The sequence below is a fragment of the Pipistrellus hanaki genome (assembly GCF_964339955.1).
Source record: "Pipistrellus hanaki genome assembly, chromosome: 2".
NCBI lineage: Eukaryota > Metazoa > Chordata > Mammalia > Chiroptera > Vespertilionidae > Pipistrellus > Pipistrellus hanaki.
Genome location: NC_140504.1, coordinates 179,233,535 through 179,304,456, shown reverse-complemented (window position 1 = coordinate 179,304,456; position 70,922 = coordinate 179,233,535). Strand labels below are relative to the sequence as shown.

At 48.0% G+C, this 70,922-nt stretch overlaps 3 protein-coding genes across 6 annotated transcripts in view; all 3 read left to right on the top strand.

Annotated features, from left to right (window-relative positions):
- Positions 1-3,283, top strand: part of GJB4 (gap junction protein beta 4) — a 7,338-nt gene extending 4,055 nt beyond the window's left edge. Inside the window, exon 2 of the mRNA XM_084873351.1 lies at positions 2,237-3,283. Coding sequence (XP_084729477.1) covers positions 2,270-3,073 — 804 coding nt within the window. The 5' untranslated portion in view covers positions 2,237-2,269 and the 3' untranslated portion in view covers positions 3,074-3,283. The remainder of the gene's footprint in view (positions 1-2,236) is intronic.
- Positions 3,284-22,981: 19,698 nt separating this feature from the next.
- On the top strand, positions 22,982-30,613 carry GJB3 (gap junction protein beta 3). Of its 4 annotated transcripts, XM_084873504.1 has the most exons (3): positions 22,982-23,280; positions 23,640-23,758; positions 28,525-30,612. In XM_084873504.1, exon 3 carries the CDS (start codon positions 28,559-28,561, stop codon positions 29,363-29,365), a length of 807 nt encoding a protein of 268 aa, XP_084729630.1. In that variant the 5' UTR covers positions 22,982-23,280; positions 23,640-23,758; positions 28,525-28,558; the 3' UTR covers positions 29,366-30,612. The 4 variants fall into 4 exon arrangements, with proteins under 4 accessions (XP_084729630.1, XP_084729629.1, XP_084729631.1 ...); XM_084873503.1 differs by having other exon boundaries at positions 22,982-23,758; XM_084873505.1 differs by lacking the exons at positions 22,982-23,280; positions 23,640-23,758 and adding an exon at positions 24,300-24,531 and having other exon boundaries at positions 28,525-30,613.
- A 15,931-nt stretch (positions 30,614-46,544) lies between these two features.
- On the top strand, positions 46,545-49,152 carry GJA4 (gap junction protein alpha 4). Its single transcript, XM_084873240.1, has 2 exons — positions 46,545-46,629; positions 47,637-49,152. The coding sequence occupies exon 2, from the start codon at positions 47,654-47,656 to the stop codon at positions 48,641-48,643; it is 990 nt and encodes a 329-aa protein (XP_084729366.1). The 5' UTR covers positions 46,545-46,629; positions 47,637-47,653; the 3' UTR covers positions 48,644-49,152.
- Positions 49,153-70,922: the final 21,770 nt, after the last annotated feature.

Genomic DNA, 70,922 nt, shown 5'->3' with positions numbered 1-70,922 from the left:
GGGCTGTTCAGAGGACTGATGAGCTCATGGTTGTGCATGGGCTTAGCCGGCTGTAAAAGGCCACATAAATGTTAATCATTGGTATTAGGGAGCGCTAGATAAAATGCTTGTGGGAAATGCGGCAAAGCCCCTCCCTGGCTACACATTAACCTTCACTGCCCTGAGGCCCCTCTGCAGTCCCACTGGGTCCACTCCAGCTTCCCCGGAGGCCTGGCCACAGGACTGATATCTGGGGCACGTCATGCCGCCCACCTGCACTTCTTGTCTCCACCAAGGCAGTAGGTCCTTTCGTCTAGAACACAGCCAGCCCCTCCCATCCCTACACGCCTTACCAGCAGCCCAAGCCCTAGTCCCTAGAAATGCCCCACCACGGTAGGATGATGAATCAAGATTGCCCCTTTCCATAAATGTCAACTGCTAAGGACTTCGGAACCAGCCTTCCAGAGAAAGGGGCAGGAGGAAGGCCTGGGGACAGGGGGCACAAAGCAACAAAAAGTGGACAGGAGCAATGCCATTGTTGCTGGCCTTGGTCTGGAGAATGAGGATACCAGGCAGGCTCCTGCTCCCGACCCCCATACCTCCCCTCCTCACTGCAGTCTCACACACACCCCCGCTCCTCACTGCAGTCTCACCCACATACCTGCCAGACCAGGTAGCTCGACCCAGCCATGCCCAGCCAGGCTGGAGAAGGCGTGGGCCAGAAGAAAAGAGCCACAGGTGTTTGCTCTGAATATGTGCCCGGGGAAGTCCGCCAGCCTGCCTGCCCACCCGCTTACTCTCCTTGGCTCATTGGCTCAGAAAGCCCCACCCAGCAGGGCAGTAAAGAACAAAAGCTGCCTCTAGGAGGCCCTTAGGCAGACGGGCCAGCCCAGGGACTGGAGAGAAGCTTCCGGACCCAAGAGAGGTGAGGACCAAATCAGGCAGGAGGCTGGGCTGGGAAACAGGGGCCAACAGGTCTGAGGATCTCAGGGAAACTTGGTTGTGGGCTGGGCTCCAGGGAAAAGCAGAGGGGACTGAGAATCCCTGTGGGGGGGAACAGGGAAGCCCCAAAGAGGGGAATGAATGTCCTTCCAGACTGAAGAGAGGACAGAGGACCAGAGGAGAGACTCGGGAAGATATGGCGTTTCTATTTGGTTTAGCAAACATTGTGTGTTCACTGGGCCAGGCCCAGTGCTGAGTCCTGTGGATACAGAGATGATAAGACAGGGGGCTGCCCTCCAGAAAGGTAGTCTGGCATAGAAGATATTAAATAGACCATCTGAGTGTCCATGAGAGAAGGAGGATGCTCAGAACATGTCTCAAAGGCATGAGGTCTGAAGACACTGAGATCTGAGACGGACAGAGGAGGGACTGGGTCAGAGATGGAACATGATGATACTCCAATTAGGGGATGTGGAGGATGGAGCACACAGGACAGGGACCTGAATGGAAATAATAAGAGATATGGCTAGCAAACAGCCACTAAGCAAATGCAGAAGGGGATGACCATGAGAGAAAAGGTAAATGGGGGGAGGACCGTGCCAGAATCCCGCCTCCGTCCCTGCCCCAGTCCCTCCCCTAAAGCCACAATGGTAGCAATTCCAGAGGAACCCACTGTGGTCAGGACAGTCAGCAAATGGGACCAACACCCAGAGGGTGGGGACTGGGTGGGCCAGGATGATGCCAAGCCACCATTGTTCCAAAGAGAGTGCCTGTTTGGTTTGGGAGGGAAAGTCAAGGCAGGGATGTCCTGGGGCCAGAGAGAAGGAATGAGAATGGATATCACTCATGTGTCTGCCTAAGAGGTTGATAGGAAGGCTCAGGGCCTGGCTCCTATTGGAGGAAACTGAAGGATAAAGACACACATCCCTCCCTCTTGCCCTGGTCCAGCCTTGGTCCAGCCTTGGTCCAGCCTTGGAGCAAACGGCAGAGTGGATCAGTTAATCCACACCTTCTTCCTGCTTCTCTAGAAGTCGGTGACCCACAGGACTGAAAGGAGTCAGAGGTTGGCAGGACGATTATCCCTCACACGTATCTATTACTTTATAGAATAAAATATCCCCTGATTTGGAACTGGAAGACAGAAGTTCAAGACCAGCTCCGCCACTTCCGACTGTGCCTCTCTGGGCCCTCCCTGTGAAATGGGGCCAGTGGCAATCCCTGCCCTGCCAAGTCATAGCAAGTGAGGACATGAGGACACGGTGGTTGTGAAAGAGATCTGCCGATCACACCTTTAATAAAGGGCACCCCTTTCCAGGTTCTCTGAGTAGGCGCGTGAGGAGCCACCAGCATGAACTGGGGGTCCCTGCAGGGCCTCCTGAGCGGGGTCAACAAGTACTCCACGGCGCTCGGCCGCATCTGGCTGTCGGTGGTGTTCATCTTCCGGGTGCTGGTGTTCGTGGTGGCGGCAGAGGACGTGTGGGATGACGAGCAGAAGGACTTCATCTGCAACACCAAGCAGCCAGGCTGCCCCAACGTGTGCTACGATGAGTTCTTCCCCGTGTCCCACGTGCGCCTCTGGGCCCTGCAGCTCATCCTGGTCACCTGCCCCTCGCTGCTGGTGGTCATGCACGTGGCCTACCGGGAGGAGCGGGAGCGGAGGCACCGCCTGAAGCACGGGCCCAACGCCCCGTCCCTATACGACAACCCAAGCAAGAAGCGGGGTGGCCTCTGGTGGACGTACCTGCTGAGCCTCGTCTTCAAAGCCGCCGTGGACTCCGGCTTCCTCTACACCTTCCACCGCCTCTACGAGGGCCACTACGACATGCCCCGCGTGGTGGCCTGCTCCCAGGCACCCTGCCCCCACACCGTGGACTGCTACATCTCCCGGCCCACGGAGAAGAAGGTCTTCACCTACTTCATGGTGGCCACGGCTGTGATCTGCATCCTGCTCAACCTCAGTGAGGTCGCCTACCTGGTGGGCAAGAGGTGCCTGGAGATCGTGGGCCCCAGGCGCCACCGGTCTCGGCGCCGGAGTCGCCTGCACGATTCGTGCCCCCCCTATGCCCTCTCCCAGGGAGACCACCCCCAAGATGGGAACTCTGTCCTAATGAAGGCCAGCTCGGCCGTGGTGGATGCAGGTGGGTACCCGTGACCTGTGAGGTTGGCAACGGGGACCACCATGTCCCCCACCTGCTCCCCGAGGCCACACAGGGCAGTGGCACTTGCTGCAGTAAAGCATGCGAGGAAGGGGGCTGTTGGGGCTCAGGAAGCCCAGCCAGGGGCCAGCCCTGGGGGGCAGTGCTGCCTCAGGGCCCTGAGCCCCAGGGGAAGACGGTTTCATGGCAGGCATTTGATATATGGCAATAGGAGATGTCAAAACCCTTAATAAATGTGATTTTCTCAGTACCTTGCAGACCAGGTAGGGAATGATGGGGTAGAGAGCAGAGGGGGTCACAAGGACCTTGGAGAGAAGGCCAGGACCACGCAGTGGGCACTTGAGCCTGGGAACCTCAGATCCTGGTTCAGCCATCACCACACACACACACATACACAAACACACACATACGAAGTGTGCCCTCAGGACATGGTGGGGATTACCAAAGGCAGAGACGTTTCCAGGAGTTTCTGGACTCTGTAACCAGCTGGCCAGGCAGGAAAGGGACCCCCGGAGACCCTGGGTCCAGCACAGATCAGTTCTCAGTGAGCGTTCTTCAGATGAATGCGTGATGCTCAGAAGGCCACTGCCTCCCCATCCAGCCTCCCTGACTCTCCCCAGCACAGGTCCCGGGTGGGTGAGTGCCCTCTGAGGGGAGGAGGGGAGGTCTAGTGGAAGTGGATGGTGCTGAGAGCAAGTCCAGGATGAGAATCTGCCAGGGTGTTGAGGAGGCATATCCCCACAGGCCAGGAGCCCATTGAGAGCATCCAAGCCAAAGGGTCCCTCACAGATCCTCCAGTCTGAGGAGTTTTCCTTCTCTTTCCTGGATACACATTCCCTCATTCTCCTCCACCCCCACCTCACTACTCAGACCTTGGCAACTTCCAAAACCCCACCTCCAGCCTGGACCTGCCTGAATCCCAGAGCGCCCACCAACCACCCACAGGGCGACCCTCCAGGAGGCCCCCAGGCATCTCCCCTCAGCAGGTCCCAAACCTGCCCTCCTCATAGACCATGCCCCACCCCGTGAAGGGCACTGCCAGTTGTCCAAGCCAGGAGCTAGACTGCCATCCTCATCCCCTCCCATCTCCCAACCCCTCACACCCCACATCCCAGTGCAGCACCAAATCCCACTGTTGCAGCCCCTGCAATGCCCCCTGAGTCTGCCCCTCTTTTCCCAACCCACAGTCTTAACATCTCACTGGGCCCCTCCCCTCTGCCCTCCACTATAAGGACAGAGTGGTTTTTCTGTATAAGAATCTGACCATGTTGTTCCTTCTGCATTAAAAATTCTAGGGTGGAGGAAAAAGAGGGCATAGAGGGGATAAATGGTGATGGAAAGAATAAAATAAATAAAATAAAATAAAATATGCCCTAGCTGGTTTTGCTCAGTGGATAGAGCATCAGCCTGCAGACTGAAGGGTCCCAGGTTCAATTCCGTTCAAAGGCACATGCCCAGGTTTGCAGGTCAACCTCAATAGGGGGCATGCAGAAGGCAGCCAATCAATAATTCTCTCTCATTGTTGATGTTCCTATCTATCTCTCTCTCTTCCTTTCTGAAATCAATAAAAATATATTTTAAATAAATAAGTAAAAAAAATTCTTCTACCACCACCCACCATTTCCCTAAACCTGGACCCCCCTGGCCTCCCCAACCTCACCTGCTTCCTCACTCCTTGTACCCATCAATAATAGCAAAGGGCTCCTGGTTCCCCAGCCAGACACAGCATGCTGTGTTATGCCTTGTGCCTACAGACATGCTGTTCCCTCTGCCTGAAATGCCCTTTCTCCCTCCTCTCAGATACTTCCTAGAACCTCAGAGAAAGCCTTTACCACCTTCTCCAAGCACCAGTCTAGCTTCTGCCTCTGTTATTTTCCCCAAATTGGAGCAGTCGTTTCTCTCCATCAGTCTGTGAGCCCTTTACGGGCAGGGCAGGGCAGGCCGCTGAGTCATCTAGGCCCGGCTGCCTCCAATAAATGCTTGTGAACTGAGTAAATGGGCTGTGAGCTGCGTGGCGGAAAGAACTGAGTCTTGCTCATCTGAATCGTCTACCACACCTCACCCAGAAAGTTCGGCAAAGTGTTTTCTCTTAATTTGTTTGTATGTATGTTGTGTTGTTGTTTTACTAACTAAGGCCAGCCTAAAGTTCTCATTCATAGGTGAGGAAACTTTGGCCTAGGAATGGAGGAGACCTAAGTCCACACAGAGTCTGGGATGAGTCTATGGAGGCTGTGGCCCCTGTGGTCAAATAGAGAGCTTCCATGTTCACCCCGGATTATGGGACAAGATCAGGGTCCTGGGAAGCAGAACCAGCAACAGGAGTTTGTGTGCATGTGAAGGAAGGAGCAAGGGAAGCAGGATAGGGAAGGGGCAGAGCTGAGCAGGGTATGTGCTCGTAGAAGCTTAGCCTTGGCCTGAGCCTTATGGGGTAAGGGACCTTTGGATCATAAAGCCCACTCCAGAGCTGTCCCCACTGGAGGCAAGGGCATCAGGCTTTGAAACTCTCAAATCAGTTCGTGATTGGCTACAAGTCACCTTGAGGACAGGAGGGCAGAAGGAGATGGTGGCTCCTGCCCAGTCAAGATCAATTCACCCTGGGCATGTGCCATGAGTGACCAACATTCACAGCAGCTGGAGAATGGGTGACCCCAGAACAGGGGTATGGGAAGGGTGCCCAATACCATCTACTGAACTTCAGAAATCAAGGGCAACTCTACCTCCAAAGAAAAACCAGTTCAAAACCAGGTACCCTCCACACTTCTCAGACCAAGGTAGTTCCCATGTGCAGACCAGTGGACTAACCATAGTCAACTCCCTCTGAGATCCTAGATTTCCCATTCCAGGGGCTGCTTCTGGGAGAGCATCCTGGGACCTGACAACTTTCATGGCAATCCTCGTCATGTGTAGTGTTCCCAGAGGTTTCAAGTTCTGGGCCATTGAGCCAGACAAGGATGGAACACTATCTGATCAGCCTGAGGGCTCCAGAAGGGCCTGGATAACATTTCAGTCATCTTACTCTTATCTTCATCCCACCCACACTCTCCAGACCCCGATACTGCCCTCATTACCACTCTCAGACCTTTCTACCTCCACCTTCTTGAAAACTCTTTGTTTAGCTTAGGCCCCTGCCATCTTTCTCTTCCATCTTCTGCTGGCCCACATTGCTGCCACCTACTTCTCATTCCCTTAAAGACTTGAAACCTACACGATCCTATTAACCAATGTCACTTCAATGAATGAGAGAGAGAGAGAGAGAGAGAGAGAGAGAGAGAGAGAGAGAGAGAGAGAGATTTGAGCACATGACTTGGTCTTCTGGTATTTTCTCACAGCCCGAGGCCATGGTGGCCACCTGTGTATGACTCTGTCCTTTTAATTCTATGCACTCCTATTCTCTCAAGACCTCCTCCTCCACTCCATTTAGCTACACACTCACAGGACCACACCCCAGACTTCGTCTTCACTCAGAACTGCTCCACTTCTAGAATCTTCCACTTAATTCAAATCAACAAGTATTTATTGTCCACTTTTATGTGATAGGCCCCAAGCTAGGTGCTGAGGACACACCTGGGGAGAATCAAACACAATCCCTGACTTCATGGAGATTCCATTTTATGAAAAGAAAGGCTTCTAAAATCCTGGTATCCTAGGGAAGCATGCGGTGCTGGAAGCAGGGGAAGGTGAATCCAACATCCAGAACATCCAGGCATCCAGGAAACAATTCCCTGAGACTTCTTAAGCTGACACCTACAGAAAGAGGAGGATTTTGCCAAGCAACACAGGGAAGGGATTCCAGGCAGAAGGGCCAGCACATGAAAGACTTAAAAAGGGAGAGTCAGCCAAGTGAGGGGTCAGGCTGAAGAAGAGAGTAACTAGGTCATGCAGGGCTTTCTTTGTAAAACCCTGTTAATGGTTTTGGACTTTACCCTAAAGACAATGAAAAGTCAGTGTAGAGATTTAGCACAGAAGTAACATGGTCTAATTTGCAGTATCTGTGGTTACAGTGCAGAGAAAGGAGACAGAGCAGGGATGGCTACCTATTTGGGAACTGACACTAATAATCCATTTGAGAAACAGTGGCCCAAACTAGGGTGTACACAGTGGGAATGGAAAGAAGTAGCTGGGTTTAAGAAATGTTTGCAAGATAGAATCAAAAAGATTTGATGGTTGATTGGGTGTGGGGAATCAGTTTGAGACAGAAATCAAAGTGACGCCCAAGTTTCTGGCTCTGGGTGGTGGTGCATTTACCCAGGGGAGGAGCAGGTTTCAGACAGGGCTGAGTCTGAGACACAAATAAGATCTCTTTATCTCCTCTCATTCATGGACCATCTCTGCCCTTGGCTCAATGTATCTTTTGATTATTACGCTTATTATCATTCTTGATGATTTCACATCCAACACCTTGACCTCTCAGTTCCTTGACTTCCTTGCTTCTAACCATCTTTTTCTCCACCCATTGAACCCACCTGCATGAGTGCTCATACCCTACCTTTCCTGTATCAAGAGCTGCATCATCTCCTATCTATCCAGCTCACTCACTCTGCCTCCCACTCCAGCAATCCCATCTGTTGACCCAGCACCATTCCACCATCCATCACCCCCTTCACATCCTCATCCTTTCCCATCTTGGACTCCATAGGTCCACATGTAATTGCTGGTTGTAGATATCCTCCATCCCTTGCCTTTTAGTGCTTCTGTAGTTACTCACCAGGCAAGACCCTAACTCCAGTTAAGCCCAGCTCTCCATGTGGCACCTGTTCCAGAGCACCTGGATTGAATGGTTTCAATGGAGACTTCTGACCACAAACCTCGTGTGGGAACTCAGCACCTCGAAGAAATGCTACGTTTTCCTAACACTTTAACACTATTCTCAAAGATGACTGTATCTCGCTTTCTCCCCTCCCAAAACCTCAAGCCCCCATTCTAATCTTCCATTTCCGCTGCTGGCCAGGCCTTATATGCCTCCAGGAAATAGAAGCAATAGGCAAGCACTAAGTTATCTCCCCCATCCCCACCAAGTCTGTCAACCCCCTGGCATGAGTGCCCATTCACTCTGCCTTTTCTCCCTTGTAAACATGGATGAGGTGTCTCTGCTCTGGATACATCCCCTCTTCGCTTGGACACTGGGCCCCATCACCTCTCACTTACTCTGGTCTGTTTCATAGTTGTTGCTTCACAGTCCCTTTCTGTAAATATGTTGTTTTCCTCTCTCCCTTTTTTATTTTTTTTTAACAGCCAGGAATGCCCACCTTGTGGGGCTGGGCAGGGTGTCTCTGGAGCCCCAGGTGCTGCCCAGCCTTCTCTTTCCCATTTTTTTTTATTTCTCAATCCCCCCTTAACACTACATCCTTCTCTAGCTACTGCCCCTTTTACTAAAGAAAGAAAGAAAGAAAGAAATAAAGAAAGAAAGAAAGAAAGAAAGAAAGAAAGAAAGAAAGAAAGAAAGAAAGAAAGAAAGAAATCCTCTACACTTGCTATCTCCTCTCCCTCATCACATTTACCCATCCTAGTCAGGACTGCTCTTTTTAAGGTCACCAATGGCCAATAAGTTGGCAAATCAAAATGGTCAGTTCTTCATCCACATCTTACTCCCTCAACAACATTTGACCTTGAGAGCTCCCTCCTTAAACACTGTCTTCCCTTGGCTTCAAGCAGTACCCTTGCCTGGCTTTTTTCTATCTCACCAGTAGCTCTTTCTTGATCCCCATTGATGCCTCTCCTTCCTCTTGCTGATCTCTAAGAGCAGGATGCCCCAGGACGTAATTCTCTACTCTCTTTTCCTTTCTTTAAGTATATATTTCCCCCCTCTGTGATCTTGTCCAGTATCATCTATAAAACCATCTATAAAGTGATTACTCCCATGTTTATATGTTTAGACCCAACCACTCCCAGGAGTTTTACTCTTATGTATTCAAATTCTTTCTGGTAACCAAAAACTGGACTCCTAATCCCCACAACATGTTGTCTCCCTGTCTTCCCCATCTTGGAAGATGACATCCCCATCCATCCAGCTGCTCAATTCAAAAACCTAGATCTCTCTTTCTTCATAATTGTATCCATCATTAATTAGCAAGTCATGTTAGATATAATTCCAGAATATGTTCAAAGTCCATTCCCTTCCTACCATCTCCAATGCTTCTATCCCAGGCCAAGCCACCTCACTGAACACCTGGATACGTGCCCCAGATGGCTCCCTGACTCTAACTCTAGCTTCTCTGCAATTCTTGCTCCATGTGGCAGCCTGAGAAATCGTTCTATCACATAAATCAGATCAGTCAAGTCACTCCCTTGCTTAAACCCTCCAAATAGCCCTAACCGGTTTGGCTCAGTGGATAGAGTGTCAGCTTGCTGACTAAAAGGTCCCAAGTTTGATTATGGTCAAGGGCATGTACCTTGGTTGCAGGCACATCCCAGTAAGGGGGTGTGTAGGAGGCAGCTGATTAAAAAAAAAAATCAATAAAATATTTGACTTCCAAATGACTTCCCATGGTGGCCATAAAATGAAAACCAACCAAACTCTTTTCCATGACCTGCAAGGCCCTACATGGTTAGGCCTTGGCTGCCTCTCCAAACTCATTTCCCTGGGTCCTCCCCTTCCCCATGCCCTGCTCACACTGGCCTTCTCCCATCTCAAGGTCTTTTCACTAGCTTCTGCTGACAACACTCTTACCCAGACCTTCACATGGTTGTCTCCTCAGTGTTCACTTCTCAACTCAAACATCCTCTCTGACCCATTCTTTCCAGATGAAGCAAACACACCACACACAGTCACTCTGCCACATGACCCCATTTGATCTTCTTCATAGCATTTACTGGTATATGACATGTTCTTAATTGTTTACATGCTTTTTCTCTGTGTCATCCTACTGGGATGCACTTCTTGAGAACAGGGACCCTATCCTGTTCTCCCCCTTTACCCACCAGCATCTATCAATAGAACAGTGATTGACACCCAGGTGGAAATGTTTAGTAGGCTGTTGGATAGAAGGGGGGAAAAAACTGGTCAGGAGATATGGATTGGGGGTTGTCAGCAAAACACCTGAATATAAGATAAGATTTTGCTCCAAAATTATCCCTCAGGTAAGCAGGATTTATCTTTTACTCAAGTCCTTATGAGAAGTCTACATCATGGTGCATGCTCTCAATTACTGCCTTTTGAATAGCAAAATGCTCTTTGGGGGAAACTCATTAGCCTGAAATAACCTCAATCAATGAAGTTCTGAATTTTCATGGAGGTTTCATGGCAGAATCAGAAAAAAAGTGGAGGCAAATACATTGCACACAGACTCAATCATTATTCCTATGGGGTGTTGCAAGTATTGTCTTTTTAAGCAATCCCTTTTTAAAAACCACTTAAAGAGCAATAAAGGAAGTAGTTATGTTGTGGAGATGACAAATACACACCTACCAGATTTGTTTTTAATTCATGCATCCTAATATTATGCAACCAGGCTTTTGTGGCAATGAATAATAAAGTTCCCAGCATCATACACAGATTGAAAAAGTGCTGTTTCACAAATATTTGAGCAAACACAAAGTTTGTGTGTTCTGTGAAAGGTTAATGATAACAAACTCTTAATGAATATTGACACAGGTATAAAAGAATGTTAAAAGCTTAAATAAAATTGCTTCATGAAATGTGAGTGGGGTGTAAAATAACACATCTTACTACACTGTTTATGTAATATGTGATTTTTGAAGTGTATAGCAAACTAAGTTAATAAATTACTTCAACCATGCTAAAAGTTTATGTGTTCAAGTCAGACCCCAGAGTTTTTGGAGGGTCCCTTCATTGGGAATATAGGGGTTGCTTTTTACTTGGAGACACTTTCTATTTGGGCCTCTACAGTAGGTGGAAATTAGAACCTTGAGAGTGGCTAACACTGTATAGAGACTCAGGGGGAGAGATGAGAAAATGCTCTAGGATGGAGGCTTAAAGGGCCAAATAGAATGGGGAGAAGCCAGCTAAAAAGGAACCGTGGAGTGAATAGATATAATAGAAGCTCAGAGAATGATGTCACAGGGGAAGAAGATGATGTCACAGAAGCCAAGAGACAAGTGTTCTAGAGAAGTTTCTAGAAATAGAGGGTTCTAGAAGAGAAGTCTCTAGAGGAGAAAGTGATCATTAAGGTCAAATACAGCCATGGGTCAAATCAGATACGGAATGAAAAGTGTTAATTAGATTAACAAAGATGGTCATTGATATACATGGCAGGACTATCATCAAAGACTAGAGGGGACAGGGAAATGAGGGGACAGTGAAGGCCAAGCAACTGGTGACTGCAAGTGTGGATGACTGATTGGAAAATGGTGGCTGCAAGAAGAATAGAAAATGAAAGGGTGTTAATTGCAAGAAAATGGAGACAGTCAAGAAATTTTCTTTTACAATAAAGGAGAACTGGAAAACCCTAGCTGGTTTGGCTCAGTGGACAGAGGGTTGGCCTGTGGACTGAAGGGTCCCGGGTTCGATGCCAGTCAAGGGCACATGCCCGATTGTGGGCTCGATCCTCAGTGGGGGTCTGCAGGAGGCGGCCAATCAATGATTCTCTTTCATCACTGACGTTTCTATCTCTCTCTCCCTCCCTCTTCTTTCCTCTCTGAAATCAATAAAAATATTTTTTAAAGAGAATTGGAAATATTTAAATGAAGGTGAGCTAAATCCAGTGGAGGGGAAAGATCATGAAGGGACCCAAGAGAGCCAGAGGGAATGGAGTGCAGAGCCCAGATGGAGGCTCGGGCTTCACCAGGAAGATGACAGGTCAGCTATTGTAATGGGAGGAAGGAAGAAACAGTGAGACAGGTGCAGTCATCCCACTCTCTAACCACAGATTCCCCCTGTTACCAAAGAGGGGACTTAGATGGAAATGGGTCTGCCTAGGGCCAGCTGGTAGTGTGTGGGTTCCTGACTTCATGCAGGAAAAATTTCATAATGAGTCCAGGTGAATTTTAGAGGACATTTATTAAAGCTGGGGACAGTGAGACAAAGAAGGGCTGGGAAATGAGCCTAGACTGGTCTACTCTGAGTCACTAAGAAGTCAGAGAAAAGAGGGCCTTATTGACAGGAATGGGGGGGTGCCTGGGATGAACTGCCACTGCCCATTGCTCACCCTGGTTGTTAGCCTTGTGGAATCCCTTAAGAGTTTAGGAGATGCATGCCTTTGGGGGAAGAAGGGGAACGAAGGCATGGGCATGTTCCTGGGGGACAGAGAGCATGCGGGACCTTTGTTTTGAGGGGTTTTAAAGGCTGGGTGCTTCGGAGAGGATTTCTTTTCTTTCTTTTTTTAATATGTCTTTATTAATTTCAGGGAAGAAGGGAGGAGAGAGAGAGAGAGAGAGAGAGAGAGAGAGAGAGAGAGAGAGAGAGAGAGAGAGAGAGAAGCATCAATGATGAGAGAGAACCATTGATCGGCTGCCCCCTGCAAGACCCACACTGAGGATCATGCCCACCACCTGGCCACATACACTGACCAGGAATTGAACTGAGACCCCCTGGTTCATAGGTCAATGCTCAACCACGAAGCCATGCTGGTGGCCGGGCAGGAGAGGTTTTCAATAGAATATTCACCAGCTTTATGCAGATGAACCAAAATGAGATTTATTCTCTTAACTCCATCTCTCCTTGGGTGTGGTTGGCAAATGGCACCTGGTTGGGGAGAAGTGCAAACCATTGACTCTTTTTTAGGTTTAAGGAAGATAAGATTTATTAGATGACTACAAACTGCTGTTTAACTATCTGTCTCAGTTTGCCTATTCTGTTTTTCCTGGCTCACTGGCCTGTGTCACCTCCACTCTCTCACTTAGCTTCATCCTCAACATCTGTTTATGTTTGTTCAACACATCAACAGGTGACCTTTATAGGTACCTCTAGACCCAACCCTGCAACCCTCTCCCAATCTGCTAACCCCCTCCATTTCCTCCTGTATCCAGCCTAAACCTACACTTCATCATCTCCCACCACCTCATCTCACATGGAAACTTCTAAATTGATATCTACTCTCCCTGCTACACTGCAAGCTCTATAAGGGCAGGAGCAGTATCTGGCCAGTTTGCCAACATATCTTCAGGCCCTGCACTATGCCAGGCATCCAGGAAAACGGTATTAAATAATTGCTGAGATAATGACTGGAATGAATTGCTGTCCTACGAATATCCCCATCGTTCCTCTGCCCCTCCTTCTTAGCCAAATTCCAGGCCCAGATCAATTCAACTGCTTTCCCATCTCTACACTCTGTGCTAGGTTCTGCTAGAGCGAATCACACGACCAGAGTGATTCCTGTTCTCCTGCACAATCTGACAGACCTCATCCTTCTCTGCTTTGATCTTTCTGCTGTTTTGCATGGTGGTAGCCTTCTCAGCCTTTGCACTTTCCTCAAACCTTCTAGCCAGTTACATTTTGATTTTATCCCACTTCTCAAAGAAATTAGAAGCTATCCCAGAAAAATGTCCTTCTGTCAATGGCCACCAGACCTACAGACTAATCAGTGTCCACACAGGTCCTTCCTCTTTTCCCCTACACAGTAGAAAATGGGGAGCCTACTCCTATTAATGCTCTAATCTCCCCCACCTCCTTACTCTCTCCTGCCTTTGTAACCTCTAACTCTCTCCTGCTCTCTTAGCATTTAAGCATGCTCACATCTCTCCCATCCACAAACAAAACCTGTCCTTGACCCCATGTGTCCCAAGGTTTCCTCCTTATCTCTCTTGGCTTTCACAACCATGCCTCCTGAAACAGAGGTCTGCACTTGCTTTCTCTACTTCCTCCCTCCCACCCAACCCACCAGCTATGATCCAGTCTCTGCCCCACCACCTCACTCAAACCACTCTGCTCTTGCCAAGTACACCTACGATTCCTTTGTCACTAAGCCCAGAGGGTGCTTCCAGTCCCAGTGGGTGCTATGAGCCATTTGACTGAGTAGATGGGCTTCCTTCTTGAACTTCTTCCAAGTGCCAACAATACTTTATGTGTTCCATCCATCCAGCACGTCTCCTGTCCCTCTAAACTGTTAATCATGCTCCTCGCCCCTTGACCTTAGGGTGGATACATGCTCCAGGTGAGGTTGCTCAGGGTTCTTCCCCAGATTACTTGAATCATTTCTAAGGAAAGCATGTAGCAACAAACTTAGGAAAGTGTGAGCTGAGAGTTGCTGGTGACCATAAGCAAAGCCTTGTGCTAAAGCCCATCAGAGAAGGAAGTCAACAGGTGAGGCAAGCAGGAAAGAAGTCCTAGACACATCCAGACTTGACTCCAGCCAGGTGCCCCGAAGTATCCTGCACTTCTCATGTTTCTGCAAGCCAATCAATTCCCCTTTGTGCCCAAACTAATCCAAGTTGGATTTCTGTCTTCTGCAATCAAAAGACAAACTAACTCACCCATGCTTCATAAACAATAATCTTCTAGTTTTCCTGCTGTGCCAACCCCCTTCCCAACCTCCTTCAGCAACCCCCAGGTCCTCATGGCTCTGTCCCAGCTGTTCCCTCTCCTCAGTCTTCACACCCTACCTGGGTAAGCTTGTCCTCTCCATGACCTTCATTACCATCTGGATACTGTTGATTCCCAAATTCATGTTTCCATCCCTCTACTCTCTTTTTTTTTTTTTAATATATTTTTATTGATTTCAGAGAGGAAGGGAGAGGGAGAGAGATATATAAACATCCATAATGAGAGAGAATCATGGATTGGCTGCCTCTTGCAAGTCCCCCACTGGGGATTGAGCCCACAACCCAGGCATGTGTCCTTGACCAGAATCCAACCAGGGACCTTTTAGTTCGCAGGCCGATGCTCTATCTATGGAGCTAAAGTTACTCTACTCTCTATTTTTTTTAATATTTTTTTAATTTTTTTATTGTGGTAAATAATACATAACATAAAATTACCATTTTAAGTGCACAGTTCAGTGGTATTAATTGCATTAACAATGCTGTGCAACCAACACCACTATTTCCAGAACTTTTTCATCACCTCTAACAAAACCTCTGTACCCATTGAACCATAAGCCCCAACCCCCACCCACCCCCCCCAACCCAGCCCTTGGTAACCCCTAACAATTTGCTGTCTATATGAATGTACCAATTGCAGATATTTCACGTAAGTGAAATGATACACGACCAGCACTTTTACGTCTGACTTATTTCACTTAACATAATGTCACGATTCATCCATATTGTAGTATGTATCAGGACTTGATTCTCTTTTATGAATGAATCATATCCTATTGTATGGATTCGCCACATTTGGTTTATCCATTCTTCCTTTAATGAACATTTGTCTTGGCTATTGTGAACAGTGCTATTATGAACACTCATGTAAAGGTTTGAGACCCTGTTTTCAGAACTTTCAAGTATATATATGCCTGGGTGTGGACTTGCTGGGTCGTGTGGTAATTCTACATTTAACTTTCTGAACTTTCTGGGACTTTCAAACTTTTTCCACAGCAGCTGCAGCATTTTGCGTTTGCACACACACCCCACCCCGGAGGCTCTGGGAGGGCTAGGAGATGTTCCGGATGGAGTGTGGGATGGGGCGAAACTGTCAATCAGGCACTTGCATCATCAGAAAGGCTTTTTACAGGTCATGTCAGAAAGCTCCAATGGTCTCGTACAAATGGCTGGATTTACAAACTCATTTATCATTTCTCGACCTCCATCATTTTCTCCTGCCTCTCCTACCTGCTCCTATTCTTGTGCTTCCCAGCTCGGCTAATGGCAAGCCATTTACTCGGATGCCTGTGTCAAGATCTCGCCAATGTACAGGAACAGAGAGCTCAGGAACCATGACCCCGCAGCCCAGACCCAGTTGAGGCTCCACTCCCCAATGCCCAGTGCTCACCACCTCCTCCGCCCGGGGACAAGGCCCCAGAAGCTCCCACACTGCAGATGGCAGGCTGATTTCAGGCATATTGCACACACCTGAGCCCCAGCTGGCTTCCCCAGCCGCCCCGATACCCCACACCCTTGCAGCTCGGACAGCCCAAGCAAAGAGCCTCCTCCCATCTGGAAGGAAGCAAATGCTAAGTGAGGCCAGACAGACAGCTCAGCCAACCCTTGAGGCTTGGGCCTGGAGGCAAGAAGAGGGAAAACAGATGAGACTGGGTCAGTCAAGGCTTCCTGGAGGAGGGCAGGTGGTCAGGGAGGACTTTCTGGGGGGTAGGAGAATGGGATGCTAAGCTAGAAGGGAACTGGTGAAACTGCTGCTGTGTGCTGGCCTGGCCAAAGCTTGGTGTGCTGGGCAGGGAGATGGGTGTGCTCAGTCACTCATTCTGTAAATACTTTTGTCTATGAAGTGTCAGGCACTGTTTTAGACAGTGGGAGTTCACCTGTAGACACAACAGACAAAATTTACTGTCCTCCTAGATTCTAGCGATGGGGAAGACAATTAACAAGAAGAATAAGCAAAAATGTAAAATATGTTACATGACTGTAGTGCTAAGTGGGGAAAAAATAAAGCAGGAAGTGGGTAGGGAATGGTGACACTCAATTCGAGATGAAGGGGCCAAGGAAGGCCAGGAGCAAGCTAGGCAGAGATTGGGGTTGGGGGTTGAGGGGGGCGGGGGGGAGAGACCAGGATAGAAGGAGGGGCGAGTCCACAGGCACTGAGGCTTGGGAAGCCCCATGCACACCCAGGGCAGCAAGGAAGCCAATGAGGCAGCAGGAAAGTGGAGAGGCACGGACAATGAAGCCAGAGCTTTTGAATGAGGCTTGAGAAGGACCAGCTGGCATAGGTTTCTTCAAGCCATCTGATACCTTTGACTATCATCTAAGTAAGGAGGAAGCCAGTGGTGCATTTTGAACAAAAAGGGGTTGCAGTGTCAGCAACAGATGAATGGGGCAAGGGATAAAGCAGGGAGGATAGCTACAAGCTATTGCAATAATGGAGGGGAGGGGGGAGATGGACGGTGACTCATGGCTTTCTTGTTACAAGGATAACATGGCATCCATGAGAAGTGTCCAGATTCTGAAAATATTTTGAAAAAACGCACCAAAATGAGTCACTGACATTGAATGCAAGGTATGAGAAAAGGGAGTCAGTAATGACTCTGCGTGTGGGGCCTGAATTCACAGATGAGTAAAATTGCCATTTACTCAGAGAGTACGTGAGAAGAGAAGGTTGAGAGGAGAATAAGGACACCCAAGTAAATGTGAATTCCAGGTTAACAGCAAATCATTCTTCTTAGCAGAAGCATGTCCCACGCACTATCTAAAATTCCAATTTAACTGAGCGGGGTTCGTTTTTGTTTGCTTTGCTCCTAAATCTGACCATCCTAAGGATGGGGCTTGTGATATCTGCTAGGTTTCCATAGGGAGGGGTCCAGAAGCAGCTGCAGAGAATGGTCTGGAGTCAGGGAAGACGGGGGTGGGTGGAAGCATGGGAAGAGATCTGCCAAAGAACTTGTATGCATATACTAGTATGCATAACCCCAGGACACAGACAATAGGGTGGCGAAGGCCTGGGATGGGCATGGGAGCAGGCTAGAAGGATCAATGTGGGGGAAAGGGGACATGTAATACTTTCAACAATAAAGTTTGTTGATTTTTTAAGGGAAATGTCTGGGCTGAAGATAAGTAACTAGGAGTTGTCAACCTAATTTTGGTATTTATTAAGACTTCATGACATTACCAAGAGACTGAAGACACGGGAGAGAGTGCTAGGCCTTTGGCCCGGGGCACTCCAGTATTTAGAAGTTAGGGAAATCTGGATGCACCAGCAGCAAAGGAGACTGAGAAAGAAGAACCAGAGGGATGAAGACTCAGGAGAGAGTGGTGGTCCTTGGAGCCAAACACTGCTGGGAGTGAAGGGCAAGATGAGGGTTGAAACTTGGCCATGGGATTTAGCTATGGGAACCTTGGCAAGAGCAGTTTGGGTGAACTATGAGGTGCAAAAGCCTAATTAGAGTGAATTCAAGAAAGACAAAACAACGAAGATAATGAATCAAGATAACTCTATTATAAATATATTTATTTTTTATTTTAGAGAGACGAAGGAAGAGGAATAGATAGAAATATCAATGAGAAAGAAACAAGTGACTGTCTCCTGCTCGCCCCCTACTGGGGATCAAGCCTGCGACCCAGGCATATGCCCTGACCAGGAATCAAACCCATGACTTCTCAGTTTATGGTTGAACCACTGAGTCACATTGGCGAGGCAAGATAATTCTTTTAAGGAGATTTGCTATAAAGAAATGGGGGGAAATGAGGCAGATGCTGGAAGAGGTGGGGTCAGGGGAGGTTTTTTGTTTGTTCTTAAGATGGAGAAGTACCAGCATAGTTATTGCAATGGGAAAGAGCCAGTAAAGAGCAAAAGGGTGGTGATGGAGGAGAAAGAGAGGAGGCAGAGTGAGGTCTTGGATGGTTCCAGTCAAGGGCATGTATATTCGATTCCGGTGGAGGCAGCTGGTGAATGTTTCTCTCATCGATGTTTCTGGCTCTCTGTCCCTCTCTCTTCCTCTCTGTAAAAAAATCAATAAAATATATTTTAAAAAAGAAAAAAAGAGAGAAGGTGGGATCCAGTAGACATGTAGAATGGTTGGATTCTAGCAGCAACTTAGAAAAGTCATGTATCTCCTCCTTTATTCGAGGTGTGCAGGCAGAAGTTGCAAGTATTCGGGAAGTTTTGAAAGGAAAACATTATAGCCTGGGTCTGGGACATCTCTTCCTCCCTAGTCATGGCCCAGACATGCTGGGACAGGGCTGGCAGCCTCCATGCCTCCACTTGGCCTGCTTTCCAGTGGGTTCCACCTGCCCCACCTCTCTGCTGCACACACACAAACACAGAGAATCCCAGCCAGAGAGAGGAGGCCCGGCCCCTTCCCGGGAAGCCCCTGCCTGAAGTCTGGACAGAGTTGCCGACACAGGGGGCAGCCTGAGATCAAGACCAGCCTGGGCCAAGTCCGGGCCTGAAGAGGTACAGTGTCAGGCTTGGGACCCAACACCCTCAGACAGCAGGTGTGGGCCCTCGGGGAAGTGGGGGTGGCTGGAAGCTGCCAAGACCAAGTACAACACAGCCTTGCCCCGAGGCTGGGGGATGGCCTAGATGGCCTCCCACACACGACCATGCTCAGACAGCAGCACTCCAATGTGGGACAGCAGGGCCTCAGAGCCTCTTTCTGGAATGGAGACTCTGCCCGCTCCTTCCAGAACAGGCAAAGGCCAGTAGTTGGGGTCACTGCCTGATGTCGGGAGTGAGGGAACAGCATCTGGCAGGGTCAGGACGTGAAGACCTAGGCACTGAAATCACCTGGTCACCAAAGAACACAAAAACAACCGCCCAGAGACACCACCATCGCCACTACCTCATGAAACCCTACCAGCCACCTGCACAGTCACGCACATTCACAATCACACACGCGATGCACGCACACACTCCCCGTGCTGCCCCTTCACACACAGGTACCCAGCCTCAAATACAAACAGCTCTCACACAAAACCTCATGTGCGGCCAACATTTACTTTCCAAACAGTAACTGGGCGTCACCTACTTCCAGGCCCTGAGCCTAACCAGCGAGCTTCCGGAGGTCATTTCAGACAAGGCCCCGAAGAGTCGCTACTGAGGACGTGGGTGAGATAACTTCCGAGGGGGAGACCAGGGACTGCCTCTTCCAGAAGGTGAGACCTCGATAAGGAGGGGGAACTGCCTGGCAAAGAGCAGTCCAGGCACAGAGAACGGCAAACGCAGTGGCCAGAGGGTGGACTGAACCAGGCAGTGTGACGGGAGACTAGTGCTCAAGGGGACGTGTGGCGGGAGGTGAGGCAGGACTAGCTCATTGGGGCTTTGCAGGCTAGTCCCAGGAGAGTGGGTGTTAGTGTAAAGTAATGGTAAGTTACCACAAGGTTTTAATAGGGGAATGGTATGACCTGACTTATATCATTAAAGCACTACTTGAGTTAGAAGACACCACGGGAGAATTTTTCTTTCTTTTTTTTCAGTTCTCAGAGTGGGGAAGGCATTTCTAGTTTCGAGCAAACCCCAAGGCCATATAAGATAAAATTAATACATTTGACTGCAAAAAAGAAAAGCTTAATACTACACAAAGTCAAAATGCAAGTGTCAAACTCGGGGGGGAGAATCTTTTCTATTTGTGCCGTTGACAGAGGGCTTCTTTCTTTAATATGTAAAGAGCTCCTAAGAAATAAATACTTAAAAAAGCCAATCATCCCATTGAAAAAATGGGCAAAGGCAAAGGCAAAGGACAATTCACAGAAAAAGAAACACATGTGGCTCTTAAGTATATTCACTCATAAGAACAGAAATGCAAATAAAAAATACAATGAGGTACCATTGGCAAAGATCATTCAGTTTGATGCTCTATATTGACAAGGACATGAGCAAGCAAGGCCTCTCATCTCTGCTGGTAGCAAAAACTGATACATCGCCGGGACAGGTTTGGCTCAATGGATAGAGCGTCGGCTTGGGGACTGAAGGGTCCTGGGTTCGATTCCGGTCAGGGGCATGTACCTTGGTTGCGGGCATATCCCCGGTGGGGGGTGTGCAGGAGGCAGCTGATCAATGACTCTCTCATCGATGTTTCTAACTCTCTATCTCTCCCTTCCTCTCTGTACAAAATCAATAAAATATAGTAAAAAAAAAAAAAAAAAAAAAAAAAAAACCTGATACATCTATGGAGGGGATTTACCAAAATGTTAGGGAAGTTTTTGTCTTTTTTTTTTCCTTAGGGTTTTTTTTTTAATCAAAATTTTAAATGAGTCTACAATGTTAACCCAAAAATTCCACTTCTAGAAATATATCTTATAGATATAATTTTTAAAAATCTGTTAATGATGCTTTGTCCAAGGATATTTCTTATAATGTGTTTATAATAGAAAGAAATATAAGATTGGAAACAGCCTTTTCATTAATATAGAACTGATTAAATAGATTATGGTACATATCCTATTCAGCTGGAGGTTGTTTTTTAGAAGCAGCTCTATATCTACTGATAGGAGAAAATGGAATACTATTCAGCTATTTTTTTTTTTAATGAGTTAGGTCTATAGCTACTGAAAGAGGACAATGTCTTCTTTTTTATTGATTTTAGAGAGAAAGGAAGGGAGTGTGAGAGAGAGAGAGAGAGAGAGAGAGAGAGAGAGAGAGATTTGAGAGCACAACATCAATCAGCTGCCTTCTGCACACCCTCTATTCAGGATCATATGCCCTGACTGGGAATCAAACCGGCAACCTTTTGGTGCACTGGATGATGCCGAATCAACTAAGCCAAACTGGCCAGGGCAATGTCCTATATTTTGTTAAATGCAAACAGCAAAGTACAACTCGTGGGCATAGCATACTTCCATGGGGTAAATGTATGAAGAGAATTATATCTATGTGATCAAAGATGCAGTTGATCTCAGGAAGAGAAACAAGTAACTGGAAACCTGGTGGTCAGGGAGCCCTGGCCACATAGTCTGGTGTTAGGGGAGAAGGTAGAAATCGTGCTAGAAATATGGGATTCGTCAGCAAAGAGATGGTAGTGGGAGCCCCAGGACTGGAGGAGCTCACCCAGGAGAGAGGAGGCAGAGCCCTGGGGCATGGGGTGGAAGGCCTCTAATGTACAAGGAAACGGGAAATGTGGTGTCAAGGAAGCCACAGGAAGAAAGTGTGTGAGAAAGAAGGGGTGGTCAGCTGTGTCCGGTGCTTCTGGAAGTCCAGGAGTCTGGGTGTAGAGAAGTGGCTATTAGATTTAGCATCATGGAGTTCCGTGTGACTTTGATGGGGTTGTCTTCAGTGACATGGTAGGAACAGAAACATTGTTCAAATGGGTTCAAGAATGACTAGGAAGGCCGAAACTGGTTTGGCTCAGTGGTAGAGCGTCGGTCTGCAGACTGAAGGGTCCAGGGTTTGATTCCGGTCAAGGGCATGTACATTGGTTGCGGGCACATCCCCGGTGGGGGGTGTGCAAGAGGCAGCTGGTCAATGTTTCTCTCTCTATCGACGTTTTCTAGCTCTCTCTCTCTTTCCCTTCCTCTCTGTAAAAAAGTCAATAAAATATATTAAAAAAAAAAAAAAAAGAAGAAGAAGAAGAAGAAGAAGAATGACTAGGAGGAAAGGAAGTGGGTATTTCGTTTTTAATTTTTGATTTTTTAAAATATGTTTTTATTCACTTCAGAGAGAGAGGAAGGAAGAGGGAGAGAGAGAGAACCACCAATGATGAAAATCATCTATCAGCTGCCTCTTGCATGCCCCCTACTGGAGGATCAGGCCCACCCCTTGGGAAGGGGCCCTGACCAGAAACCAAACCATGACCTCCTGGTTCATGGGTTGATGCTCAACTACTGAGCCACCCTGGGCGCGTACCTGGCTTTGCTCTGAAATGCAGCCGAGCAGCAGGCGGTCGAAGCAGGTGGCAGAGTTATGGACCCCATCATACTCACACGTCTCCCCACGCCACGCCACGCCAAGCCACGCCACGCCAGCTCAGGCACAGAACCACCCGGCCTCCCCAGCACTGCTGAGTCTCAGCAATGACTTTGCAGGCCAGGACCCAGGGAGTGGGCACATGGCTGAGGCCCCCAGAACTGGTCTGTGTAACCCTGGGCAGGTCCCCTGCCCTCTCTGTGCCTCAGTTTTCTCAGTCATAGAAGTGAGAAGGCTCACACCACAGTCACCCGCAGTGAGGGGATGAAATGAAGCTTCGGGAACTGCCTGGCACAAAGATGTCTCAGAGTTCCTCCCCCCGCCCCCCTGTTTGCTCTCTAGTACCATGAGTAGGGTGACAGTGTCATTGATTTTCCCAAGTTTGGCTAAAGGAGCGGGGTGCCTTTTAAATACACCAAACGGATACTCCTGGGAAAATGAGTCACCCTTGTGTCAGCAGCAGCATTGCTGTTGAAACTGCAGGGCTGAAGATCCCAATGTGACTAAGATCCCAGGACTCCTGGGGGAGACCGGAAACACTGGGGTTTCCCTCGAAAGGCTGGTTCCTAAGCAGGGCCCACTAGCAAATGAGACAAAAAACCGTCCTGGTCCCCAGAGCGCAGCCCCGGCGCAGGCCCACCCCCCTCAGCGGGGAGCTCTGCCCGCACCCACCCCTCCTCCTCCCACAGGCTCTGCCCCTCGGAGTCATTCCTGGCAACCACCTGCCCCCCACCCCATTTCACCTCCAGGCTCAGGACTCGCTGCGCCCCTTCCCACCCGGGCTCTCCACAGAGCACAGATTTCCGTGGAGGACACAGAGAGGAGGCAGCGCGACCGCCGAGGACCCGTCGTGCCGGGAAGGCAGGTCCCCGAAGCGCGCCCACGCGGGGCCGGGGCGGGCGGGACCCTGGCCTGCAGGACGCGGGCGGGCACGGCCCCAGCGGCAGCGCGCGTGGGCGAGCCGTGATTGCAGCCCGTGCCCGGGCCACGGCACTTGGCAGTTTATAGCGCTTCACGCCCCTAATCTCATTGGAGCCTCTGCCACCGCCCTGCCCATGGCCGCCGGTGGCCGTGTTCCTGCATGCAACCCCGAGGCTCGGACCTGGGAGAGCCCTGGGAGCGCGCCGCAGCCGCAGCGTCGGGGCTAGAGCCGGACCCTGGGCGGCGGGGCGGGGTCCCGGGCTCCTCCCCCGACCCTTCCTCCTCCCCACCGCCCCCAGGCGCCGGCCACAGCGCGAGCCGCGCCGCGTCCGCAGAGCCCCTGCGCCCCGCGCCCCCGCCGCCGCCGCGCACCTCGAGGACGCGGGGTCCCGGCCCCGCGCTGACCGCGCCGCTGCGGGTAAGTGCCGAGGGCGGACGGGGGGCTGGGTGCGGGGGGGTGGGGGGAGCGTCCCCCAGGGACGCTGGGCGCTCCGTGGCGACGGCCGACGGCGGGCTGAGTTGGATCCCGTCCGGCCCGCGAGGATCCGGTGGCTGAGGATGGGGGGCTGAGGATGGGGGGGGCTGAGGATGGGGGGCTGAGGACCCGGGGCATGGGGATGGGGGTGATGATGGAGGGACCTCTCCACTGCCTTCTCTCCCCTCGATTCTGGGCGGGAGTGGGGGTTCCAGCTCCTGGAGGGTTCCCGGACGCCCGGTCCGCAAACTCCCCAAGTGCCCGCAATGGCAGGGAACGTGTAGGAGAAGGGTCGCTGGAGGGAGGACGTGTAGGATTTTGGATTTTGGGAATCCGCGAAAGCCAAGTTCTACGCGGACTTGCGACAGCCCCTGTCACTCAAATGCAGTCCTATTTGGGGGGTTGGGGGGGGGGGAGAAATGTGGGCGCTGCTGGGCCAGGAGCTGGGAAAGCGGACGGCGGGGGCTGTTATTGGGGGGCCGCGGCGGTGCGGAACCAGACCGGCTCCGCCAGTTCCAGGGAAATTGGAGGGAAATTCTTTGCTGTTGAGTCGCTCCCCGGGGTGTGTCTGGCGGGACTGGGCAGACGGGTCCGGGGTGGAGCCCGGGAGGGGGCTGCAGGGGTGGCTGCCCCGGGAGGAGGAGGGTCGGCGGGAGCACGTGGCAGGACCCTCTGCTCGCGGGGCTGGCGGACACGCCATCTGGAACCTCCAGCAGGTGAGTGGCAGGGTGGGAGGGCTGGCTCAGGGTTCTGACAACAGCTCCAGACAGTGGGACTTGGTTCCCTTTGGAGAGAAAGACGTGGAGTCAGGGGATCAGGGAATGCTTGGAAGTAGGTGCCAACTGAGGCTTGAATGCAGATGTGGCTCCACTTTCCCCGCTTTCCCATGCATTTCCACTTTTCCATGCACATCCCACTGGCCCCCCAAAAGGCCAGTCTCAGAGGGAGCAGAGGAGAGTGTCCCCAAATGGGGTCTTGCCCAGTCACTGGACTTTGTCCGGGATTCTCAGAGAAGAGACATGGATGGGCCAAGGTGCTGAGAAGGAGCTGCCTTCTCCCAGTGAAAGCAGCCCCTTCCCACCCACCACCCCCCCCCCCAGGCTACCTAGTCCTCACGACCTTTCCCTCCACGCTAACTCTGCAAGCATTCATTTGTTTATTCATTCAACAAGCATTGAGTACCCACACTATGCCAAGCTCTAGACACAAAGTAGTAAGCAAGACGGGTTGGCATTCTAGTGGGGGGAACAGACAATAAATAAAAACAAATAAAAAAATACTTCCATTTCACCCTGGCCAGGTTTGTTCAGTAGTTAGAGCGTCAACCTGCAGACCTAAAAGTTGCAGGTTCGATTCCCAGTCAAGGGCATAGACCTGGGTTTTGGGTTCCATCCCCAGTCAGGGCAGAAGCAACCAATTGATGTGTATCTCTCACATCGATGTTTCTCTCTCTTTTTCTCCCTCCCACTCTCTCTAAAAAAGAAAAAAAAATCCATAGAAAAATATCCTCAGGTGAGGATTAACAAAAAATAAAACCTTTAAAAGACCTGCGCAGAGAATTTTCCACCAAAAAAAAAAAAAGCCTACCTTGAGTCCTTTAAAATCTCTGACTCCCCACCCCTGGGTGCTGGCACCATTTGGGGGCTCAGCTCATCTGGTTTTCCCAATGACCTAATAAATTCATAATTCTTAAAAAATAAAACTTTAATTTCAAATAGTGATTAAATGCTGTAAAGATAATAAAGGAGTCCTAGCTGGTTTGGCTCAGTGGATAGAGTGTCAGCCTGTGGACTGAAGGGTTCCAGGTTCTGGTCAAGGGCACATGCCTGGGTTGCCGGCTCGATCCCCAGTGGGGAACAAGCAGGAGGGAGCGATCAGTGATTCTCTTCCATCATTGATGTTTCTGTCTCTCTCCCTCTCCCTTCCACTCTGAAATCAACAAAAATATGTTTTTTAAAAGAGAGAGAGAGAAATGGTACGGGAGCGGAGTGACTGGAAGGGGGTGGGCTCTCAGATTTGGGGTTATCAGGGAGGCCTCTTAAGCAGCAATTTCAGCTAGTGTGTGCGGCGGGCACACTGGTGTGCCGCAAGAATTTTTAAATATATTTTTATTGATATCAGAGAAGAAGGGAGAGAAAAAGACAGATAGAAACATCAATGATGAAAAAGAATTATTGATCGGCTGCCTCCTGCACACTCCCTACTGGGGATGAAGCCTGAAACCTGGGCATTTGCCTTGACTGGGAATTGAACCCTGGCCTCCTGGTTCAAGGCTCAATACTCAACCATTGAGCTACACCAGTTAGGCTGCAAGAATTTTTTAAAACACGCAATAGCTGACTATTTAGTCAGGGGCACAGACCTCTTTTCCCTTAGATTGTCAAATTTTAAAAATGACAACAGCCAACACAACAATAGCTATCCATTGTGAATACCGTATTTTCCGGCGTATAAGACGACCCCTAATTTTACAGTTAAAACATAGGTCTAGGCCTATATTCGCTGTATAAGACTACCCCCCACTTCCGAGGCAACACCAGTTCTTTTTTTATAGACTGCCTCCCTAACTCGGCCAATCCGAGCAGGCTTTTTATGCATGCAAATTATACATGTTCTATACCCAAAGCTACACTGTGTTCTAGTAAAAAGCCTGCTCAGATTGGCCAGAGTCAGAGAGGCGGTCTATTAAAAAAAGAACTGGTGTTGCCTCGGAAGTGGGGGGTAGTCTTATACAGCGAATATAGGCCTACACCTATGTTTTAACTGTAAAATTAGGGGTCGTCTTATACGCCGGAAAATACGGTAAATCAAAATTATACCTTTTTTTGTCAGATGGGCTACAGAATTTTAGTAACTAGTTTATGTGTGCCATGAGAAGAAAAAGGTTGAGAATCGCTGCTCTAAGGAGATATTTGAGCAGAGGCCGCCGTGATGGGAAGGATCCAGCCAGATCTGGAGAAAGATTCTGCATTCCAGGCAGCAGGGAAAACACCAAAGCCCCCAAAGGTCCCCAGAGCGGCGGGAGCAGACAGGCAGGGTGAGCGTGCAGGAGAGAAGGGGGAGGAGGTAGAATCTGGGGGCAGTTCTAAGTGTAATGAGAAGCTAGTAGAGAGTTAAACAAGGGAGCGGCATGACCCAATTTAAATGTCCTCGGAGTGCAGGAGCAGACACTGAGAGGCCAATAAGGAAGCTGTGGCCATAATACCAGCAAGAGCTGATGGCGGCTGGACCAGGGAGGTGACGGTAGGGAGGGAGACGCAGCTGTGCAGGGCGGGGGGCGGAGGGGGACAGGCATCGCGCATGCGCAGAGTCACATACACTGCTCCAGGAGCACTTGTACGTGTGTGCAGACCATACACACACGTGGAGTCACACCCATGGCAACGCGCAGACACTGGATACACTTAGACAGACCCACCCATCCACACCCTCTGAGTCACTCCAGGACTGAGTGGGAAAAGTGTGATCTGGAGGCCTGAACAAAACATGCTTCCACACACTCAGCATGGCTGGGGTGACCTGGAGGCCTGAACAAAGCCCTGGAGCCCAGCATGGCTGGTGGCTGGGGCTTCCCCAGGGCCTGGCACAGGGCGCAGGCAGTTCTAGCTCCATCGTCTCTGGATCTCCTGTTCCCCAGAGCTAGGCCATTACCCCTCTTCACACACACGACACCCCAACTTGAAGTGGTCTCCCAGCTTTACCACCTACCGGCTGTGAGACTTTGGGGAGTTAGTTCCCCTCCCCCAGCCTCAGTTTCCTCTCTGTAGAGTAAGATTCAGCCCCAACTTCACAGGATGGTAACGAGGCATCAACGAGGTAAGTTGTAAGAACCTGGTCTGGGGCAGGCGCCCAGCAGAGGAGGGGAGAGAAGATGATGGACGGCACAGCCCTGGCACCCACAGTCCAGCCTTGAATCCAACTCTAGTTTTAAATGAGTGACTGGACCTCTCTGGAGTTCATGAGTGGCCAGCGTTTATGGAGCGCTGACTATGTACTAAGCTCTTTGCAACCCTCGTCTTTGTAAGGGTAAATGAGGAGCCTAAGAGCATCGACCTCATGGGGTTGTTATAAGGGTTAAGTGAAATCCTGCTCACAGAGTGTTTAGCTCTGCGCTTGGCTCAGAGTAAAGGCTCCATAAATAGGAATCGCTGTTCCTCCTGGTAGAGGAGCTCTGTGACTTTGGGCAGGTGACTTACCCGCTCTGCCTGTTTCCTGTAGCTTACGCAGCATAGTATCCCTAGTTTCATAAGGTCTTTGCCTTATGAAACCAGTCAAATGAGTCCATCCACACAGAGCCCAGAACATAGGAAAAGCTCAGCGAATGTCACCCCTTCATTAATGCAAGATGAAACAGAGAGGGACGGAGACCGGGATGCCAGGACACAGGCTTTATTGAAGAGAAAAGTGCCACTACCGGCTGCTTCCAGAGAGAGAGCGAAAGAGAGCGAGGGCAGGAGTACAAGCACTTTTAAGGGAAATATAGGGGGCGGGGCTTAGCACTCAGCACACGCTGATTGGTGGTTTCATGTAAGGCCTATGATTAGGGACCTAGGGACTTAGGAATCCGGGGCTTAGGGTATTTGGCAGGTGCTGATTGGTGGTCCAGTGCTCAGGAATGTCTGGCTGCAGGTGGAGTTTATGTCCGTCCATCCATTGGAGGAAGGGAGAATCTATCCATGAACATATGGTCTTCCCTGCTATCCCATCAGGTGTGCACGGCCCCCGGCGCCCCTACCAGACACCATGGACTGGAAGACGCTCCAGACCCTACTGAGTGGCGTGAACAAGTACTCCACGGCCTTCGGGCGCATCTGGCTGTCGGTGGTGTTCGTCTTCCGGGTGCTGGTGTACGTGGTGGCGGCGGAGCGCGTGTGGGGGGATGAGCAGAAGGACTTTGACTGCAACACCAAGCAGCCGGGCTGCACCAACGTGTGCTACGACACCTACTTCCCCATCTCCAACATCCGCCTCTGGGCCCTGCAGCTCATCTTCGTCACCTGCCCCTCGCTGCTGGTCATCCTGCACGTGGCCTACCGCGAGGAGCGAGAGCGGCGGCACCGCCTCAAGCACGGGGACCAGTGCGCCAAGCTGTACGACAACGCGGGCAAGAAGCACGGCGGCCTGTGGTGGACCTACCTGCTGAGCCTCGTCTTCAAGCTCACCATCGAGTTCGTCTTCCTCTACGTGCTGCACACGCTCTGGTACGGCTTCAGCATGCCGCGTCTGGTGCAGTGCGCCAACGTGGCGCCCTGCCCCAACACCGTGGACTGCTACATCGCCCGGCCCACCGAGAAGAAGGTCTTCACCTACTTCATGGTGGGCGCCTCCGCCGTCTGCATCGTGCTCACCATCAGCGAGATCTGCTACCTCATCTTCCACAGGGTCATCCGAGGCATCCGCAGCAAGAGGCCCCCGAGCAGCCGCAAGCCCTCAGCCAGCCGGGCCTCCACCTGCCGCTGCCACCACAAGCTGGTGGAGGGCGGGGAGTTCGCCCTGGACGCCCACAATGACAAGCCGCATGCTTCAGCGCCCACGCTGACCCCCATCTGACCCCCATCTGACCTCGGGCTGGGGAGCGATGCCTGGCCTGACAACGGGGACAGGCGGGGAGGCATCGCGCCAGTGGAGGGGTCCTACGGGTGCTGGGTGCCCCCACTTGGAGTTCACCGAGCTGTCCAGTTGCACTGGGGGCAGATACTTTTCGAGCGCTGGGCACTGTGCTGAATGCTTGGGTGTAGGTCACACCGCAGGCCCAGTGCCATCCCGTAGGCAAAACCAACATTGAAACGAGCCGATTAACTACCAAGCAGATTAACTACCGAGCAAGGAGATGCTTAGGGCGCTTATAGCCGGGCTTCTACCCAACCCAGGAGGGAGCGAGCAGGCAAGACTTTCCTGAGGAAATCAAGTTTAAGAGAGGTGAGTCGAAACTGGTCTGGCTCCATAGATAGAGCATCGGTCTGTGGATTGAAAGGTCCCAGGTTCGATTTCAGTCAAGGACGTGTACATTGGCTGCGGGCATATCCCCGGTAGGGGGTGTGCAGAAGGCAGCTGGTGGATGTTTCTCTCTCATCGATGTTTCTAGCTCTCTATCTCTCTCCCTTCCTCTCTGTAAAAAATCAATAAAAAATACATTTTAAAAAAAAAAAAGAGAGAGAGAGAGAGAGGTAAGAAGTGCTTCCAAGTGGAGAGAAGGGCAGGCGCCGGGGCCTGGAGGCTACAGGAGGAGAGATGCTGGCCCTGGGCTGGAGGCACCAGACCAAAAAGGACACCCTGCCCTTCAGAGAAGCACTCAGTCCCTGCGCTGCAGGGGGAGAATTCCACATCAGCAGGAGGTCGGGAGGCCTGAGGATTCTTGGAAAGAGGAGGAGGCGGCTCTGGTGACACCAACCTCTCCTGGTGACACCCAGGGGTCCTCTGAGTCCCACTGCTCTCGGGGCAGGTCCCCCTCCCCAGACTCCACTCTCCCAGCCTCAGGAAGCTTCGCTCCCCATCTTCCTCCCCGCAAATGTGCCCAGTCTGGTGCCAGCCTTTCAGACGCTGCTTCGTGGGACGTGGAATGGATGTCCTAATAGGAACATGCCCACGGCAGAGTCCTTGAAAACCAATAAAGGCTGTGTTTTGTACCGGCTGGATCCATCCTCTGTTCTTCTACACTCCCACCCACAGGGCCCTGAGGACAGGAGAGGTAGCCTTGGGAAGGAGAGAGAGCTCCATGGCTGGGGTGAAGCTAGGCTGTGGGCTGAAGTTGGACTGGGGCTGGGGTTGACCTGTGGGATCTGGGGTGGAACCTACTGTGGTTGGAGATGTGGCCACAAGAGGGCGCTATGCTCCCGCTACAGCCATTCTAGTGATCTTACAGGGAGGCTGTCCTGAGCGCACACAATCACTGCCTTCTCATTGTAGACAAATCACAGTCCCTCCTCTGTGACCCAGGCACTGCCATCCACAACCGCAACCCCACCCTGTGTACACAAAATCCCTGTTAGTCATACTCTCACTCCTTATGCATATATGCTCCCGGCAGGCCCGTTGTGTCCCCTACAGGCATGTGTTCCCTGCCTCACCCAAGCGTTATTCAGCCCTTTTCGTTTTCCTGAGCGTTTTCTCCACACCGGGCCCGTGGCAGGATGCTGGGACTGCAGAGGGGGTAGGACCTGAGCCCAAGGAGCTCAGAGCCTGGGGGAGAGAGAAACAAACTCTTCTGCACTAAGAGCCTTCTGGGGGGCTCAGCCCCTCTCCCAGCACTGTGTGAGGACCTGAAACTTAGGGAACACCAACACCAAGGCCAGACCAGGATGGGAAGCGGAAGAGGCACAACGGCTATCCTGGCCTAGAGGAACATGTGGTGACTATTAAAGCCAAAGCCAGGAGCCAGAAACCCAGGAGGCAGCCCAGGGCCAGTGCAGGCAGGGAGAGGTCGGATCATTGTGCAGACACAGAGGCTGTGATTCATATTTGCTCTCAAGTGCAGCCATTCGTGAGATGGATAAGCCAGCCAAGTTTACGGTCCCTGGGCAGGACTGGCATCCACCCTCCAGGTCTGAATCATGGCTTAGCCACTTCCGGATCCCAGCTTCACCATGCTACACCTTGGCAAGCTTTCAGAATCTCTGTCTTGTCGCCAATACAATGGGAACCGTATCCATCAGGGTCCTGGAGGGAAGCAAAGGGCACAGTCAAACCAAATAATGTCAGCGAGTTTCCCGGAGGGGCTGTTATAAAAGGTATGGGCATGAGTCAGGAAACCCATGAAGGGTAACTTCCGTGTGCTGGGGCTAGTGCCAGAGGAGCAATGGACAGGGTTGCCACACAGGTGCTGCATCCAATCAAATAAATAGTCCAACTTCACTCTCCCATCCCCTGTTCACCTGCCCAACTGACCCAACCCAACCAGAAGCCAGAGATCCAGGGGACAGTGAGCCTCCCGGGGCACAAGGCAGGGTGGAGAAGGGGGAAGAGTAGATCAAAGGGAACATATTCATGCCAGCACTCAGGACATACCTAGGATTGTTGTAGAGGTAAAAAGAGACACTGCAGGTAAGGCATTAGTACAGAGCTAACAGCATAGCCAGTAACTATCTGAGTACATCCATGCTCAGGAAAGTCTCTGCCTGATGCCCAGGCCACATGGGACCTCAGCCCCAGCTTGGATTGGATGTTAGCAAAGGTCTTAGGGAGAAAGGATCTCCACCTATCTGCCACCATGCGCTCCAGTATCTTCCAGGACATGCTGGCTGCCTGGCCAAGGATGGCTTAGAAATCAGAATGGACTGAGCTTCCAGCCTGACCCTGCTTCTCCAGGCTGCAGTCCAGGTCCATGGATGAGGGACATTCCAGTCCTGCACATCCTGCCTTAAGGCCTGGGAGCTATTTTGAGCTTCGCAGCTTACTGTTCTCATCCAGTATGTGTTGGGCTAATGTTCATTACCCAGAGTCCCCCAGTGCACATCACTATCACCAGAAGATAGCTCTCATGTCCCCTTGGCTTTCTCTGCTCAGGGTACACACCTCTGTTTCTTCCTCCCTCGATAGCATGAGCTTCCTTCAATCGTGCATCTGATAGATTTCAATTTTATATACACAGCCTTCAAGTCCACATCTACTGAATGAGAAAACAGCCACCCTGCAGCTGAGGTAAATGGGAGATTACTTTGCATTCATCACCCTGGTCCAAGTCCCATTATGGACTGAATGTCTGCATTTTCTCAAAATTCCTATGTTGAAATCCTATCCCCCAGAGTGATGGCATTAGGAGGTAGCGCCTTTGGGAGGTGACTAGGTCATGAGGATGGAGCTCTCACGAATGGGATTAGTGTCCTTATAAGAAGAGACAAGAGAAGGATAAGGACAGGTTGAGAAGGCATCCCTGTGCAAACCAGGAAGAGGGCAGTCTCCAAGAACCTAACCACGCAGGCTCCCTGATCTCACTCCAGCCTCCAGGACAGTGAGCAATGTATTTCTCCTGGTTAAGCCCCCCAGTCTGTACTATTCTGTTATAGCGGCCTGAGCTGACTAGGACCTCCTCATCAGCTCTCACCTGGATTACGGCAACAGTCTCCCTCCTGCAGTCCCCTGACCCTGGAAAGCAGACACTGGGGAAGGGTTAAGAGTGCAAAGGGTGTTCTGGGGTTAAATACCCGTGAATGAAAAGGGGAGGAAGTATGCCGAGGCCGGTTTGGCTCAGTGGATAGAGCATCGGTCTGCAGACTGAAAGGTCCCGGGTTCGATTGCGGTCAAGGGCATGTACCTTGGTTGTGGGCGCATCCCCAGTAGGGGGTGTGCAAGAGGCAGCTGGTCGATGTTTCTCTCTCATCGACGTTTCTAGCTCTCTATCTCTCTCCCTTCCTCTCTGTAAAAAATCAATAAAATATATATTTAAAAAAAAAAAAAGAAAGAAAGAAAGAAAAGGGGAGGAAGTAGATTGAGCAACAAGACCTGTGGCAGGGAGCTCTCTATCCGGAAACAAAGATTGTCTATCAGAGGACTCCGAATTGGGTGGCAGGGGTTGGCTCACTCATCGCCTGGGGCCATCCCACACAGAAATTGGCCACCTGGACAGCTGAAGCAGACCTGAAAGTACTAACGCTAGAGGCTGACCAGATTCCCCACAGTTAGACAGCAAGTCCTATAGTAAAGGGGGGCCTCCACTGCTCATCACCCACCTCCACAGTGTATTCCCAGCACAGCAGCCAGGTGATCCCGTCAAAACTGAAGTCAGGCAATGTCACTCCTCTGCCCAAAACCTCCAAAGGCCCCTCATGTACCCAGACAACAAATGGGTCCAGGCTGCCTGTCACTCCTTAGGCCAATTAAGCAGAGACAGGGTTGAATCGTATATGAGCATTTATTCCAATAATGTGGACAGTATGGGAGAGCAGCAGGCCATCCATGAAAAATCTGTTCGAACACCTCCTACTAACTGGCTGATTATATAGGGACTATCAGGTGTGGGCAACCTGCGGCTCCGGAGCCACATGCGGCTCTTTTTGTTAAGTGAAAAAATCCTTTTTTTCTTCAGATTGACAGCTAACTGCACGATCCGGTATATAGCATTAAGGTAAGAAACAATATATGCAGTGTTATATTTGTTTTAAATGTCACAATGGTTTTGCGGCTCCCAGGTTTTTTTTTTCCTTCAAAAACAGGTCCAAGTGGCTCTTTATGTCTTAAAGGTTGCTGACCCCTGGACTAGATAGTCATGCATGGGGGGGGGGGGGGGTCCCCTAGGTGACAGGGCCAATCAGGTTCCCGCCTCCTCTCTTCCTCCTTCCCTCACTGCCACCCACCAATACCCCACCCCTGTTCCCTTTCCCAGCCCTGATCAGGTAATCTGGACCTGCCTGCGGGGGGGGGGGGGGGGGGGGGGGGGGGGGGGGGGAAACAGCAATTGGGGCCTGTGGGCTGGAGCAGCTTCCACATTGTGTGTCTGCTCCCTGGTGGTCAATGTGTATCATAGGAACCACCAGTTTTTCAGGTCGTTTCATTGTGAAGATCATTTAGGCTTTTATATACTAGAGGCCCAGTGCACTAATTTTATTATATAGATAAATAAGAAAGAAAGGCTGCATGAAAGGGGGGGGGGGGGGGGGAAGGTCTGACCCCAGGGTCTGTGGTCCCTGTGTCTCTTTCCAGAATCCTGAAGTCTGATAATAAGGTAGTTAATTTATAATAGTGTTAAAACCCAGCCTGCCAGCCAGGACCAAGAATAGTCAGCATTCCTGAGGCAAACTCCCTGAGGGGTGTCAGAGTCTAGGCACAGCTACCAACTCAAATTGTCTGCTGTCCTTTATTTTCAAAATGTATTTTCTTTTCCTAGCCCCAGTAGGGGGTGTGCAGGAGGCAGTTGATCGATGTTTCTCTCTCATTGATGTTTCTAACTCTTTATCCCTCTCTCTTTCTCTCTGTAAAAAAATCAATAATATATATATATGTGTGTGTTTTTTTGTTTTGTTTTGTTTTGTTTTTAAGAGTACATAGAGAACCAGTCAAGTCTGGCTGGATCATGAAATGAAAGGAGAGAGGGATGAGGCTGGAGAAGTGATCCAGGCCAGGAGGCCGCGGGGAATCACAAAAGGGTTTAATGAGGGCAGTGGTCTGGTCAGGGAAGGGTGGAGGCTGGGTTGGAGGGATTCTGGTCAGGGAAGGGTAGAGGCTGGGTTGGAGGGGTTCTGGTCAGGGAAGGGTGGAGGCTGGGAGACCATCTGGGAGGCCACTGAGATGGTGGCCCCCACAGGATCAGGGCAATGGGAATGGAGAGAGGGGTGGGGTTCCAGGGATATTTTCCAGGTGAAAGCGCCAGGTTATGGGGATCATTGTCTTGGCTGACCCTCCTTTCCCTGGGAAGGGGCCAGGTCGTTCAAACCCTGATCTCCAGAGCTTCTAAAGAAGCAGTGTGAGCAGGGTGAATGCAGCCTTGACACCGCCTCCATTCCTCCCTGCTTTCCAACAGATAGATCCAAAGGACATTGGGAGCGCCTGGGTCTTGCCGCAGGAGCAGAGCGCTGGGAGCAGAACCAGCCTCTAGGGATCTCTGTTCTCATGACCTCCGGGGTCAAAACCAAGCAGGCCCAGTTATCAGCTTTGGGAATCCAGAAGACTCAGCTCAGATTGATCCTGAAGTTCTGAGGTAAGCCTGTTAGGTAGGACATTAGTCATGAGCGGCCGGGGTGGGGCCTGCCCTGGGGTCCCGACAGGGGTCAGACCAGCACGGCCTTCAGACCACCCCTCTATGGCTGGCCCAGCAGCCAGTAGACTGCCAGCGGACATGTCCAGAACCTGCAGATCCAGAACTAGCCTGTTCTTGGTGCAAGCTCAGAGGAAAAGGACATGACCTCCTTGTGACCTTACTAGGGCCCTGGACTAATTATAATAAAATTTGCATTGTAGTTTGACCACCCCCTCACACCCCTCCACCCACCCCTGGAGTGTTTGTCTGTATGCTGTATGGCTAAGAGCATGCGCAGAAGATATATTTTCTGTCAATCATCCCTGAATGCAAATGAAAGTCTCCACCCATAAAATTCCTCATCGAAACTATATAACTCAGGAGTTTGGGACATTCTCTCTCTTGACTGGCCTGCTTCTCACTAGCAGTATATCTTCAATACATCCCACTCTGCTGTACTTTCATTTTCGGTGATCTTAAAATCTTTCCTGATTCAACGAGAAGAACCGAGGTCCCTGCCGGTAACCCCAATTGGTAACATCTTTTTGGTGCCGCTACTCGGATTGCACAAACCGTAAGTCCTTGAGTCTGGAGAAAGCTGCTTTACTTTTCCTTCTTTTCCAGGATTGGGAGGGCGAGGCAACACAGAAAACAGTACCTCCTCCTTACCTGTGCCCTGAGACTGAAGGGGTCATCTTTAAATTGGCTCCCCATAACCTGTACCTAGAGACACCCACTCTTTGCAGAAAAGAACGGATCTAATACTGAAACTTCCACCCGGCTTTTTAGACTCTCCCAGAAGAGCCCACAAAAGCACATTCTCTCCATCCAGCAGATACAGGCTCCCTGGGAAATGGGGACCTTAAACTCCACCCTTACTAGACCACTAACTCCTGACCACAGCCTTAAAACATTTTTTAGGGATAGGAGTTGTCTTTGGAATAATCCCAGGGTCCTTATTACCTACTTTTCTACCCCGCCCTGGAGGCCTTCCACTTCTATTTAGACTTTGTATGAAACCCCAAAGGGTCTGGGCAGATAACATCCATGGGCCAGCAGATAACATTCATGGGCCAGCAGATAACATTCATTCTTCCAGCCAGATCCATTGGGTAAATCTTTTTGTCTATCGCCTGCAACATCTCTCAGGGTTTAACTGGGTCAAGTCTCTACAGCCCTTGGCGGGAAGTACCGCGGTAGAATTTCTACCTGTCAGGGATTATGGCAGGCACAGTGTTCCCACAATCTGGACAATGTAAAAACTCTCAGAATAGGAATCTACCTCTCTGAGTGGATCACAGGGTCCAGCCGAAATGGCATAGGCATCATCAAAGGAATACATAAGATATTATGCAGAAGGACAAGATATGAGGCAACTAGGAAGTAAAGGGCACCTAAATTCACCTCAAGCCATTAGTCCTTCCATTTACTGTCTACTGCCTCATTTACATCAAGACCCTGTTAGCAAAACCCTGCTCTACACTAGAAAACCCCTTTACACTATTGAGCCGCGCTCAGCCCCACGTTGGGCACCACTTGAACCGCGCCAGCACAGCTAAGGGTTTGGCAAGCCTGAGGGAGGGCGGTGAAGGATGAAGAAAAAGACAGACAAAGAGAATAAGCTGGGTCTAGGCGGATCTGTACCTGGCTGAAGCCACAGAACAAATCCAGACTGCAAAGCTGATGCTTTATTTATAGTCAGGGGGGATGCAAGGTAATTTACAATGTTATTGTAAGTTTCACTTGTTTTGGCAGCACTTGCTGCCTCTCCCACAGCCCATTCCTTATCCAGGAAAGATCTAGGGAGCAGTCACAAGATCAAGCTTAATTATGCTTAGGGGACTCCTGCCTGTGTCTTGGCTAACTGGTCGTGATTTGACTCATAGACCTTCCAAAAGAAAAGAGTAATTTTCTATTATGGTTGGGTCTGGCCACAACATAAGCTCCCCGATGGGGAATCATGGCCTCAAATGGTTCTGTCTGAAGGATACCAAGCCCTCACACCCACATCACAGACTTCTTATTCTGGAACCCTGGGTGGACATCCACCTTTCTCAGCCAACAGCCAGCAAGTGTGGGAACTCAAGGCTCCACAACAACTCTGATCAGCTTGAAGCAGCCAGAGTGGTCTTCTCCCAAAAGTCCCCAAAGAATTGGGTTCCCATCCCTTGAGTGGGGAAATGTAAGGTAGGAAGTGAGGCATGAGCAGCTGGGGTGGGCCTGCCCTGGGGTTCTGATGAGATCAGACCAACACTGCCTCAGACCACCTCCCTATAGATGGGCCAGCGGGCAGGTCCAGAACCATGTGATTTTTGGAGCAAGCACAGGGGAAAAAGGACATGATCTCTATGCAATCTTACTAGGGCCTTGGACTAATTATAATAAACTGCATTGCAATTTTGATCCCCTTCCCCCACTACTACCCCTCCCCCCCATGAGTTTTTCCTATATGCATTATGGGTAAGGAGAATGTGTAGAAGAAATAGTTACATAACCCTTTTTTAATCATCCCAGAATGCAAATGAAAATCATTCAGAAAATTCACCGTTTAAACCATATAACTCTGAAGTGTGGGGCCATTGTCTCAACTGCCTGCTCCTCCCTTGATGTGTATATTCAATAAACCCCACATTGCTTTACTTTCATTTTCGTTGACCTTAAAATCTTTTCTGCATCGATGAGAAGAACCGAGGTCCTAGCCAGTAATCCCAGTTGGTAACAAGCCCACTCCACTTGCTGCCCAAAAAAGTCCTGCCAGGGCTGAAGACGGGACCCTCAGGGACCCTGGGGCACTAGGAGTCCAAGGACTTAATCCTACTGTGGAGAAGCAGGAATCCTTCTGCCACCAGCCCCCACTTGCAACATTCCCACCACACCCCTGAGCTTCCTCCCTTCCACCACCCTTTCTGCTCTGTAGATATAAGAAACATAAAAACCTGTAAGAATTAAACGAAGGATACACGTGGAAGCAAGATCTCAATAGACTATCCTAGTAAGATAAATGCTTCTTTTGTGCATTTGGAATTAAGGAGAGACCCTGAAAAAGATCATGTAAAGGTGGGAGAAAACCAAGCAAGGTCATGTGATTACAGGAGCGTTAATGAGAGGGTGTGCTCTCTTGAGGGTGTTCACCCAGTGGAAGGAGGAGTCTGAAAGAGACATTTCAAAGAGGCATTAACCTTGATGCACAGAAACAATGAAAAGGGCTTAAGGCAAAGATAAGCCTTTAACGTAAGAAGTCATATGTCTAGGCTATTGACAACTCATCATGTCCTGCCTAGTTAGGAATTTATGATCAAATCACCTTGTGAGGTTACGAAAGGTTAAAGTTGGTAGTGCACAAGCAGGCTAAATAGCCATCTCAGATAGTGATTAGAGAAAAGTTGAATTTATTTAATGAAAGGGGGGTAGGAGAAGAGGATATCCAAAGGGAAGGGCTGCACAGAGAAAAGGAGGCCTTGGAGACAGGTTCAGGGGATAAGCACAGGACAAGTTGCCACTGCCCATTGCTCTTTGGTTGCAAACTTCATGGGGTCCCTTAGAGGCTAGGGGGTCCTTGCCTTTGGGGGAATGAGAGGGAGAAGAGAATGGCATGGGGGTGCTCCTTGGAGGAAGAGCACACACTGGGTCCTTTGTCCAGGGCATATTTATCTCTTTCTTGCAGGTGAAAAATCTTAAGGGAGAATTCACAGGAGGGGTCTCAATAGAATATTTATCAGCTTCCCAGGTGTGCTCTTTCAGGGTCATGGTTTCCATTGACTGGTCAATGCCAGGGCAGGGGGTCATTAGTCAATATAGCTGGTCCTGGGTCACAGCATCACTTGTCTGGTTTTGCTGCTTTTCTGGGCCTGGAGCTAAAATACAACTGAGGCCTAGATGTTATCGTTAGGGAGGAAAAGGTCAGGGGGTCTAAACTGCCAGACCAGCAATATGAAAGATCAGGGGTCCAAACCTCATGGCCAATGATCTGCTAGGGGAGAATAGGTTACCCTGGGGACAAGATTCTTGTTTTCCCAGTTTTGCCCCTTGGTAGGTATCTGGAGCTTTCTGCCCTGGTGAGTTTCCGTACCTGACCCATCATCTAACATTCTCCCCTCAAGGACTTTTGACACTGAATTATCTCAGAGAAAATGGGCTCAGGGTCTCTTCTGTAGCTGTTTCCTGCTGAAATGTGGCAACATTTTCCTTCAGAACCAAAGGATCCTTGCTCTCTGTGTGAGGGACAAGGTGACCTGGGCACAGAAGGAGGTTGTAATGGTGTCTAAGGGTGGTATTTCTTGAGTACAAGTAGGACTTGTAACCTAGTGGAGACAAACGGTGTCACAAATTTTTTTATCAGGGCAAAAGCTAGAATAAGAATTATGATAAATGGTCTGGTGGAAGGAATGAAACATTAGTTCTAATAATTCTAAGTAAAAGGATAGGAGAAAAATGAAACATTAATTTGGAGGGTAGTAGCCAAATATTTAAGAAAACTAGATAAATTCAGGATCCAGTTCAATTTATAAATGAAAAATAAAACTTTGAATCTAATATTTACAACTGTGTATTATAGAATCTATTGAAACACAAATTTCCCCCTAAAATTATTCTTGTTTTTATTAAAGAGCTAAATTAAGACCATTTACTTACTGTATTAAGTCTAGTTACCATTTGGCCTGATCATTTGCATAAATACAATAAGAGTAGCAATCAATTATACAAGCTTTTAAAAATCTGCTTTGCTGGAATCTCATGATTGAGCTTTAATTAGCCCCTCAGGACAAGAAAGCTGAGCCATTTAGCTGCCATCAGGTTTGCCTGCAATATTTATAGACTTGGATGAATTCCTTAAGTTCTTGAGTTCCCCATTGATGTCTTAAGGTTCCTTCCTTGCCATCTCTCAGGAAAGCAAACTGTGTTCCTTACCTGGAAAGGTTGCTGTGAACCATAGGAACAAACAAGGTACTGGGCTTTCTCCAACAGGCTCTTATTGGTTTCAAAGTCAATCTTCATTCCTTAAAGCTTTCTGGTGACAGCCAGAGTCCAGGCACATATTTTTCAAACATGACATCTCAGTCAAAGTCTTGATTAATAAAACCACAACTGAAAACTAGTCTTATTAAATTTATGCAAAGAAACATATTGCCATGACTCATTCATTAAGAATTGCCAAATTCTGGAGAGATGAGATAGGGAGAAAAAGCTTCCATATTGCTTATATAAACTAATAAAAGAGAAAGATGCAAATTTACCATACTTTTGTGATGCCCACCAGCCCATCAGGAGTGAGTATGCAAATTAACCCAACAAAGATGATGAGTTAATTTGCATACGTAGTCACTGAGTTGGAAGGTGGAAAGGTGGCTCTGGCAGGAGTGAATGCGGTGCTGGTAGCCAGGGGAAGGAAGGCCCATTCTTGCACAAATCTTCATGCATTGGGCCTCTAGTGAAGATATAATTTACCAAATTATTCTAGGGAAATAAAAGCAAGCTTTCTTATATCTGAAAGACAGAAAGCTTTCCATATAACTAATCTTTTGTTTGTCCTGATTATTTGCCAGTATTTTATGTTTTCAGTCATTCTTTACAGTTCTATATTTTACTTACTTTAAAGAGATGACCACTTAGTAATTTAGAGTAAGCCAGTGTTCTTGTTATGAATCTTTTCAAAAATTTAACTAATAGACAACAAGATTGCACACACAGCCCACAAAGGGGTATACCAAGAGTGTCCACCTCAGGTAACTGGGGAGGCTGAGCCACTGGGCCCTACTAGGATACCTAGCATACAAAGCCTCTCCAACAACTCAGGGAAGCAGACAAAATGAGGGGACAAAGAGTCAGGTCACAAATGAAGGAAATGGAGGAAAGAAAACGACTGGATATAGAGTTCAAAACCAGTTATAAGGTTTTTCAAGAATTTCCTACAAAGGCCAATAAATTTAATGAGACTCTTGAGGATATGAAAAAGGATCAACTAGAAATTAAGCATACGTTGACTAAAGTAAAAAATATTATACAGAGACCTAAAAGCAGACTAGAGGATTGCAAGAACCAAGTCAAATATTTGGAATACAAAGAAGCAAAAAGCACTCCTCCGGAAAAGAAAAAAGAATCCAAAAAGTTGAAGATAGTATAAGAAGCCTCTGGGACAACTTCAAGCGTACCAACATCAGAATTAGGGGGGTACCAGAAGAAGAGAGAAAGCAAGATTCTGAAAATCTATTTGAAGAAGTAGTAACTGAAAACTTACCCCACAAGTTCAGGAAGTGCACAGAACCCCAAACAAAAGGAATCCAAAGAGGACTACACCAAGACACATCATAATTAAAATACCAAGAGCAAAAGACAAAGAGAGAATATTAAAAGCAGCAAGAGAAAAATAGTTAGTTACCTACAAGAGAGCACCCATATGATTATCAGCTGATTTCTCAACAGAAACTATGCAGGCCAGACAGGAGTGGCAAGAAATATTCAAAGTGATGAATTGCAAGAACCTACAACCAAGATTACTCTTTCCAGCAAAGCTATTATTCAGAATTGAAGGTCAGATAAAGAGCTTCACAGATAAGAAAAAGATAAAGGAGTTCATCACCACCAAACCAGAATTATAGTAAATGCTGAAAGGTATTCTTTAAGAATACCTTTCAGCATTTACTGAGGAAGAAGAAGAAAAAGATAAAGATAAAGATAAAAATTATGAACAACAAATATGTATCTATCAATAAGTGAATCTAAAAACCAAGAGTATAGCCAAAACCGTTTTGGCTCAGTGGATAGAGCATCAGCCTGTGAACTGAAAGGTCTCAGGTTCGATTCCATTCAAGGGCATGTACCTTGGTTGCAGGCACATCCCCAGAAGAGGCAGCTGATCGATGATTCTCTCTCATTGATGTTTCTAACTCTCTATCCCTCTCTCTTCCTTTCTGTAAAAAATCAATAAAATATATTTTTTAAAAATAAATTAAAACCAAGGGAATAAAAAATCTGATGAACAGTATTAACTGGTGAATATAATAGAATCAGGGACATAGAAAGGGAATGGGCTGACAATTCTTTGGGGAATAGGGGCGTGGGGGTGCGGGAAGAGACTGGACAAAAAGCGTACACCAATGGATGAGGACGGGGGCGGGTGGGAAGGGGTAAGGGCAGAGGATAGGGTAAGAATCTGGTGGAGGGGAGCTCTGGGAGGGTAAAGAGGAACAATTGTAATAATCTGAACAATAAAGATATATTAAAACCTAAATTGTTTTAAAAACTTAACCAACACATTTGTAAATGCATCAGAGCAAAACAATGATGGCCTATAAATGACATATTTAAGTGACATGGTTATAGATTTGACCATAAAACAATTGACAAAGAACCTTGCCATTTTGTAGGATATAATATTCCAAGATAATAATTTCCTGATAAATAATAATTATTATGAAATGACATAAGAGAACAATATAAAGTTTATATTCTTAGGTTTAATATAGAATTTTATAATACATAAAGAACAAACAACTTATAAGATTTTTAAAAAGGAGCATATGGCTCTTGAAAGTATGCATGGAGCACTGTAGACAATTCATAAGTGTGTGGATCACAAATATCTGGAGTTCTATTGCCAAATGCTGGTCCAGTGTCACCAACAAGATACCTGTTACTCCTGAGAATTTCCTGTTTGAACTCAGCTCTGAATCTTTACAAGTTCCTTCCTAAAGCAGACTGAAATTTTTATTCATTTTAATAAAATACGTATTCAAATAAAACATAGTTAATATTACTAATTTTTATTTGACAAAGCTTCCCATGTAACTTTCCAGGTATATTAAATAGGCCTAATTAGTTTAGAAACTTAGGAGAGAGAATGAATCCTTGAGGTGTTTCAGGGCCCACAGTAATAACTCAAAGTCATTTCTCTGTTAAAAAAAAAAGAAAGAAAGAAAGAAAGAAAGAGAAATGAAAGTCTTTTGAAATTTAAGCTTTGGGCCCTAGTTGGTTTGGCTCAGTGGATAGAGTGTTGGCCCATGGACTGTAGGGTCATGGGTTCAATTCCTGTCAAGGACACATACCTCAATTGCAAGCTCGATCCCCCAACCCTATTGGGGCGTGCAGGAGGCAACCAATAGATGTGTCGTGTCTTGCATCATGCTTCTTTCTCTCTGTCTCTCCCCCTCTCTTCCACTCTCTCTAAAACTCAATTGAAAAATATCCTCATAGGATTAACAACAACAACAAAAAAAGAAAGAAATTTAAACTTTGGGAAGGTTGTCAAATATACTTAACCAAAAGATCCTATATAATAAAACCCTAATATGCAAATCAATCGAACAGTGGAACAAGTGGTCACTATGATGCATACTGACCACCAGGGGACAGACAACCTATGCAGGAACTGCCCCCTAGTGGTCTGTGTACTCCCCCAGGGGAAACGCTGCTCAGTCAGAAGCCCGGCTCACAGCTGGCAAGCACAGCAGCAGTGGCAGGAGCCTCTCCAGGAATGTCCACCCAGCAGGCAGACATCTCCTGAGAGGTCTCAAGAAAGTGCAGCCCAGGCTGAGGGACCACCCCTCCCCCTGCCCCAGGTTCTCTAGCTATATTATAACTCTAGGTAAAACAAATGTATATATTATGGTAATAACTTTAAAGGTTATTAATTAAACTTAAACTGGTTTTAATATTAAATATTTTGTCTAGACCATAATATCCTACTTAATTTATATAAGTATTTAACCTCTGTAGGCCAATAAAACATTATACCCTAGTGGTGCCATCTGGAGGCAGAAAACACACATACAGGCAAATACATGAAGACCATACACATTTAAATTATTACTATTTGTAGAGGAGATATAGTGCAATCTTAGGGAAGGCCCCAGGAGAGGGTCTCAATAGAATATTCATCAGCTTCCCAGATGTGCTTTTTCAGGGTCATGGTCTCTGCGGATTGGTCAATACCAGGGCAGGGGGCCATTAGTCAGTGTAGCTGGTCCTGAGGCAGCCATGACATCACTTGTCTGCTTTTGTTGCTTTTCTGGGCCTGGAGCTCAAATACAACTGAGGCCTAGATGTTATCGTTAGGGAGGAAAAGGTCAGGGGGTCTAAACTGCCAGACCAGCAATATGAAAGATCAGGGGTCCAAACCACAGAACCAGTGAGCTGCTAGGAGAGGATAGGTGATCGTGGGGACAAATTTTTTGTTTTCCCGGTTTTGTCCCCTGCTAGGCATCTGGAGCCTTCTGCCCTGGCAAGTTTCTGTACCTGGACGATCATCCTTGCTCTGGTGATCTAACAGTTACTTTCCATAGAAGCTCTAATTTTTTTTGGTCCACAGCTCCCACTAAGGCCAACCCTCAGATCCATTTTGTCACATGACTTTAGCCACCACTCAACTTGAAAATTTTCTGTGTATCAATAATTGCTATGTGCTTTCACTGGATCGCCTATCAACCCTGCACAGTATTATTATTATCCTCCTTATGCAGAGGAAGAAACTGAGGCACAGGGGTTTGTGCAACGTGCCTCAGAGCAAGAGGTCCACAGCAAGGTCTCAATTTCGGCTCTCCTGCTTCCGCCCACCAAGGCCAGCACTCTGGAGACTGTGGCCAAGGTCTCAGGACCTGGCAGCCCCAGGTCCTCAGGCCTCTGCCCTTTCTGTTCCTTCTGCCTAGAATGCTCTTCCCCCACCCCCACCCCCACTCCCAACCTGGCTAAGTCTCCTCCAGGAAAGGTTTCTAACCAAGTCCTCTGTGAGTCCCCCTGTCCTTCTCAAGAGAACTTTGCCCATTTCCCATTTTACTGTTATCCCGAGCGCTGATATGCTCCCTTCCCACCTGTTCCAGCTAGTGTGAGAGCCTGTGGCCAGCGATCACATGTGGCTGGTTATGGTGGAATCCCTGGCTCCATGCCACAGAGACCTTCATTAATATTCAACCACAGGGTGAAGCCGGAATGAGCGATGGGGAGCTCTGGCTGCCCCACCCTCGCATTTAGCGCCATGAAGATGGGATCCACACTAAAAGTCCAGAAAGTGCCCCCTCCCCAGTTGTCAAGTGGGGCATGGGAGCTTTGGTGACTTTTGGTTGTGTAGTGGGGATGTTTGAGAATTCTGCAAGGATACAGGCTCCATCACAGTCTCTAGGGAGGGCGCTGTGGTTCCCCATGTCCTAATGAGCCTTTATTGCCTGCCCTGGCCCAGTGCTGGGGAGGGGGGGAGGGGGGGGTGAAGGAAGGGGACACCGTGGCTGCATAACAAATGCGTGGTCTCCCTTCTTCTCACCAAGGACAACAGGCCCCCAGAGTGGAGGAAAGGCCCTGTTACATAACATTTCCCAGGCTCGGAGCCTGAAGAGGCTTACAACTCCAGCATTAATCACAGCATTAATCACGAGTTTATTATGGGAACGTACATTACTCAGAGGAGGCACGTCATATGGGAAGGAAGATGTGGGCATACTCCAGCCCTCCTGGCAAGTGCTAAGCTGTCATATCGGACAGGTCCGAACGGATCCGGGCGCTGGGCATGCCGCACCCCAGACAAGGGGGAAATGCCTAACACAGGCATGTCGGTGGAGGCAGGGCACCAGGCTGTTCCTGGAACCAGCGCGTGTGGAGCCCAGGGGTGGGGTCGATCTGTTTGGGGCGGGGGAGATGCGGATTTAGGAGACGCTGTCTCCCTCGGGTGGCGTCCGGCATCCAAGTATAGGATCTGGCCCCAATCACATCTTAGAACAGTCTGCTCCCCACTCCCATCCCCATCCCCACCTGCCCACCCTCACACTCACTCGGGCCAGTTGCGGGATCAGCAAATTCCTGCTGTAATACTTTCGAATACCCCGGCTCCACCCGCCCTGAAAAACTTTGTTCCGTCCCCAAAGAAACTGCGGCCGGGAGCGTTAAGGCCTGGAGTACCGTTAGCTGGAGGGGGGGAGAGCCCCCAGCCCCCAGCCCCCAGCCCCTTCCAGGAGAGTCCTGTGGGAGACTCGGCTGCACCTCCCGTCCCACCCCATCCCCCCGGCTCTGAGAAACCACCCGCTGCCCTCCCGCCCCGCTTCCTGCCCCGCCCCTCGGCGCTATTTAAGGCGCCCCGGCCTCCAGGCGGGGTCCCAGCAGGGCTCCCGGGCGCCGCTCGGCCACCGCGTCCCCGCCAGCACCTGGGCCGCCTGGCAGGCAGGCGGTGAGTGCGCTTGGGGGCTAGGGTTACTGCTTAGCGGTGGGGAGTGAGGGCGGTGGGGTACCAACCACCTTAGCGGCATTCATCCAGGCTGCCCGTGGCCAGGCTTTGTGCTAAGCAAGGTTCCTATCCCCTTTCATTATATCCCTATAACCGCAGGAGACAGGAATATTATTATTATTAATTATTTCCATTTTACAAGAGAGGTGCTGAGAGGTTGTCCCAGAAGCGAGGTCTCAGTTTGTAAGAGGGAGTCGGGATGGGAACCCAGGTCTGGTTCCTCTGATGTTCTGGGAGGGGTGTGGCCTGTGCCGCTCCCCTGCTCTCCTGCTGTGACAACTGGGCGGCAATAGCGTGTGTGTGTGTGTGTGTGTGTGTGTGTGTGTGTGTAGAGGGGTGTCTTGGGATGGAGGGAGGGGGCAGGATCAAGCGTCCATCCTGAAGGGCAGGTCCCGATTGCTGGCAGGTGGAGCTCACACAGGATGCTGTCTAACGCTCCTCCTGCCACAAACTCCAAAGTTAGAATGAGATCAGAGGAAGGGAATGGAGACCCCGGGCTTTGGGTACCCTGAGAAGCTGAGGATCGCACCACCACCCCCTCCCCCTGTCTGGGGACAGCCTGTCCTGGACAGAAGGGACGAGGGATGCGGCACAGCTGTGTGACCTTGGATACGTTCCTCTGATGCTCCGTTCCCAGAGGCTCAGGGGCCTCAACTTGAGCTGAGTCTTTTTTTGGGCTGTGGTCACCCTGGGACTACGGCTGGGAACAAGAGGGACCCGGATGTGTGACTAGACGGGACCTCTGCCAGCGGCGCTTAGCAGCCATCATCAGAAGATGTGCTTTTAGTCCTGACCACCCTGCTGGGTGTGAGCCCTCAGGCCAGTCCCTTCCCTGCCCTGAGCCTCAGTTTCCCTGTAGATAAAAGGGCATGGCCCGCCTCACTGCAGGCTTGTTGCTAGGCCAGCCGAAAAGGACGCCCTGCTGACCCGTGTTTTCTGTCTCCCTGCAGACAGAAGCCCAGGAGCCATGGGTGACTGGGGATTCCTGGAAAAGTTGCTGGACCAGGTCCAGCAGCACTCCACCGTGGTGGGCAAGATCTGGCTGACCGTGCTCTTCATCTTCCGCATCCTCATCCTGGGCCTGGCCGGCGAGTCCGTGTGGGGTGACGAGCAGTCGGATTTCCTGTGCAACACGGCCCAGCCGGGCTGCACCAACGTCTGCTACGACCAGGCCTTCCCCATCTCCCACATCCGCTACTGGGTGCTGCAGTTCCTCTTTGTCAGCACGCCCACCCTCATCTACCTGGCCCACGTCATCCACCTGTCTCGGCGCGAGGAGCGGCTGCGGCAGAAGGAGGAGGAGCTGCGGGCGATGCCGCACAAGGACCCGTGCGTGGAAAGGACGTTGGCATCCATAGAGCGTCAGATGGCCAAGATCTCGGTGGCCGAGGATGGTCGCATGCGGATCCGAGGGGCGCTGATGGGCACCTACGTGGTCAGCGTGATCTGCAAGAGCGTACTCGAGGCAGGCTTCCTGTACGGCCAGTGGCGTCTCTACGGCTGGACCATGGCCCCCTTGTATGTGTGCCACCGCTCGCCCTGCCCCCACTCGGTGGACTGCTATGTCTCTCGCCCCACCGAGAAGACTATCTTCATCATCTTCATGCAGGTGGTCGGGTTCATCTCCCTGCTGCTCAACCTGCTGGAGCTGGTGCACCTGCTGTACCGCTACCTCACAAGGAGACTGAAGGCCCAGCAGGGCCAGAATGCCGCCCTGGCTCAGGGCACCAGCCCGGAGCCCTACACTAACCAGGTCTTCTACCTCCCCATGGGCAAGGAGCCCTCATCCGAGCCATGCCCCGTCTACAGCGGGCTCTCGTCCAGTGAGCAGAACTGGGCTAACCTGACCACGGAGGAGAGGCTGGCTGCTTCTAGGCCACCCCCCTTTGTGGAACCGTACCCCGAGAGTAGCCAGAAATACCCCAGCAGCCATGCCTCTAAGAAACAATATCTGTAGGAACCTGGGGCTTATGTCACCCGACAGCAGGGCCTCAGAAGTCTGGCTGCCTTGGGCGCCCCTCCTTGAAGGCTCTGCAGAGATGACTTAGGGCAGGGAAAGCGGGTGCTTGCTGGCCATGGGCCTCACTATCAGTTGTTCTTGGACACCTGGGGCCTTCCTAGTGACCAGATGACAGCTCATGGTTTCCCCTCCAGAGCCTGGCTTTGCCGCAGGAACAGACAGAGCCAGCTCGGGGTGCTCCTGACCAACGGCTTCGGCCCTCTGGCCTTTTTCACTTTGTCCAGAGGGGCCCGAAGCCAAGTGACTCCACCCCTACCATCATGGAACTTTCTCCTCCACCCAGGTTGTCCTCGGCACCCTCTCCTGGCAGGAAGAGCCTGGACCAGGCCGCTGGGTAGGCCTGGATTACACACACAGCACCTGTCAGGGAGGCTGGTGTCTTGTTCTCATCACTCCTTCCTGGTTCCGCTGTTTATGCTTCTAAAATAAACAGAACGTGGTCACAAGCGAGGTGTGTGTATTGATGCTGTCGGGAGGTGCATCAGGGTGGGAGCTGAGGGGTAGCCTTGCTTTCCCCAGATAATCTGCCTTTGGCCTCTGCAACCCCAACTCCCGCAAGCACTTTTCACCTTCCAACTCGTACACCCTGCCTCTCAGCAGCCCTGAGTGCTAAACAGTCTGCCTTTTGAAATGCCTCAGGCATCATCCTTTTTCATCCTCCGCCTCAGCCCCTCAACCCAGAACTCAGTGTGTATTCTGGGCCTGCCCCCATGGCCATTGAGTGCCCCAGCCTCTCCACCCCCTGCAGGGTGCAAATGGGCTAGGGCTGCGGGTGGGGGTGGGGGTGGGGGCAACAATAGTGTATTGGGGATAGAGGACTACGCAGAATGATGGGGTGTGGAGGGGCAGGGCTGTAGGGAGAAGATCCAGTGAGGAGTGGCTGTAAGCCTCATCCCACCGGTGTTCATTTCCTAGAGCTGTTATAACACAGAGTAGGGCCTTCAAAAACAGATACTTATTCTCTCACAGTTCAGGAAGTTGGACGGTCGAGATCAAGGTGTGGGCAGGATTGGTTCCTCCTGAGAGGTGCGAGGGAGAATCTGTTCCATGCCTTTAGCTTCTGGTGGGTGGCTGGCGTTCCTTGGTTTACAGAAGCATCTCCCCCATCTCGGCCTTCCTCTTCATACATTGTCCCTGTGCATGCGTCTGTCTCTAGGTGTAAACTTCTTTTTATTTGATTGATAAACATAGTTTTATTGATTTCAGACAGGGAGAGAGAACTAGAAACATCAGTGATGAGAGAGAATCATTGATCAGCTGCCTCCTGCATGCCCCACACTAGGGATCGAGTCGCAACCTGGGCATGTGCCCTGACAGGGAATCAAACTGTGACCTCCTGGTTCATAGGTCGATGCTCAACCACTGAGCCAACTTTTTATCTTATTTATTTTTAAATATATTTTTATTGATTTCAGAGAGGAGGGGAGAGGAAGAGACAGAAACATCAATGATGAAAGAGAATTATTGATTGGCTGCCCTCTGCATGCTCCCTCCTGGGGACTGAGCCCATGACCCAGGCATGTGCCCTTGACCAGAATCAAACCAGGGACCCTTCAGTCCTCAGGCTGATGCTCTATCCACTGAGCCAAACCAGCTAGGGCTAAACTTTTTTTTTTAAAGACACTAATCATATTGGATTAGGGCCACCCTAATGACTACATTTCAACTTGATCACCTCTGTAAAGACCCTATTTCTAAATAAAGTCATTCGGAGGTAATGGTGGTTGAGACGTCAGCATACCTTTTGGGGGTAGACAATTCAACTATATCACTCCCTACCAGCTCCACCTCACCTCCAAGCACTTGTTGGGGGAGGCCAAGGACGACGTTAAGTATGTATTGGACTCAGGCATCTCCCTGTAGATGTGGCCTGGATGGAATACAGAAGGGTCACATCTCACTTCTTCCTTCTTTGTCCTCCCACCAGCCTATCCTTCACACTACCAAAATCGAAGTGGGGTACAGGCAACTCTCAGTCACAGGAGGAGCCATAGGACGTTGACTCCTGGAACCCATCCTTCATAGTCACTTGACTGTGGTCCTTTCCCCTTGCTGGGCCTCATTTTCCCTATCGTGAAATATACGTGTTGGGTGGGACACAGGTAGATGGCTGTTAGGTATGAGGAGCATTGCATGGAGGAACTTGTCACTCATCATTGATCTGAAGCTCACAAGTGATGTGCTATTTTCTGTGAATTAAAACAGATTCAAGATTGTTTCTATAATAGGATATATCCCAGTCACTTGAGTTCCACATTGCCTTCCCGAGTAAGAAGGAAAAAAAAAAGCGGAGAGGGGGTCTGGGATTATGTGAGTGCACTGGGAATTCTGCATAACCCCAAGTCATCTCATCTGGGACCCATGGGAGCATGTGAATGTCATGGGCATGAATAAACAAAGGAGACAGTGGTTGGGCTGAGTGATGGCAAAACTTCTTCCCAGCCTGGCTGGTGTGGTTGAGCTTCAACCTATGAACTAGGAGGTCACAGTTCAATTCCCAGTGAGGGTACATGCCAAGATTTCAGTTTCGATCCCCCGTGTGGGGGCGCACAGGAGTCAGCCAATCAGTGATTCTCTCTCATCACTGATGTTTCTTTCTCTCCCTCTCCCTTTCTCTCTGAAATTAACAAAAATGTATTAGAAGAAGGAGAAGGAGGAGGAGGAGGAGGAGGAGGAGGAGGAGGAGGAGGAGGAGGAGGAGGGGAAGAAGAAGGAGAAGGAGAAGGAGAAGGAGAAGGAGAAGGAGAAGGAGAAGGAGAAGGAGAAGGAGAAGGAGAAGGAGAAGGAGAAGGAGAAGGAGAAGGAGAAGGAGAAGGAGAAGGAGAAGGAGAAGGAGAACAAGAACAAGAACAAGAAGAACAAGAAGAACAAGAAGAACAAGAACAAGAACAAGAACAAGAACAAGAACAAGAACAAGAAGAAAAACTTCCCAATTGAATATGCCGGCTCACTGACCACTAGGTTGCTGACCTCATGATTCTCACAGTGACCTCCAGGGCCTTGACTGGGATTCCTTCATTTCCTTTTCACATTGGGCAACTGATGTTTGCAGGAAGAGGAATCCACCCCAGGACTGTTAGAACTTCTGTCTCCACCTTCCAGCTTCTCCCACCAGCCCTGGCTCTGACCTCAAGGGCCATTCGAAACTCAGGTACTCTGCTCTTTCCATACAAACACTGCAGCCATGTGGAAAAAAGCCACCAGGCCTGTCCTGGGCCTGTGCTTCTCCTACTCCCCCAGCTGACGCTGGTTTGCAGAAGTCTCTGGCAAACCTGCAGCTTGTCTTCTTTCCTCTTAACATGTGTCCCCCTCCTCTGGGTGCTAGACATGATGTTCCAAGTGGTCAAAATCCAGATTATCACCTCTTGCCTCAAAATTTCTACCTTTATTGTTTTATTGAATTTATGGGGGTGACATTGGTTTGCAAAAACCATATAGGTTTTAAGTGTACAAGTCAATAAAACTTCATCTACACACTGCATCATGTGCCCATCACCCCAAGCAAAGTCTCTTTCAGTCCCCATTTTTTCCTCCCTTTGCTCACAACCACCTCGCTTTCTCTGGCTATCACCACACTGTTGTCTGTGTCTGTGTGTTATATGTATACTAGAGGCCCGATACGCGAATTTACTAGTATGCACGGGTGGGGTTCCTCGTCCTAGCCAGCGATCAGTCCTGATCAGGGCCTATTGGGTCCAGCTGGCTAGGGAGGGACAGCAGGAGGGCTCCAGGGTGTGTTTGGCCCTCTTGCCCAGTCCCAATGGGCAGGACCCCAGCAGCAACTAACCAACCAGTCAGAGCATCTTCCCCCTGGTGGCCAGTGAGCATCATAGTAACTGGTCAAGTGGTCAACAGAATGGTCAACCAATTGGTCAGGCTCTTAGCATATTACGCTTTTATTACATAGGATATGTCTTTTTGGTTAACCCCTTCACCTTCTACATCCAGCGCTTCCCTCTGACAGTTGTCAGTCTGTTCCATGTATCCATGCCTCTGTTTCTATTTTGCCCATCAGTTTATTTTATTCATTAGATTCCACATATAAGTGAGATCATATGGTATTTGTCTTTCTCTGACTGGTTTATCTTACTTAGAATAATAATCTCCAGGTGCATCCAAGCAATTGCAAAAAGGTAAAATTTTTCCTTCTTTTTCAGAGGTGCATAGTATTCCATTGTGTAAATTACCACAGCTTTCATTACCCACTCTTCTGCTGATGGGCACTTGAACTGTTTTCAGATCTTGGCTATTTTTAATAATGCTGTAATGAATGTAGGTGTGAATATATTCTTTCAAATTAATTGTTTCCAGTTTCTTAGGACATATGGCCAGAAGTGGGATCACTGGGTCAAAGCAGTTTCATTTTTAAATATATATTTTATTGATTTTTCTTACAGAGAGGAAGGGAGAGAGATAGAGAGCTAGAAACGTCGATGAGAGAGAAACATTGACCAGCTGCCTCTTGCACACCCCCACTGGGGATGTGCCCGCAACCAATGTACATGCCCTTGACCAGAATCGAACTTGGGACCTTTCAGTCCGCAGACCAACGCTCTACCGCTGAGCCAAACCGGTTTCGGCAAAGCAGTTTCATTTTTAATTTTTTGAGGAAACTCCATACTGTTTTCCACAGTGGCTGCACCGTCTGCATTCTTAGCAATAGTTCACAAGGGTTCCCTTTTCTTCACATCCTCACCAGCACTTGTTGTTTGTTGATTTGTTGATAATAGCCAATCTGGCAGGTATGAAATAATATCTCATTGTGGCGTGTTTTTTTAAATATATTTTTATTGATTTCAGAGAAGAAGGGAGAGGGAGAGGGCGAGGGAGAGGGAGATAGAAACATCAATGATGAGAATAATTCATCAGCTGCCTCCTACGGTCCACTGGGGATAGACTCTACAACCTGGGCATGTGCCCTTGATTGAAATTGAACCCGGAACACTTCAGTCTGCAGGCCTATGCTGTATCCACTGAGCCAAACCAGCTAGAGCTCATTGTGGTTTTAATTTGCCGCTCTCTGATGATTAGTGACATTGAGCACTTTTTCATATGTCCATTGGCCATCTATATGTCCTCTCTAGAGAAGTATCTATTCAAGTCCTTCGCCCATTTTTTAATTGGGTTGTTTGTCTTTCTGGTGTTGAGTTGTGTAAGTTCTTTATATATTTTGGAAATTAATCCCTTATCAGATATATCATTGGCAAATATGTTCTCCCATGCAGTGGGTTCCCTTTTCTTTGTTAATGCTTTCTTTTGCTGTGCAAAAGCCTTTTAGTTTGATGTAGTCCCATTTATTTTTTCCATTGCCTCCCTTAACCAAGGAGATACTAGTATATCAGCAAAACTATTGCAATGTGAGATGCCTGAGATTTTACTGCCTATTTCTCTTCCAGGATTTGTATGGTTTTGTAACTTACATTTAAGTCTTTTATTCATTTTGAGTTTATTCTTGTATATGGTATAAATTGGTGGTCTAGTTGCAGTTTTTTGCATATACCTGTCCAATTTTCCCAACAACATTTACTGAAGAGACTGTCTTTACCTCATTGTATGCTTTTACCTCTTTTGTGAAATATTAATTGAGCTTAATGGCTTGTGTTTGTTTCTGGGTTCTCTGTTCTGTTCTATTGATCAATATGCCTGTTCTGATGCCAGCATCATGCTGTTTTAATTACAGTGGCTTTGTAATATAGTTTGATATCTGGTATTGTGACACTCCCCTTCCTCCCAACTTTGTCTTCTTTCTCAAGATTGCTGAGGCTATTTTTGGATTCTATACATTTTTGGAATATTTGTTCTAGATCTGTGAAATATGCCATTGGAATTGCATTGATTCTATATAGTGCTTTGGGTGATATGGATATTTTAATGGTTTTAATTCTTCCAATCCATGAACACAATATATGCTTTCACTTATTTGTATCTTCCTCAATTTTTTCTTCAATAGCTTATAATTTTCTAAGTACAGGTCTTTTACCTCTTTATTTAAATTTATTTCTAGGTACCTTATTTTGTTGTTGTTGTTGTTGTTGCAATAGTAAATGGGGTTATCTTAATTTCTCTTTCTGACAGTTCATCATTGGTGTATAAAACTGCCACCAATTTCTGAATATTAATTTTGTATCCTGCTACTTTGCCAAATTTATTTGTTAGATCTATTAGGTTGTGTGTTTTTTGGTGGAGCCTTAAGGTTTTCTATGTCATGTCATCTGAGCATAATGACAGTTTTACTTCCTCCTTTCCAATTTGGTTGCCTTTTATGTTTTCTTCTTGTCTGATGGCTGTGACTAGGATTTCCAGTACTATGTTTAATAAAAATGGTAAAAGTAGACATCTCTGTCTTGTTCCCTATCTTAAGAAAAACACTTTTAGTTTGTGCCCATTGAGTATGATGTTGGTTGTGGGTTTGTCATATATGGCCTTTATTATGTTGAGGTATGATCCCTCTGTTCCCACTTTGCTGAGAGTTTTTATCATAAATGGGTACCAGATTTTATAAAATGCTTTTTCTTCATCTATTGATATGATTGTGTGATTTTTATCCTTCATTTTGTTTATGTGATGTATCACATTTATTGATTTGCAAATATTCTACCAACCTTGCATTCCCAGAACAAATCCCACTTGATCATGGTGCATGATCTTTTTCATATATTGCTAGATCTGGCTCATTAATATTTTGCTGAAGATTTTAGCATTTATATTTATTAGGAATACTGGCCTATAAATTTCTTTCTTTGTATTGTTTTTATCTGGGTTCCGACTTAGTATAATGCCAGCTTCACAAAAAGAGCTTGGAAGTCTTCCCTCCTCTTGAATTTTTTGGAATAGTTTGAGGAAGATAGATGATAGTTTTTTGAATGTTTGGTAAAATTTGCCTGTGAAGCCATCTGGTCCAGGACTTTTGTTTACTGGGAGTTTTTGTTTTGTTTTGTTTTACTACTTCAAGTTCATTAATTGTAGTTGGTCTATTTAGGGCTTTTTTATTCTTCCTGATTCAGTTTTGGAAGATTATATGCTTCTAGGAATTTATCCATTTCACCCAGGTTTTCCAATTTGTTGGCATATAGTTGTTCATAATATTTTCTTTCAATCCTTTTTTTGTATGTCAATTGTCACTTCTCCTCTTTCATTACTGATTTTATTTATTTGGGTCCTCTCTTTTATTTTCTTGATGAATCTGGTTAAAGGTTCATCAACTGTGATTGTCTTTTCAAAGAACCAGTTTTGTGGTACTTTTTTCATTGATCTTTTATACTGTGTTTTAGTTTCCATGTCATTTATTTCCTTCCTTCTATAATACATACTCTAGGCTTTGTTTGTTGTTTTTCTAGTTCTTTTAGGTGTAAAGTTAGGTTGTTTATTTGAGATTTTTCTTGTTTCTTGAGGTAAGAATATGAACTTCCCTCTCTGGACTGCTTTTGCTGTGTCCCATAGATTTTGGGTTGTTGTGTTGTTCATTTTCGTTTGTTTCCAAGTAATATCTATTTCTTCATTGATCGCACTGGTAACCCATTCATTGTTTAATAACCTGCCATTTAGCCTCCATGTGTTTAAATGTTTCTCGATTTTTTATTGTATTTAATTTTTAGTTTCATACCACTGTAGTCCAAGAAGATGCTTAATATGATTTGTCTTCTTAAATTTGTTAAGACTTATTTTGTGTCCTGACATGTGATCTATCTCTGAGAATGTTCCATGGACACATGCTGCTTTGGGATGAAATGTGTTATCTAAAGTTGCTATTGCCTTGTTGATTGTTTTTGTCTGCAAGATCTATCCATTGATTACAGTGGGATGTTAAAATCCTCTACTATAGCAATACATACCTGGTTTGGCTCAGAGGATAGAGTGTTGGCCTGCAGACTGAAGGGTCCCAGGTTCAATTATGGCCAAGGGCACATGCAGGTTGCGGGCTCAACCCTAGTGGGGAGCCTGCAGGAAGAAGTGGGGAGTATGCAGCCGATCAATGATTCTCTCTCACCATTGATGTTTCTATCTCTCCCTCTTCCTTTCTCTCTGAAATCAATAAAATAATTTAAAATAAGAAAAAGATTAGGGAAGGGGGGGGGAGGAAAGAGATCAACCAAAGGACTCATATGCATGCATATAAGCACAACCAATAGACACAGACACAGGGGGTGGGGGGGGATGAGGGCATGCAACAGGGAGTAGGGGAGGCTGGGGGAAGGTCAATGGGGGGGGGGAGATTATATGTATTACTATATGTAAATCTTTAAACAATAAAAAATAAAAGAATAAAAGGACTACATTTAAAAATCTTTAAGAAATTGAAAAGACTTAAAAACTAAAAACTAAAAAAATATATCCTCTACTATGACTGTTCCTTACTGTCCACCAAGATTTTTTATATATATTTAGGTGCTCCTAAGTTGGGTGCATATATGTTTTATTATGTAGTGACCTTCTTTGTCTCTTTTATGACCTTTGTTTTGAGGTCTGTTTTGTCAGATATAAATATTGCTACCGCACCTTTTTTTCATTTCCATTTCCATGGAATATTTTTTTTTCCATCCTTTCACTTTCGATCTGTGTGTATCTTTTGTCCTGAAGCAGGTCTCTTGTAGAGAGCAGATACATAAGACATGCTTTCTTATCCATTCAGCTACCCTATATCTTTTGATTTGAGCATTTAATCCATTTATATTTTAACTTCTACCTTTATTAATGCAACCTAGGATTACATTAACTTTTCTATTTTCTTCTCTTTTGCATATATATAGAAGTTTTTACTCAGATTATAAAGGTAATGCATAATCATAGTAGACAATGAGATCCTACCCGCCAGGGGTAATAACAGTTAATATCCAGAACAAATTCCTTCCATCCTCCTCCATACATATTTTTAAATAAAATCTGAGTAAAGGTGTACCTATAATTTCATATTCTGCTTTTTTCATTTTACATTAAATTATAAACTTTTCCCTCCTGTTATAAATCTTTGGAAACACCACTTAATGGCTGTATCATTATCTACTTAACCATAATCCTGATATTGAATTTTTAGATTGTTTGTAACTAATTTTCCTCTATTACAAATTATACTAGGGTGCAGATGCCTGTACATAAATGTTTTCCAAATTGCCTTTCCTTAAAAGACAAACATTCCAAGAAGTAAAATTACTGGGTCAAAAGGTATGAAATTTTAAATTTAAAAAAGTTAGGGGCTTTTTTCTGATTGTGAAAGAAACTCATTGTTGGGTGATTCAGAAATACAGAAAAGCACAAGTCAATTACAAGAAGTGAAGGCTCCAATGCCTCTGAGAGTGGGAGAGAGGGTGGAGGTGAGAACAGAAGAGCTGAGAGTAACCCATGGATCCCCTCCTCCATTCTGGCCGCGAGGTGACTACCTTCCCTGCCCTGTGGAGGGCTCGAAGCTTCTTCCCTGGAAAATGCCATGGACAGTAGAGAAATGAACTGAAAGTTCACATACTGAATGGTGAGACCCTCAGCCTTCTCTCCCCAAGTGGCCCAGCAATGCTGGTTGATGGTTAAGGCTACAAAAAAAAAAAAAAAAAAAAAAAGGATCTAGCCCTAACTGGTTTGGCTCAGTGGATAAAGCATCGGCCTGCGGACTGAAGGATCCCAAGTTGGATTCTGGTCAAGGGCATATACCTTGATTGCGGGTACATACCCAGTAGGAAGTGTGCAAGAGGCAACTGACTGATGTTTCTCTCTGATAGATGTTTTTAACTCTCTATCTTTCTCCCTTCTTCTCTGTAAAAAAAATCAATAAAATATATATTTAAATATATATATATTTTTTAAAAAGAGGATCTAGCCGAAACCGGTTTGGCTCAGTGGATAGAGCGTCAACCTGCAGACTGAAGGGTCCCAGGTTCGATTCCCGTCAAGGGCATGTACCTCGGTTGTGGGCACATCCCCAATAGGGGGTGGGCAGAAGGCAGCTGATCGATGTTTCTCTCTCATCGATGTTTCTAACTCTCTATCTCTCTCTCTTCCCCTCCGTAAAAAATCAATAAAAATATATTTAAAAAAAAAAAAAAAAGAGGACCTAATCAAGACGGTAGTTTGTGGAAGGCTGCCTTGAGGATGTAAGCTTCAGCACCTGAAAGGTGAGGAGGAAGGATCCAGGGCAGAGTTGGAAAGAGCATCTCAGCAGAGTGACAGCATCCTTCCAAGCTTTGAAGAAGAAGGAAGGGGCTCACTATATTCATTGCTCAGGATTATTTTTTATATGAATTACAAGAGGTTTTCCAGAAAAAAAGTTACTTGTGCATTCAATAGCACTGTACCAAAGTGCCCATGTCAAGGCATCCATACAGCATTATTAAAATGTTTAAATTCCTTTGTTTATTCATTATTCAGCAGGTAAAAATATGGGATCACCTTTCAGTGCATAAGCATTGATTTTTAGTGAGGCTAGCATTTTAACATATACTTCCTCAGTACTTGTGTTTTTTTCTGTATGTTTTTTGACCATTTTTCTCTCATAATCATATCAATAAGTGCAAAGAAAGCATTTGACAAAGTCCAACCCCCCATTCATGATAAAAAAAAAAAAAACTCTCCATAAACTCAGAATAGAGGGTAACTTTCTCAACCTGATAAAGAATACCTACAAAAAGGAAAAACAATAGCTAACACCAGACTTAATGGTGAGAAAGTAGATTTCCCACTAAGATTAGGAACAAGGCAAGGATGTCCCCTCTTACTGCTTCCTTTGCTGTATTCAAAGGAGTTGAAAATTAAGGCCTCACAAAAATGTGCACTCAAATGTTTACAGCAGCTTTATTCGTCATTTCCAAAACTTGGAGACAACTGAGATATCCTTCAGTAAAGGAATGGGTAAATAAACTGTGGTGCATTCGGACAATGAAGTATTATTCAGCACTAAAAAGAATAAAGCTATAAATCCATGAAAAGAATGGAGGATGGGGAAAGGAGGCATATGTAATACTTTCAACAATAAAGATTTTTTTAAAAAGAAGAAAGACATGGAGGATTCTTAAATGCATATTGGTTAGTAAAAGAAGCCAACCTGAAAAGGCTACATACTGTATGATTCCAACTATAGGACATTCTGGAAAAGGCAAAATTATAGAGACATTGAAAATCAAAACAAAAATACAGCCCTACCGGTTTGGCTCAGTGGATAGAGCGTTGGTCTGCGAACTGAAGGGTCTCAGGTTCGATTCCGGTCAAAGGCATGTGCGTTGGTTGTGGGCACATTCCCAGTAGGAGGTGTGCAGGAGGCAGTTGATCAATGTTTCTCTCTCATTGATGTTTCTAACTCTCTATCCCTCTCCCTTCCTCTCTGTAAAAAATCAATAAAATATATATTTTTTTAAAAAACAATGGTTGCCAGAGATTAGGGAGGCAAGAGGAATGAGGAGGTATAGCACAGATGATTTTAGGACAATAAAACTATTTCCTATTATTTCCTATGACATTATAATGTTGGGCATATGCCCTTATACAGTTGTCAAAACCCATAGAATGTGCAACACCAAGAATGAACCCTAATCTAAACTACACATTTGGGTGATTATGATGTATCAATGGAGGTCCATCGACTATAACAAATGTACACTCTGGTGTTGTATATTGTTGGTGGAGTGGGCGGTAGGGAAGGAGGCAGCGGGCATATGGGAGCTCTCTGTGCTTTCTGCTCAATTTTGCTATGAACCTAAAACTCATTTATTTAAAAAAAAAAAAGTCTATTTTAAAAATTAAAGTAAAAAGGATGGAAAAAATATACCATGCAAATACAGATAGTTGAGTGGCCATATGACTATCAGACAAGATACTTTTTAGAACAAGGAATGTGACCAGGGATAAGAGGGACATCTCTAATCCCAGGATAATAGAGGGATCCTAAGTGGGTGTGCATGCACCTACTCATAGAGTCTCAAAATACATGAAGCAAAAGCTGACACAACTATTAAAAACAAGACAACAGACCTAACATGGAGTCACTTATGCTGACATACATCACCAAACCAAAACTTACAATTTCAGCTCTCTCAGAAATGGAATCTTTAACTAGTCAATCATGAATTGCCCAACCAGTGCTCCTTAAGTAATCAACCTGATAGACCCCTGCCTTTCCCTAAAGCAGAGGTGGGGAAGATTTGGCCCGCAGGCTGTGTAAGGACCGTGAAATCATTTGGTCTGGCCCTGCCAAGGCATTAGGGGTAAGTTAATTAAATGTTTGACCAAAAACAAATAAATAAGATAAAAATAATTTTTAAAAAATAACAACAAAAACAAAAAATAAATAAAATGAATAATTAATTAATAAATAAATAACCGTTTGACCAAATATTGAAGGTTAATTTTTAAGTTGATAATTTTGTATGGCCTGTCATGATGTTATAAATATACAAATGGCCCTTGGCAGAAAAGTTTACCCACCTTTGCCTAACAGTTTGTAAGCTGCAATAACCAACCTGCTTTTTTGCCTAGAATCACTTCTTTGTTCCCACTCCCTTCTTCCTATAAAAGTCTTTCATTTTGTACAATTCTTCCAATCTCCTTTCTGACTCCTAGATTGGATGCTGTCCCTCTCATAAATCCTTAAATAACACCAATAAGATCTTTAAAATTTACTCTGTTGAATTCTAGGTATTTTTTTAAAACAAGGAAGAAACAGATAAATCTATAGTTACAGCTGAATATTCCAACTGTCTTCTTTCAGTAATTGATAGAACAAATAAAACCAAAAAGGTATCCTATATAATAAAAGCCTAATATGCAAATTGACCGAAGGGTGAATGACAGATCACTATGACATGCACTGACCACCAGGGGGCAGATGCTCAATGCAGGAGCTGCCCCCAGCCTGCAGGCCCCAAGCCAGCCAAAGTGGGTGCCAGCAGGGCCCCCCAACCTCCGATTTCCTTGCCAGATGTCCCGCAGAGGGAGGCAACTGGCGGTGGCAGGCTGGCCAAGGCAGGTGCCAGTGGGGGCCTCCCGATTGCCCTGCCAGTTGCCCCACAGATTGGTTCTGATCACTGGCCAGGCCTAGGGACCCTACCCATGCACTAATTTCAGGCACCAGGCCTCTAGTAAGGATATAAAAGCCTTTAACAACATTATCAAGCAACTTAACCCAATTAACATTTATATAATTCTCCTTCTATTAAGAACAGAATACAGTATTTTTTAAGTGCACATGGAACATCATCAAGATAGGTCATATATTGGACCATAACACCAATCTCAATAAATTTAAAAGGACTGAAACCATACAAAACATGTTTTGGACTTGAACTTGAAATCAACAATAGAGAGACACCCAGTAAAAAGAAGATAAATTCTTGGGTTGGGTAAAGATTTGTGAACTTAGGTTAGGTAAAGATTTCTTAGACAGAACACAAAAAGCCCAAGCCATAGAGGGGAAAAAATCAATAAATGTGACCTCATCAAAAAGTAGCAACTAAAATACATGCAAAGACGCTCAATAACCATTAGTAATTAAGGAAATGCAAATTACAACCATCATGAAATACCATTACAAAAAAAAATACGAGGAAGGCTAAAATGAAAAAAGACTGATCATACCAATAACATGGATAAATCTCAAAAACATGCTAATGGGGGTGGGGGGGAGACACAAAAGACAATATCATACATGACTTCATTTATATGAAACTCTAGAAAGGACAAAACTTCAGTGAGGGAAGACAGACTGATGGTTGCCAGTTCCCCGAGCTGCAACCTAGGAATCATCTCCATGAGTACATTCCACAAAGGGTTGTTGCAAGAATTAAATGAGCACTGTACCTAGCACATGGGAAGAGTTCATTCGTTGTTAGCTATATTCACTTAATTATCGATATGTGGGTGACAGAGCCTGCTGGAGCTCACCCCCATCATGCTGTCCTCTTCTTCCTGGACACACTGTAGACCCCACTTCTAGTCTCCTTGTGTCTAGGTCGGGCCATGCAACCCGTTCTCACGCAGAATGAAAATGGAAGTGATGAGTTATCTCTGCACAAGGCAGCTGAGAATGGGTTGCCTTCTCCACGCACTCTGTTTGCCGGAGGACAGAGAGGATCCAGTGGAGGATTCTGAGACCCTAGCGGATGATGGAACCACAACATGGAAGGAGTCTGGCTGGACTGTGAAATAAGCAAAAGTAAATAAGCCTTTATTGCATTAAGCCATAAAGAACCGGGTGAGTTGTAGTTGCTGTTAATCCTCACGTGAGGATATTTTTCCATTGATTTTTAGAGAGTGCAAGGAAGGTGAGAGACAGAGAGAAACATCATTGTGAGAGAAACATATCACACACGCCCTGACCAGGACAGGGGATGGAGCCTGCAACCAAGGTATGTGCCCTTGATCGGAATGGAACCTGGGACCCTTCAGTATGACGCTCTATCAGCTGGGCCAAACTGGCTAGGATGAGTTGGATATGTTTTTATGGTTAGTATTGTTGTTACAGCATTAGTCTAACTAATCCAATATACATATACAGACTGAGGCAAAAGTATCTTTTCAGTTGTGAGTACACAAAAACTATTCTTTTTTTTTAAATATATTTTATTGATTTTTTACAGAGAGGAAGGGAGATACAGAGTTAGAAACATCTATGAGAGTCATCGATCAGCTGCCTCTTGCACACACCCTACTGGGGATATGCCTGCAACCAAGGTACATGCCCTTGACTGGAATCGAACCTGGGACCCTTCAGTCCCCAAGCTGACGCTCTATCCATTGAGCCAAACCAGTTTCGGCTATTCTTGTATTATTATTTATTATTTATTGTATCTTTTTCATACCAATAACATAAACTTACCTTTGCCCCATCCTGGGTACATATATACACCCTTAGATATGTAGAGCCATATACAATATTGTCTATCCTTATCCTTCCTGCTCTGAGAACTCTGAAGTACTGAGTACTTCTTTCTGAAATAAGGTTCAGAGAGGTTAAGCAACCTGCTGAAAACCACACAGCCACCAGATAGCAGAGCTAGAAATGAAACGTATCCGTACGTTTGATCTTCCATTTATTTAGCCAACAACTTATTTCTGCACCTGCCCTGTGGCAGGCCCTGCGCTGGGCCTGAAGACACCAAGGTGCAGGGAGACAAAGTCTTCTGGGTGCTGGTGGGGAAACAGACCTGGGACCCACTAGCTACAGCCCCAGGCAGAGAGGAGCCTGTGCGATGCCAGTCCCCTCCCCCAGCTCTGCTACCTCCCAGAGCTGTGGATCCCCAGCAACAGCCCCCAAGCGTTTCCTGAGGCCTGTTTTCCTTGGCCCCTCGGTGGGAGACAGTGGCGGATAAGGTGGAAAACAAGACGGGGGTCGGGGAGGGGAGGAGGGAGCAGACCTCCCAGCAGCCTGTCCCTGTCCCTGGTGGGAGTGGGAGAACAAGCGGGGCTGCCCTTCCACCCTCCCACCTCCAGCCCGTCCAGGCCATTGTTCCCTTGTTGTGACAGGGGGTTCGGCTCGCTGCGCGCAGACCAGGGGCTTCCTCCCCGGCTGGCCGTGCTTGGACAGCTGGAGGAAACAGGCGGCCGGCAGCCAGCGCGCCATCCAACAACAACAGGCTGCCCGCCCGCTGGCCGCCCTGCTGGGGGGCCGGCCCGGAGCCAGAGAGGCCGCCCGCTCCACCCCGCCACTGGCAAAACATGTTTTCTTGTTTTCCGAGGGGGAGGAGGGGGCCCGTACCCATCCTGAGCAAACATGGGAGCTGATAAGCAGGGGGAGCACGGCTGCCAGGCTGCCAGCTGGGTCTGCCCAGGCAGGGCCCGGCCAAGCCCACCCTGAAGGTCACTCAGGCCAGAATGCCAGGCTCAGGGTTGGAGTGGGGACAGCGAGCAAGGTCCTGGCTACGGGCGATAAAGCACCCAACCCCAAGTCTCCCTTCACTGAAAACGAAGGCCCCGCTGGCTGCCAGGCCCCAAGGACCATCGCTGACCTCAATGCACAGTGGGCTGACCTTTGAGAGCTGGGCTGGGGCCTGCTTCTCAGTCATCTCTATGCCAGGCCCCTTCCCAGCATCACCGCTTTCAGTGCTCACGGGGAGGATGAAAGGTAAAGACTGCTGCCTCTCGCCTCCGTCCGAGGAGGAGCCTGAGGCTCAGAGAGGCAAAGTGACTTGTCCAAGGCCACACAGCGAGCTGTCCACAGCTCCCAGGCCGCGGAGTCCATGTTCTTTGCTTCACGCCCTAGCCTTTCATGTTTGTAGGCTACTGCCTTCATTTCCAATGACTGCTGCCATTGCTACCCCTCATTTTTTTTTTATCAGGAAACTCAAAACAAACCCATTCGGTTAATATCTTAGTTTAGAAACACCTCCTCCCCCAAAAGTAGAATAAAAATTGAGTCCAAAGTAATTTTTATTCGGGAGCAGATCCTAGGAGCTCCCATGGGGAAGAGAAATAAGAAAGGGAGGAATCTGACCCAGGGTGCATCGGTGGGCCAGGCCGCTGGGACCTCTGGGACACAGCAGAGAACAGAATTGTCCCCTGAGAGGCAAAGAAGCTGAAATATTTATCCACCACTCCCGCCCCCATTCTTAGAGAAGTGCTGCTCCTGGCACCTTAATGTTTTAAGCTTCCGGACCACGCTGTGAGGGGGCTGAGCGTGCTCCCGAAGCCGGAGCTGGGGCCTGCTCCTCAGGCAGAGAGATGCGAGTTGACATGACAGCAGGCGCAGGAATAGTCAGTGTCAAGGGGACCTGAGCGGTGCCCTAGCAGCCCCTGCTGCAACTAGTACAACAGAGAGCATCGCCCTGAGTTAATAAATTAATAATATGTTCTTAAGATCAAGTGAAGAGGCTTTTCTAGCAGTCTGGAGGAGAAAGCACAACCCGCCCAGCCTCCCCCAAGCCTTCCGGGGATCACTGAAGAAATGTCCAAAACCTAGGTTTGCACAGAACTCAGACTGAACACAAATCCAAGCACCACGCATTGTGCATCGCTTTAATGGCCCTGAATCTTCACCCCTCCCTGAACCCACGGCCTTCGTCATTTGACTTTAGCTTTTCTCACTGCAGAGATGGGCCTACTTTCCTAGCCCTTGAATCTGGGCTGCCCTTGTGGCCTGCTTTGACCAAAAGATTGCAGCAGAAGTGACCGTGGGCCCATTCTGAGCCTAGGCTCTGAGGCCTTGCTTGATTACATCTGCTCTCCTTCAAGAGAACATGCCTAGGGAAGGATGAGGGCATGTGGAACAGGGCAGAGCCACCAGTCACCTCACAGAGGCAGTCCAGATCAGCCGACAGTCAACTAATCCCTCACATGTGAATGAGCCCATCCAAGACCAGCAAAGCTGCCTGGCCAGCCAGCCCCCCAGTTTACTCTCAACCTGTGACCCATAAATTTTCACTGTCATACACCACTGAGATTGTATGGTTATTACGCATACAATGGCTGACCAGCTTCTATTCACAAGCCTCCATCAGCAGGAATCTGATTACCTTCAATGGCAGCCTATTCCCAACATCTGTTCATATTTGAGGTTTACATCTCTTCCATGTAAACAAACGTCTAGATCCACACAAAAGTGGGCCCATCTCTCTCCTGGGTCCATCTGTAAATTCATATGGATGTCATCCAACCTCTTCCAAGTCAGCATGTCCAACATGAAAAGCTGCTTTTTCCTCTCTCTCTCTCCCCGCTTTGCACAGGCAATCTCTGAAATCTTGCTCTACAGTGAAATTGTTGCCACGTCATGACAATTCCATTTCCTCAGAGGCACACATCGGCCTCCAGTGCTGGCCTCACGGCTCTGGCCTAGAGCCCTGCAACGTTGCCTCCCTGCCAGCAGGGAATCTTGCCCACCGCTCTTTCCTCCACACCAGCTGCAGCAGCCACGCAGCTGCCTTTCATTCAAAGAATGTCACCTTGCACCTACTCTGTCCTGCGAACGGTGATGACGAAATAAAAGGCACAAGCTTTATTCTCAGGGAGCTCATCTAGTGACAGGGCTCACCTCTCTGGCACAGGGGTGTGATCATGATAATATTATTCTTTTTTGAACAATAAGAGAAAGTTAAGAAAGCCACAGAGGCAGAAAAATTGAGCCTAGAAGAAATGGACTCAGGAAACAAGTTGCAGAGGCAAAAGAAGGGCCCTTGGAGCTTGGGAGAGAGAAAGGTAAAGATATGTGCCTGGGGAGGAGAGTGGAGAAGGGGAAAGGCATGCTCCCAGGAGGGAGAGTGCTGATAATATTATCCTTTATTGGATGCTTATTATATACCAAGTACTTTATATCATACTAGAGGCCCGGTGCATGAATTCATGCACAATTGCAGTTCAGCCAGGCCCGGCTGGTGGGTGGTGAGGAAGTGGGTGGGGAAGGGGGCCCCATCCCCTGGTGGAACTCCCAGGGCCGAGGGGATAATTTGCATATTAGCCTTTTATTATATAGGATAATAGCTCAAATCCTTCCAACAATTCTACCGTACCCCATTTTTATAGATGAGGAAATTGAGTCTTAGAAAGTTCAAGTGACTTGCTCAAGCCCTAGTTCATAGGTGGCAACATCTGGCTGTTGGTCCCCAAACTCAGGCTCTTCCTATGGCACCAAACTACCTTCCAGGCTATTATCATGTCTCTCCCCCTCTTGAAATTCCAGCAGTTCCCATGTCTAACACAATAAAAGCCAATCTCTTTAGCATCAACTTTGGAGCCTCACCTGTTGCTATGCTCACATCAGGCCCATCATGGTCCAGTTTGCCCACCTCTCGGCTTGTTCTGTTTTCTTGCCTGGGTCGTTCTCCCTCATATCCCTTCCACTCCTCAAGACCCAGCTTGATGCACTTTCTCCAGGAAGCCTTCTCCTCAGCTAGCAGGACCTCCCTGTGTTTCATTGGCCCTGTCTCGCACAGCAGACCTAGGGGTCCGGGTAGACAAGGACTGAGCCTGACCATCTCTGGGCTCTCTGGCTGCAGTCCACCGATGGTTTGCACTCAGTAGCTGTGGAACCAGACAAAAAGAGTTGGATCAGATTGCTGAACATAGAAAGTGGGCTCAATCACATCATAGAAATTGGCTGTGTAGATTCATTCAACCAATATTTATTGAGTACCTACCATGTGCTCAGTCAGGATTCTTGGTTGTAAATAGTGATAACAATCCTGGCAAACATGCATGAAAAAAAATTATTGAAGGGGATATAGAGTAGCCACAGGAAGACTTAACAACAACATTCAGAAAACCACCAGGAATCCAGGGAGCTCATCAGGAGGAGCTTGCATTCCAGAAGTAGAGGGGAGGAGGAACCTTAAAGATCACCTACTGCGACATTTCCCAAGCTGTTCTCAACGGAACACTATGAGGACAGGAGTAAGAGAAAGATTAAGTGAGCGACACTGGCTAACTTAGATTTCTTTATTTCAGGACTCCTCGGAGCCTTTGCTATGCCAACGTGCCCTGTGAAAGTCCAGGAGTGGGGGAGGTCATCAACTTTGCCCTTATTTGCCAACGCAACTCTTTTCTTGGGGAGTATTCTGTTGGATACCACAGCAGACCACACTCAGGGAAACCCCGATCTAACTCAACCCTCAGTGTCAATCAGGGAAACTGAGGGACTTTCCTGGCCCCACTGGGCCCCTGGCCTCCTGACTGGCAGCCAGGATTTAGGGAAAGGACTCGTTCCAAGGAAGAGGAGGCAAACATAAAGGCAGGAACCTGGGCCGAGGGACTCACCGAGGCCCTCCTCTGTCTGGTGCTACCAATATGAGCTCACCCTCCAGGTGCAGCCGAACAATGCACACCCCCTAGGCCTCAGGGTCCACTTCCACCCTCCGGAAACCTCTTCTGGGGAAGAGGGGGAGAACAGTCAAGGGAAGCATTAGGCAACTAAGGCCCAGCCCCCAGCTGCCTCAGCACCAGAGGAGAGGGGGCAGGACCCCGAGCAATTAGGACCTCAGGGCCTGCTGGGGAGCAGGCATGCTGGAGCCCAGCCCCAGCTCTGCCACGAGGCTGTGGGCCCTGGGAAAGGTGAGTTAATTCTCCGAGCCTTGTTTTCAGTAACTGAAAAAAGAAAGATCAGTTGAAACATTATAAATGATTCAGTAAAGCATGAAGCATTCTTCCGATATGAAGAGTTGCTGCTATATTGGAGACCAGTTATGAAACACTGGAGGGAACTTCCCACTAAAGGAGGTGAGGAGGGACCTTAGAAATCATCTATTGCAACATTTCCCAAGTCGGTTGTATCTGGCAGACATAAAAGAGCATTAACACTGAAGTATGCATTCCACATATATTCTCCCAGTGCCACTATAGCGTGTTACACACACACACACACACACACACACACACACACGCCTCATGCTAGCTTGCAACTCATCTCCATGGCATGATGGTCCAGGCTGCCTAGAATACACTTTCCCATCTTCACATTGTGAATTTCTATTCATACTTCCAACCTCAGATGAGGTGTCACCTCCTCAGGCCTCTCCCTCCCTCCAGGACAAGTTGGATGCCTCCTCTGTACTGGGCGCAGATCCTCAGATTCTCAGCACTGATCTTCTGGCCCTAGACGAATCTTATCTGTGGCTCCAAAAGATTGTGTATGACTTGAGAGCTATGGGCCTATCCAGGTTGAATGAATGAATGTGTAACCCAGCTTCCAGCGCTTTCTGTCCTTGGAAGTCCGGGGAGTGGGGGTGGTGTTCTTCATACCAACCTTTGAAACAAGAGCCCACATGCTTTCACATCTGCCCCAAAGAAAACACATTCCACAAAGTATTGGCACGTTGGAGATTTTGTAAAGAAAGACAGAAAGCCGGGACCGGTTTGGCTCAATGGATAGAGCGTCGGCTTGGGGACTGAAAGGTCCCAGGTTCGATTCCAGTCAAGGGCATGCACCTTGGTTGCGGGCATATCCCCAGTAGGGGGTGTGCAAGAGGCAGCTGATCGATGACTCTCATCGATGTTTCTAACTCTCTATCTCTCCCTTCCTCTCTGTACAAAATCAATAAAATATATTTAAAAAAAAAAAAAAGACAGAAGTCATGCACACCCCACAGCAAGAGCCCCCAACTATTCCTCAGACACGCTTATTCCCAGTCTCCTCCTCACTACCAGCTGTCCTCAGTGGTAGGCAGAATGCTGACAGCCCCTGCAAGATGTCCCCGTCCGAATCCCCAGAGCCTGTGACTACGTCCGGTTACGTGACAAAGGGGAATTAAAGCTGCAGAGGGAATGAAGATTGCTCGTCATCTAACAGTCAGGTGGGGAGGTTAGCCTAGGCCATCGAGGGGGTCATTATATAGCAGAAGAGGAAGGCAGAATGGTGGTCAGAGTGATGTGACGTGAGGACCTGAGCTGGCTCTACAGATGCAGAGAGGAGAAAGAAGGCCACATGCCAAGGACCCAGAGGCAGCCTTCAGAAGCCGGAAAAGGCCAGGAATCGGATTCTCCCTTGGAGCTGCCAGGAAGGAACGTAGTCTGGCAACACCTTGATGTTGGACCAATGAGACCCATTTTAGACTTCCGATTAAGTCCTGGATTGTGAGAACACATTTGTGTTGTGTGAAGTCGCTAAATGTGTGGGGATTTGTTAGACCAGCAATAGGACACGCTACATCCTCTCGCCCTGCCCCTCACCATGCCCAGACGCTGCTGTCTCAAGCAGTTCCACAGTGACCGCAGACTGGCTCCAAACCCACCCTCCTAAAAAGGCAATTTAGCGGCCTTTTATACACAAAGATATATCCTCTGATAAGACGGCTCACAACCTAGCAACTGGTCAAAATATTCCTTCCAAACAGCCCTTTATGCTCTGTCATCTCCCAGAGGACCCTGGGACTCCAGTGATGAGCTGTCCAGGCTCCTAACCTCCCTCTTTCCATTGAGGGTCAGAGCTTTTATTCTTGGGTCCTCTGATGCCAGTTTTTGTAACAGGGCTTCCTCTCTCTCTCCTCTCTCTCTCTCTCTCTCTCTCTCTCTCCTCTCTCTCTCTCTCTCTCTCTCTCTCTCTCTCTCTCTCTCTCTCTCTCTCTCTCTCTCTCTCTCCTCTCTCTCTCCATTACAGAGGGATAACCCCAGACTAGAAGGCTGGCTGGATTGATGGTGCATCTTCTGCTAAGTACTTGTCCCGCTGGATTTCTGAAAAGGACAATCTGGAATTGCATTGGCCACCCTGGGGATCTTTTGAGACTGAAATTAGTATACTTACATGCACAGTTAGATACTCTTAGAAACGTCTATGGGAGGCTTTTTTCAATTGGTATTAGAGGCCTCTAAAAAATTAGATGAT

What these genes read in the sequence shown, in the direction of transcription:
- GJB3 (XM_084873505.1), top strand. Translation starts at nt 28,559, where the DNA reads ATGGACTGGAAGACGCTCCAGACCCTACTGAGTGGCGTGAACAAGTAC.
- GJA4 (XM_084873240.1), top strand. Translation starts at nt 47,654, where the DNA reads ATGGGTGACTGGGGATTCCTGGAAAAGTTGCTGGACCAGGTCCAGCAG.